General features: G+C 41.8%; 3 protein-coding genes across 3 annotated transcripts; all 3 read left to right on the forward strand.

Moving 5' to 3' along the window:
• The first annotated feature begins 17,834 nt into the window (after positions 1–17,834).
• LOC101163852 (E3 ubiquitin-protein ligase TRIM39) lies at positions 17,835–26,421 on the forward strand. Its single transcript, XM_004079963.4, has 8 exons — positions 17,835–17,948; positions 18,703–19,163; positions 19,357–19,548; positions 19,667–19,762; positions 22,670–22,903; positions 24,070–24,217; positions 25,047–25,073; positions 25,305–26,421. Exons 1-8 carry the CDS (start codon positions 17,945–17,947, stop codon positions 25,841–25,843), a joined length of 1,701 nt encoding a protein of 566 aa, XP_004080011.1. The 5' UTR covers positions 17,835–17,944; the 3' UTR covers positions 25,844–26,421.
• A 7,152-nt stretch (positions 26,422–33,573) lies between these two features.
• LOC101172028 lies at positions 33,574–47,816 on the forward strand. The gene is made up of 14 exons (XM_023949030.1): positions 33,574–33,628; positions 35,884–36,764; positions 37,904–37,999; positions 38,072–38,302; positions 39,841–39,988; positions 40,081–40,107; positions 40,183–40,731; positions 40,813–40,879; positions 42,587–43,175; positions 43,272–43,367; positions 43,439–43,672; positions 44,475–44,622; positions 44,697–44,723; positions 45,606–47,816. Exons 2-14 carry the CDS (start codon positions 35,886–35,888, stop codon positions 46,127–46,129), a joined length of 3,615 nt encoding a protein of 1,204 aa, XP_023804798.1. The 5' UTR covers positions 33,574–33,628; positions 35,884–35,885; the 3' UTR covers positions 46,130–47,816.
• A 5,722-nt stretch (positions 47,817–53,538) lies between these two features.
• LOC105356464 (E3 ubiquitin-protein ligase TRIM39-like) lies at positions 53,539–57,759 on the forward strand. Its single transcript, XM_023966361.1, has 7 exons — positions 53,539–53,657; positions 54,485–55,059; positions 55,356–55,451; positions 55,655–55,888; positions 56,561–56,708; positions 56,784–56,810; positions 56,890–57,759. Exons 1-7 carry the CDS (start codon positions 53,582–53,584, stop codon positions 57,498–57,500), a joined length of 1,767 nt encoding a protein of 588 aa, XP_023822129.1. The 5' UTR covers positions 53,539–53,581; the 3' UTR covers positions 57,501–57,759.
• The last annotated feature ends 3,189 nt before the right edge of the window (positions 57,760–60,948 follow it).

The raw sequence follows: 60,948 nt of genomic DNA on the forward strand, positions 1-60,948 counted from the left end.
CTGACCACTGTCCTTTCAGGGAGGCATCTGCCAATCAGGAAGCTCTACAGGGCCCCGCCCACATCGATCCAGACTGCTTCATGACTTCTTTTATGGTTAATTCTTCATTTCCTTATGCTTAGATGAGTAATTATGTTGTTGTGAACTTCCCCCACTGTTGTGTTTTTACAGTGACGGCATGTAAAATCCTTGTTTCTCTCTTTTAGATGAACAACTCTGTGTTTTGCCATTTTAATCAACTATATGTTAAAGTTTTTGAGGTCATGGCTAAGGGGGAAATGCACAAGAAGACATTCCCTGTATTGTGTTTTCTGCACTCAAAATAAATCGTGCTGCATAACACGCTGAAGTCTCTTCTGATGTGTTTTCTCTTCAATTCATTCTTGTTTGTCATTTTAAAATATACAAAAAAAAGTGCTTCAATTTCATGCAGAAATCAAATTTTCAGAATTTTTCCTGACCAGATGCTTCTAGGGGTGTTTGGACCCCCCTCCACTAACCCACCCAGAGGAACTGGTTCGACTCCAGCCCCTGTGGGTGCTGTTCCAGTTCAAAGCTAAATGACGGCAGACAACAGGGACAGATTTTCACTCAATTATCTGAGAGGTAAAGAGGACATCATGACTTTCCCTTTCCCCTTGACACAATTAGCTTTTTATTGCTTAATTGCATCAAAAATTAACCATTGCTGTTGGACCAACCTGTTGAGATGATAACAATTCAAGCTGCAATCTGATCGCAGCCAAAGATCAGATCAGTAGTTTGGGAACGGAAACTTTTACTTTGCAATGATGCAAAACAAAATTGGGAGTTTTTTGCTCTTCTAGAGCACATTTTGTTCTGTACATCAACAATTCTCCCTTTGTTTGTTTATCATTGTTTTTCTGGGTCTTTGGTTCCAGTCATCTCATGTTTGTATAATACATACAGCCATTTAAAAACATTGAAAACGTTTATCATGTTACAGTTACAAATACCTGAAAATCCTCTTCAAACCAAAGGTTTTTGTCTTCGTATTCACCAGAACCTCTGCTGTTGCTTAATGTATTTTGCATCTTTAAGCGCTTTGAGCATCTGGAAAAGTGCAGATAAATTCAATCCATTATTATTATGAAGTCCCATCCCTTCATATTTTCACTTAAAATAGACAAAATACCTCTTTCTTTTCTTTTAGTAGCTACATTTTGTGTACTTTTGCCCAAATATCAAGGAGAAATTATGTCAGCTTGTTGCTCCAGGTTTTTACACGACTCATGGCTTTTAACCCTTGTGCTATCCTAGGCACTTTAACATTGGGAGTTGGGTCATCTAGACCCACTAGACAGTGCTCTGAACCTCTTTTCTTTAATGATTTGTGATCTTCACTGGTGTCCATGGATTACATGAAATCTCTCCACCTTTAACCACCTTTGTCATGGTAGGGAGAACACGTCAATGTAAGGGTGGGGTCATCTAAGATAGCACAAGGGTTAATCTATTTGCTACATCTCAGCTACGGCAACTTCTTTGTACCAAAAGCGCTGAAAGTACAAGCAGCTGGACCAGATCAGGACCAATTGCTATTCACACCTTAACCCTTGTGCTATATAGGCACTTTGCCATTGGGAGTTGGGTCATCTAGACCCACTAGACAGTGCTCTGAACCTTTTTTCTTCAATGATTTGTGATCCTCACTGGTGTCCATGGATTACATGAAATTTTTCCACCTTTATCCACCTTTGTCATGGTAGGAAGAGCACGCCAATGTAAGGGTGGGGTCATCTTAGATAGCACAAGGGTTAAGCAAGCCAAACCAGGACCCAGTTGAAAGCACACTAAGCCCCCCTTGTAAGCAGTCTGCTTGTTTGGTCTGGACTATAGTTGGCATTTATTCACACCTGTACACGTGTACTGTAATAGGATGGGAGAAAAACTGGTCTGTTTCAAATAAACCAAATGAAACATGTATTCATAAATTTGTGTACATAGTTTTTCAGAATTGCCAGAATCATAGATTTTGTTCATTAACGGTTTATGTTAAATTTTTTGTAGTGACCTGGAAATAGAGTGTAAATGTTTCATCTATGTTGTTTATTCCCAAACTGTTCGTTGAGAGTTGCTAATGGCCAGAATTACATTTCAGAGTTTTTACATTAAGAAGCAGACTTGGACTTTCTGATTATGGACATTTACAGTATAAAGAAAATTAATCTCAAAATTGCATTTATGAGTATTTCTTTATTCCAATCATTATGAAGCAGGAGCAAACGGGAAAAAACATAGCTCGGAAAAAAGCTTAATTGTGACATACAAGGTACTACAGTAAGCCACAAGCTCACTGCAAGGCCAAAGGTCATGGCCACAACTCAGAGGTGAATTTCTAATGAGCTACTGTCGCTCTGCAGAAACGATGTCCTAGAAAAGGACACAGGCTTTTTTGATTGTGGCTGAAGACAACAAAATCATAATTAAAAGACCACTGGGAATGCTTTTCCAACTGATCAGAAGATGATTGCAGTGGTTCTTTAAGTCACTGCAGAATTTAAAGTGCTGTTGTGTTCGATTTGTTTCAATTCACGCAGCAGTTTAGTAAATTAGCTACAGCACCTCTCACTGCGCAAGCAGATGCCCAAGCCAAGGAAATCTCATAGCCCATGTAACCGCACCATCCATGGAAGCCAGAGGGGAGGATTTCTCCTGTCAGCTGCATGCTCGGCTGTTCGAGTGAAACGCTGTGAAGGAGATCCCACGCTGCACGTTCATGCTCCGGTGTTTCAATGACATGGAGCAGAAGACATGAGTCACGAAAGGAACACAAAGATGTGAGAAGGTATTACCTCAGACGGGTCTGATACAGAAATTACAGTGAAAGAACTGACTGGATGTGGTCCACAATCCTCTGCCAGGAACTGGAGACAGCATAACAACACACACACAACACACACGCAACACAGACACGACGGGGAGAAAAAATGAGAAAACAGACGGTAAGATCTGAGGCTCAAAGTTTTTTCATCAGTGTTTAAAAAAAGGAGATAAAAATAACCTGGACTCCTGGAAGAAGAGCCTCTGATGTTGGATCTGGACAGTTTTTCCTTCTTGAAAATTAAATTCAGCACAATCCATGTGAAGTATTGGAAATTGACACCAATTATCCACCTCTAGAGCAATATGCAAATGTTTTAAATTTCATATTTGATACGTTTGCTCAAGTATTGGACACTCTTGGGCTTGAAAGACCTTTTTGACAACATAAAATGTTTAAATTAGGTTTAAAATTGACAGGAAAAGAATCATAGAGTTTCAGGTGAAAACCTTTTGTTTATAAACTTGTTTACTCCTATAAAACATGTAACGTCTTTGTCAGATAGGTTTTATCCCTCTGTAGCTAAAGTTAAGGTGATCACCCTGAAGATTGACTTCAAATATGAGGCTGTTCTCATTTTTCTTCCTTTCACTTGTACAACATTCAGCTCAGAAAGCAAAAATGACCTGATCCATTGGTTTTGTAAACCCTTAATAATTGTTTGTTAAGGATGTTGGGTTTTTGAAAAGGTCTGTCCTTTGCTGGTGGGAATGAAATCTCATCAACAAACCTTTAACACTATGCTGTACTCTTCTCATGAAGCGTGGTCCCTTTTATGGTAGAGTTCACACATTCACACACATTCAATGTGTGAATGTGTGTTTGACTGGGTAAATGGAACTGTGGAGCGCTTCGAGGAAAGTAGAAAAGCGTTATACAAGTACAGTCAGGGCCATAAATATTTGGACAGAGACACATTCTTTCTAATTTAGTTTCTGTACATTAGCACAGTGAATTTTAAATAAAACAACTCAGATGCCATTGTGGTGCAGACTTTTTAGCTTTTATTCCATGGGTTGAACAAAAAGATTGCATAAAAATGTGAAAAACTAAAGCATTTTTTAAACACAATCGCTTCATTTCATGTGCTTGTAAGTAATTGGACTATTGACTTCCATGCTATTGCATGGGCAGGTGTGGGCAATTCCCTTGTTTTGTCATTATGAGTGAAGCAGATAAAAGATCTGGAGTTGATTAGAGGACTCGTTCTTGCATTTTGAAGATTTTGCTGTGAACAGACAACATGAAACTGAAAGAAGCTGCAATAAAGGCCTGGCAGAGCATTCAGAAGGAGAAAACCCAGCATCTGGTGATGTCCATGGGTTCAAGACTTCAGGCTGTCATTTCCAACAAAGGGTTTTCAACCAAATATTAGTAATGACCATTTTGCTTTTTAGTTATTTCATTTGTCCAATTACTTACGAGCCCATGAAATGAAGGGATTGTGTTTAAAAAATGCTTTAGTTTTTTACATTTTTATGCAGTCTTTTTGTTCAACCCATGGAATAAAAGCTGAAAGTCTGCACTTCAATGGCATCTGAGTTGTTTTATTTAAAATTCACTGTTATTAATTAGAAATTTATTAGAAAAAATGTGTCTCTGTCTAAATATTTCTGGTCCTGACTGTATATGCCATTTACCATTCAGTCAGCAAAGCCTTTTACCTGTTGGAGTTGAAATTTTGGCTACATGGTACTCTCATCCCATGGCGAGTGGGCCATGGTTCAAATCCTAGCTGGGACCTTTATGTGTGGAGTTTACCTACGGGTATTGTCTACAAACTGTCTAAAACTATATTTTGCTGGCTTAATTGGTGATTCTAAATTGTCCTTAGATGTCCATGTATGGGCTCTGCAACAGACACCCAACATGTTCAGGATGTTTGGGCGGCCATGGTGCAGTGTTAGGGTGGTTGGCCTCTGATCGGATGATTGCAGGTTAGATTCCCGACCTGCCCCCCCATGTGTCGAATTGTCCCTTGGCAAGACACTGAACACCACGTTGCCTCTAGCGGAAATTTGGCGCCAATGTTTGGGAGGGGAGCCCCCATCAGTGTGTGAATGTGTGTATAAATGGGACATCACCGTTAAGCACCTTTGGCCTTTGCGGAAGGTAGAAAAGCACTATACAAGTATATGCCATTTTCCATTTACCCCATCATCCCCCAACAGTAACCAAATTGGCCCTAGCAGCTCTGTGACTTTAAAAGGGATACAGTGGGTTTCTGAAAACGGATGGATTTGGATTTAAAATCTGTTAATTTCTGCAAAGGTTTAAATTTTACTGCTCGATGAGTTGTTCTTAACATAAAACATGTTATAGAGAACCAGTAAATAAAATATGCACATGGTTCCTCATAGAACTCTGATCTGGTGAAAAAGACAATAGCACAACATTCCCTGAAAAGTGGGATTTGTGCTGAAAGAATCCATTGGGTTCAGATTGTACCAACTATTTGTTGCTTGTAGGTCAAAATGGAATTTCTCCACTGGCCTTGATGTTTGCGCAGATGTCATCAAAATGTGGAGTGAGGACTTAATCAGAATGCGATCTGTGCCTGTGACATGGATGTGACATTCACACAGCAACATTATGACCTTTCATTCTCTCTGTCAGGGTCTAGGATGCTGTTATCCCCATCTCCCACAGACTGATGTCTCTGACACTCAACAACCTCAATTATTAATCTGCTAGAAGAGCTTGGCATCAAAGCCATACGTGCAGGCACGTTTTTGATCATTGTTCCTTTGACTAGATTTGAAATTCTGGGTTTGTTGCACACATTTAAGTCCAAATCGAAAATATTATGGCATCTAAACAGCTCAAACTTCCATTTTTTCCAAACAGAGTTCCTGTGAGCTTGCAGGATTTCTGGTTGTTCCTAGAATTTTCTAAACTAGTCTGGAGGCAGAGCCCAAAGCTATTTAGCTCCACTTAGGTGAAAGCAACCCTTTGTATCATTAAATGAGTCAAAAAGTAATTTCTGTCTATGAGACTTAAACTTTCCTCTCCGATAAACAGTTAAGAGATGAAGCCTTAGTCAGGACTTCCCTTACAGGTGGATACGGGAGAAAAATGGGCAGACCTGTACAGGGCACACAGGTGGCCCGCACAAAATATCAAGGTCATCAACACTCATAGAACACGTGAGGGTAAGATAGGGTGAAATAGATGAGATTAAGGCGTGTTGTATGGATTTTTTATTTTTCTAACCAAATCCTGCACAGTGTGCAAGTGGCCCATTGGTGCTGTTCACGTGATAAATATGCACCCTTTTTGTGCAGCCTGACTGTTCGAAATTAGGAAATTACAATCAGAGGATAGTTTTTGTAAACATCCGGGTGTCCTACACTATGTGACTGAATGACAGCCGATTCAGCTGTGTTTCCGTCTCAGTTTGAAGGCTTGCTCTCCCGCCTCAACCTGAGATGGGAAAAAAGAAAGACAAAAATAAAGGACCTTTTTTCATTATTGTTTTGATGAAAATAAGAATAATTTCATAAAGTTCAGGAGACCCGAGTAGGCTGCCTCCTGTATGTCGCAGCAGCTGTCTGCCTGCCAGCCAACCTCCCGGTGGCTGGCATAGGGGGCGAGCTCACTCCAACTCCATGGGGCCCTGCGACAGAGTGGCGACCTGTCCAGGGTGTACCCTGCCTTTGCCGAACAGTAGCTGAGACACACTCCAGCAACTCCGTGGCTCTGAAAGGGGTGCAGTAGGAAAAGAAAATGAATAGATGGATGGATGGAACATCGGGAGGAAGCCTATCGGATCAATCCACCATATTGGATGTACTGTATATTCTACCTGCTTATCAGGTCAGGTAGAGTCCCTGATTGGTTGACGCTCATCAACCTTGCCGAAGTTCAAATTTTGAACCCTGGTTACACTGCCCAAATTGCCGAGTGCTGCTTAAATCATGCTGCTGCCAGACAGCCGCGTCGCCCCTGTCACTCAAATCACACCTCACGTGTCGCATCTGTTAACATTGAAACTGGCTGCCCCGATGTTTAAATCGCGTTTGGAGTGAACGCAGCTTTAAATAATTTTTTTTTTTAAAGGATTAGATTTATCTGTGCTTTTCCAGACGCTCAAAGCACTTCCAATGTCTCCATTATTCATTCACTCCTCATGCATAATTGGTGATGGTAGAGACGTGGCTGCCAGTTCGTGCCTACGGTTCGTCTGACCATCACCGGGACTTTCACACACCACTCGAGGCAGGGAGGGTCAAGCGTCTTGCCTAAGGACACAACAACAGTTGACTGGGGGGAGTGGGGATCGAACCGCTGACCCTTCGATCATTGGACGAACCTCCTAAATCCCTGCACTTTATATACTTAAGGTTAAACTATGACCCTGAGCCAGACCTCCAATTACGGTGCCGTACTGCAGACCTTTACTTAGTTAGCCCTTTTCCCCCAGCAGCCATTGCTGTAGTTACAAAGTTGGATCTCTTATGTTATGAAACAGATGTCCGAGATTTCGCTAGTTTGTCTCACATCTGTTCTCTCTGATCAGATCTCAGAGGTCTCCTCTCCACAATTGCTCAGCACAAGCAGGAAGAACAGAACCGGCTTGAAAAATAATTGTGATTGGTAGAAAAAAAAAGATAACTAAACAAGATAACAAAAGTAATCATTGGTAAAGATCAAACTTATCTTCCGTGCTGGACTTCACTTTACACTCACCGGCAACTTTAGTAAGTACACCTTGCCATTACTGGGTTGGATCCCCTTTCGCCCTCAGAACTGACTCAATCCTTGGTGGCATAGATTCAACAAACTGGAAACATTCCTTAGAGAGTTTGGTCCATATTGACTGGATAGCATCAGGTAGTTGCTGCAGATTTGTCGGTTGCACATCCATGATGTCAATCTCCCGTTCCACCACATCCCAAAAGTGCTCTTTTGGGTTGAGATCTGGTGAATGTGGGGCCCATTGGAGTAAAGTGAACTCATTGTCTTGTTCAAGAAACCAGTCTGAGATGATTGTATCTTTATGACATGGTGCCTTATCTTGCTAGAAGTAGCCATCACGAGATGGTACACTGTGGTCACAAAGGGATGAATATTGTCAGCAACAATACTCAGGTAGGCTGTGGCACTGTAACCATGCTCAATATGTATTAAGGGGCCCAATGTGTTCTAAGGAAACATCTCCCACACCATCCGTTGAAATAATGCGCGATGGATCCAGGCTTTCATGGTGTTGACGCCAAATTCGGACCCCACCATCTGGATGTCGCAGCAGAAATGGAGATTCCTCAAAACAGACAACGTTTTTCCAATCTTCTAATGTCCAATTTTGGTGAGCCTGTGTGAATTTAAGCTTTCTGTTCTTAGCTGACAGGAGTGACACCCAATGTGGTCTTCTGCTGCCGTAGACCATCTGCCTCAAGGTTGGACGTGTTGTGCGTTCAGAGTTGTTCTTCTGCAGACCTTGGTTGTAACCAGTAGATATTTGAGCTACTGTTGCCTTTCTTTCAGCTGGAACCAGTCTGGCCAATTTCCTCTGACCTCTGACAACAACAAGGCATTTCTGCCCATAGAGTTGCCACTCACTGGATATTTCTTTCTTTTTCTGACCATTCTCTGTGATGGTTGTGCGAGAAAATCTCAGTAGATCAGTAGTTTCGAAACAACAACCGTGCCACATTCGAAGTCACTTCATTCACCTTTCTTCCCCATTCTGTTGCTCGGTTTGAACTGAGCAGATAATCTTGACCATGTCTACATGCCTAAATGCATTGTGTTGCTGCCATGTGATTGGCTAACTAGAAATTTGTTTTAATGAGCAGTGTGACAGGTGAACCTAACAAAGCGCCCAGTGCGCGTATTTTGCACCAAAAGCTTTTTGGTTTGGGGGAAGACACCTGTAATCTGTCATGTGTTGCTCCAAGCTTATGTGGAGAACATCATGTCCTCTGGGGATCAATAAAATGTCTGTCAGAGGTGTGGACAGAACCGTTTAGCAGCTAAAGTCAGAATAAGCCTCATCGTTGTCAAAAAGTGGTTGAATCTAATTTGTAAAATGCACAGATGGGGCTGCTTTTGGAGGATGAAGATCTGAAAACCCCTCACAGGGGGAGGGGGCCTGCAGTGAGGTTATCAGTAACACAGACAGTGACTCTATCCTCACTATCAGTGATACTGCGTGAAAGTACTGAGGAGATGAGGAGGGACGAAGGCCAAGGAAACACAGGAGATGGGAACTGGAGGGTTAGAAAGAAGAGTGTGCTTGATGGTTTTTCTTGTGTGTTTAAAGGAGGGGGGATGCAAGAACCCCACAGATGCGCTGTAGCTCTGTGCAGACAGTTCTTTCAGAGCTCCTCAAATCAAGAGCGGCGAGAGGGAGGTGCAACATGAGGCTGAGAGGTGTAGAGAGGAGATAAGGGAGGGAGGGGGGAAACACAATATAGCTCTAAGCAGAAGCTTCTACTAAGTGCTGGATTGCGGGGAAGGAAAAGAAGAGAAAAATGCAGGAAGCAGGAGGAAGCAGCGGAGAAAGAATGAAAGAAGGATGCAGTTTCTATTTTTATACCCCAAAGAACGTTAGGGCTGTGAAAAAATAAAACAGAATAAAAAGAAACAGGCGGCTCACAGAGATGAAAAGATTGGCGGGTGCAACAGAAGGAAAAAGAGAGGAGGAGGAGGAGAATGGGGGGGGGGTTGGTGGAGGGATGGAGGGAGGGAGAAACACATTTACCTTGACTGACACTGCGACAGGGAGGGAAAGCAGAATCCCAGACTCCAAGAAACTGTGGCTCTGTAACATCATGCGACATAATCTCTGCAGTGAGTGTGCTGGGGGGCCCACGGTGAATGTGATGCAGACTCACACAGCAAATGTCACACGTGTGCAGGTGTGTGTGTGTGTGCACGCCATCCAGATGGGAAAACTTTCCTGCAGATGATCTGCAGCAGTGAGGCAATAAAACATCAACAGAACATAAACTTAAAAAATGTTTGGTAGGATCTATGTCTAAGACAGACCACCCCCCCTCCCTCCGTTTAAACACTGTTGTCAGTGGCTGCAGTGCAACATGGCGAGCAGCCCTTCTGACACACATGCGAGGAGTTCAGCCGAATCCAGAGTTTTGTTTTGCATCCTCCCCTTCGTGCAGCTTCTGCGCTGCATTAATGTTGCCCTGGCTGACATCAGCTGTCATGCAGCGTGAAAATGCATGCTGAATGCAAATATGTGATGGCAGCAGATGGGCTCACTGAGGCACGTCGCTGCCCACTAGTGGTGGAAGTGTCGAATCTTCAATCCTGCTGCTTTACTGCAGTAATCTGCATCAAAAACAGAAGCTTCTTGTAGGAACCTGAGAGAAAAAGCAACAATGAGTTGAATAAAACAGTCTTTCGTGCTTTTGAGCTCAATCAGGGGATTATACCATCAGTCAGTGGATTAGAGGATTTTATTCAGTTTGCTGGACTATTCTTTGGTATTCTTTTAATGTAATAAAGGGCCACGTTTCTGCAGGTTGAACCAGGGTTCTTGTGACTTTTTTTAAATGGAGAATAAATATTAAGAAAATTAATCTTAAAATTGCATCTTTTATTTTTTCTTTATTCAAATTGTTGTGAATGAGGAGCAGACAAAGAAATGCCGTCTGAAAAGCTTACAGGGATGTAAAATCTATGATCAGCAGGCCACAAGCTTCCTGCTCCGCTTCATTCTGATGCATCCACTTGTAGACGACTAGATCCATGTATGTCTTTGTTTTCTTCGTCTAAGCTGGTATCTGGCAAAAAAATGTACAGCTGGATAGCTCTAATATTGCCCACCATTTTTTTGTCGCCGCTGATGATAGGTTAGGGGTGTGTAGGGCAGTAAGCTAGCGGAAGCGTGTGTAAACAGATGGTTGACGGTAAGTAGGTGTGGGCTTACTTTGCACCAACAGACCCACCCAACATCTCAAAGGCAAACTTCTATTGAGCTCCTGCCGCTCTGCAGAAACTATGTCCTGTAAAAGGACAGTTTTTATCTTGGCTAAAAACGGCATAATCATAATCAAAAGACCTCCGGGAACGCTTTTACAATAGATTAAAAGATCATCGGAATGGGACTTTAAGGAAACACCTTAATTTGTTTTACTTTATAGAACAAAGAACAATATTCAAAAACAAAGACAATATAAATAAGAGAAATTTGCGCTTGGATCGACTGAGAGAGCTCATTTCAAATGTGATGCTGCAGCTTGTCTCTGGTTGATCAGGGACGTGTTGCACTATGCACTATGTTGCTCCCTCTCCTCTTCTTTAAAACTGAAGCTGACGCTCCAGATGTTCTTTGCAGGTGAATATTATTGACTGCAGCTGTCAGTTCCTGCTCTTGAAGGATGCTGCTATAAAAGCTTTGGTTCTGCATCGTCATGCTGAAGCAACAAGATGACGTCTGGGTGGAGTTTTGTTGTTGCACTGACATCCTCCTGTATTTGTAGTGTCTGCAGATGTACATACCAAAAAGCTTTGAACATTTAGAGAGCAGTTAATATAAAATATTGACTTTGCATTTAAAGTAAGTACTATTTGTAAACCAAACGTTTCTCCTGAATGTGGAGAAACTTCATCTCTTTCAGCAATATATAGCAGGTATTTACTCCAAAATATTCAAAACGGACAATGTGTCTAAAAGCCTTTTCATACAAAGGTGTGTACTTTGCAAAAATGCTTACTGTTGTCTTATATCAGTGTGTTTTGTTTTTGAGATATGGATTTTAACACTTATAATGGTAAAATATATGCAGAACCCCAGGTCCAAATGTGACGAAACACATATACACAAAATGGATTTTTGTTAATTCTCTGGCTATGAATAACTCACATATTCAATTAATGTAATAAAATATTTAATGCAAATATGACCAGTGTTTGGTGTGCCATTGCACAGGGCGAGAGTGGAGGTACTCTATTTGGATGATTACTGGTTCTGATCTTGCTGAGTATTAATGTGTCATTGGGCCAAAAGCGTCCAAGTCACTGAAGCTCACCTTGCTGATGGGTTGGTTAGCGCCTTGTATAGGTGTGTGAATGTGTGTTTCAATAAATGTATGTGGGAGTGTGTGTTAATTAATGTCTGTGGGAAGGATTGTATGTGTGAATAGGACTCTCACTGGGACCTGAAGGAGGCAAAAAAGTTGTCTATAAGTGCAAATCTCAAACCAGTTACAGTAAAACATTAAACAAGCCAAGAAGAAGCTTTTTGCTTTGAGTATAAGCTATAAAGTTGAGGTGAGAAGATAGAAGGGCTTGGATTGTCAAGTTAACATGCTTCTGAAACTGCTTCTCAGTTTTGGAAGCAGAAGCAGGATACTTCTCCATCTGTGGACAGTGTAATATCAAGGAAAACAAACAGTGCTTGCTTTGGGACCTGAAAGCCTCTCACATGTCATAAATGCAGTGTTGATGAGATTGTTCCACAGCACCTCAAATTCAACTACTCAAAACAAATACATACATAAATGACAATCATAATTTCACAATGTTTGGAAGTGGGAATATCTACAGACAAATTAATGTCGCGGGTCGAGATTCTGCTGAAGAAAAAACAATTATTGTTGTTTATCTGTTGTTTTTATTCTTTGGGTCTTTGTTTAAAAGAGGAGACTGGATTTTACTGCTGCCTTTGCCTGAATACATGTGGAAATGTCCAACATTATTGGCTTTGGGATTTTCTGCTGAGTGGACAGCAGTTTTCCTGCAACCATACAACACATGCATGTATTTGATCAGGAAAGATGAATCAGAGTTTCTGTCCTTTGTGAATTCATCTAATTTATCTTACTGGAACATGGGTCTACTTCTGAATTATTTTCCTGGTGTTTCTTTGAATTGTTCCTTATCTCACTTCATCCGTCATTCCCTGACAAATAACCCGTTCCACAGAAAACACAACAACGTTCTTTTTCTAGTTTTCAAATATATTATTTCTATCAGTTAGTACTACTGTACCACAGACGCCTCTTTAAGCCCGGCTTTCTTAACTCTCCTTCCATCGTATAGAAACACAAAGTAAAAGACTCTATCACTTGACTCCCTGGTACTTTTGTTATCAGACACGGATTGTGTTTTAACCTACCTGACAGGTTTCGACGGACGTCTTTCGTCTTCTTCAGAGTCGTCATCAGATGGTTGTGTGTGACGTATATAGAAACAGTTGATTGTGACTGAGGTGGAGTCACCTGTCAAACTTTGACAGGCGATTCTGTTCCTTGATGTCCGTTTTCTGCTGGAGGATGTTGCTTCTGGTATGAGAGAGCAGGAAGGCCCCCGCATCCCGGTTCCTTGAAGTCTGGGTTTGCGCTCGGATCTCCACCGCCTCCATAATCCATCTGCAGTTTCTGTCTTCTTCAGTGCGAAGGACTTTGGATGTTGATGTTTGTCCATTAATTTAACCAAAAGTTATTTGTCATGAAGCCATAATGCATATCATCATGAAATCAGCGATGTCCCATAGTACCTACCTTTTCTGGTGTCCTGTTGTGTGTCATTTTTCTAATGTGTCATTTTGTTTTCTGAAATGTTTTTTTCCATTCTTGTTCTTTACATTTTAGTTCAGGAATTTTATTTTGATTTCTGAAATGTAATGCTGTTTTCTTTTTCAAAAAGTGTTTTGCTTTTAAATTGGCGTTGTTGTCTTTGAAATGCTTTTGTGTTGAGTGATTTGTACTTCAGGGCCACCATAGGTCAACAGAAGACTGGTCTTCAAATATGACATTCAAAGCGATTTTAGGAAACAAATATTTTGATATATTCCTGTTCTATGCAAAGAAATGAAAAGTATCCCATTGCACTACATTTCCATTAAATTATTAGCATTTAATGTTATCAAAAGGGTTAAAAGAATGCAGGTCAATTAGCTGACCCTCTCTCATTTTCACCTCACCAAATCTGGCCTTCTTTGCAATGAGCTTGGACCCCCCCCCCCGGCCTGAAGTCTCCATCACAGGCTGTGAGAAGCACCATCCATTTCGGGACAGTAGGATCAAAAATTAAAATTAAAGCACAGCACAAGCGTAATTTTAGGAAAAATGCATTTAGTTTGATCTTAACATTGTCTATGTGGAAAAAAATCTGTGTGTCATATTTACTTTAATTAATAGAAACATCAAGGATTTGCTCATGTAAATTTACCATGGAAACAGTTCAATCATTTATCAGAGCTAAATAAAAGCTTTGGGACATTTGGTGCTGTTTTGTTGTTTGAGCAGCAGCTTAGTCTAAGGATTAACTTTTTACGTGGATTAAAGCGCTGGCCTCAATCTCAACTTCAAATATGTTCTGCTGTTATAGATGTACAGCTGTGACCTCTGACCCTCCTGCTGACGGGAATTTTCAGAGCGCAGGAGCGATTGACTCTGTTTAACATCCCCAGAGATGGTTCTGATCCGACATGAGATGATGATCACAGCCAAAAGACCTACGATTAATCTTTGTGGATTAGCACAAATGGAACTGAGCATAAATTCAATATTTTTGAGAAAATGTTTTCTAAAATTCAGCTAAAATGCTTCTTTTTTTTATTTCTGATTCTTTCAAAAGGCAGCAGGGGGATGAGAAACTGATGATGCAAGTTTGAAACAAGAAGATGGAGTCCAGCTACTCTAAGACGACAAACCAGCACAGATCTGTTAACAAAAACAAGAAAATAAATCAGACAGTTCAGGCTTTCAGCTTCAGCAGATCACTCAGGGGAGATACACAGAGATTCCCGCTTATTATTTTTTAAGCTAGAATTTTGAGAGAGCGGAGGAAAGCTCTCCAGCTTTCAAGTTTGTGATTAAATCCAAGAAGCAGAGCAGAAAACTTAGAGGAGGAGAACAAACAAGATTTGATGAGCTGATCTCTGAGCTGAGGAAAAAGATGAAGGAGTAAGGCTCAGCAGCTGTTGATGATGGAGGAGCGGTGAGCTGCAGGTCTGAGCGGGAGGCCGCCTTTCTGTGGGATTGAAAGAACGCTCTTCTGCAGAAAATGACGAGCTACAGCGAGCACAAACGGTTCTCTTTATCTGACATTTGTGATGCTGAGCTGACAGATTTACATTAAGAATCTTTATTGTGACTGATGTGTTGTGACAACTTTAGTCTTCAGGCATAAAAGTGCCACTGCCTGATTGATTTGTGGTCAAGAAATGAGCTAAATTTGATTTGTGTTTTTAAAGTAAACCAAAAAACTTTACAGGATCGATAAAAATGAAGGAAGTCCGTTTCTTCGTATCTTTTGTTTGGATTTTATTAAAATAAAAAAAGGGGTTAACAATATTTTTAAGTCAACAAAACAGAGTTGTCTAATTCATTTTTCTATTCATTTTTTTTTCCTTCTATATTCCGTTTTATCCCTTTCTGGGTCACGGGGCTGCCGGAGCCTATCCCTGCCATTTGTGGGGGAAGGCAGGGGACGCCGACGGGTCGCCAGTCTGTCGCAGTTCTCTAATTGTCTGCATTTTCCATCTTCAGTTTTGCTTTCTAAACACACTTTGCATATTAAAGCCTCACACTGAGTCGTTTTTACAGTTCAAAGTTGTTGTTTTTTTAACCGGCAGATATTCACAGTCAAGATTCAACATCAGTATTAGAAAAAAGAATAACTTCCATAATCTCCTGCTCTCACACTTCTGTTTCCAAACACACAGACATAAATAATCTATAGAACACTTCTCTTCAAACCTTTATCTTTGACCAAACCTGCAAAAGCCTCTTCATGCATTTGTACCCCCCCCCCCCCCCCCCGCCAAGATGTTCCAGCAAGCAAATGTGAAACCCAAACCTCCTTTAGATCTATTGTGTATTGTGTATATTGATGTATTATGGCAGCAAAAGTGAGCAGTAAAGATTACCAAAGGCTGATTATCAAAATAAAAGTCCCGTTCTAAATATTTTTCTAGGGGTGTAACGATTCCTTTCAACAACAGTTTGATTCATAGAGTAACTTTTTGTCGACGATACGATTCATGGTCAATGTTGGTTAATTTTCAACAATCCGATTCGGCATTTTCCAAGATCAATAAAAATCTATTTAATTTTAAAACAATTTTGCAGTGGTATAGGTCGCTTCAATTAACGACTTGCCTCGGACAGATTGATCTGGTTGGAAGAAAGGAATATAAATCGATTTATCGATTAACTTAATTGATCGTAACACCCCTTTGTTTTCCTGACCATCCATATGTATACAAATCTAAATGGATGTGGATTCCTGCAGAACATTGCAAAGCTTCTTTTAGGATTGTGAAGATTATGCACTTTGTTTGTTTTTTTCTTTCAGATTAAGGAAGGACCTCATTTTGTGGGTGGATAATAAATGTTCCACGTGGCTACTATGTTCTAACATCATAGTAGCCACGTTCACCTCCTCTGGAACGTTCCGACCTTTTCTGGAAGAAGATTTGTCTTCCTTGGACATCCAGATGGAATTTGTGGGATATTTCAGTTTCTTTCTTTCAGTTACAGCATGTAAAGACCACATCCTCAGTGGGCATGAGGTAGGGTAGTACTTGCCATATTTTCTGATGGCCTAATGATAATCCATCAGCTGACAGAGACTGTGAACACTATTGTTCCTCTAGTCTGTTTTATTAAATAAAAATAATAATAATTGATACCTTATTGATCCCACAATGGGGAAATTCTTCTCTGCATTTTGACCCATCCCCTGAGGGAGCGGTGAGCTGCAGTCTAACTGCACTCAGGAGGCAGTAGTGTTAAGGGCCTTGCCTAAGGACCCTCACTGGGTGATGTTCATTGCTCGCCATTGATATGGTAATTGACCCAGTACCATTGTTTATCCCCCTCTGGGAATCGAACCCTGGATTCCTGCATTGTAGGCTCTCACCTTAATAACTGTCCCTGAAGATCAGAGGAGCTCAGTTTGAGGGAGCAGAAGCTTCAGAGAAGCCCCACAAAGGTCTGCTGCAAAAAAGTTTCCTGGAGCCTGAAAACTTTTCAAACTTTAAAAATTGTATTTGCGTTTGGAAAGCAGGCGGAAGAACAGCCAGCTCGCCCTCACCACCACCTGCCGGGACTCTCACCTGGAAGTGCCACTTAAAAACTTAAAGAAAAAAAACACATTTCTGCCTGTACAGGACAAACATTTTTCCTAGTAAATGCATTTTTTGTGTAGAAAGTGTGTTTTTGTTGTCAGGAGTCCCAGAGATAACATCTGGCGCCTTTTCACAGGCGGTGTAAGAGTTTCACCTCTCCTCTCCTTCTGTGGTTTGCCAGGAAGGCTAAAAGTCCTGCAGGCTAATCTCGCTTGCATCTTAAGTGCCCCTCAGCAAATGGTGCTTATGCAACTGTGAACTTTTTATTACCTCATAGAAAAGCTGGCACAGTCATCGCAGAGAGAGAGGGGGGGGGGGGTGCAGGTCAACATGGCAGTGAAAAAAAAAAAAAGCATTCTCTGTCTGGAGAAGAGAACGCGTCAATATGAATCCCAAAGTGGCTTTCTTTACCACACATCACTGTGAATGAAACTACATGAAAACCACATGTTCTGCAGAATCCAAATTCACAAGTTAATTTGCTTTATACTGATACTTACGGCCCTAGCAATAAAGTGAATACAGTTTTTTCCAAAATAAATTTATCAAATGTTCCCCAGAAAAGGAAAATGTTTACAGATTTCCTCTTGATCTTAATAACTTCTACTTCTGTTGCTAACGTTTAAATAGTAACTTTAAAAGAAAATCTGTCAAATAACATTATCATAAGTTATGAAGGGAATGAGAAAATTAATTACACTTTGGACCCATATAACAATATTCACTTTGCTTTCTGCTTGTGAGCAGCTCAGTTTGCATCTGTTGTGGTTTGTTGAGCTTAAACTTTAAAAGTTAAAGTTAAAAGTTTTACCTTCAGAGTAAAACACTGCTTTTAACTTCTGCACTGCAGAAAACAATTGTTTTAACATTGAAAAATACTTTTGCAGGTGACTTTCAGCCTGTGAAGGTGTTGCTCACTTTGAGCTGCTCAAACGTTGGGCGTGTCCCTCTCAGAGTGGGAGGAGCCCTCCGAGTTTCAGGAAGAGCTGAGCACCTGTTGGAGTGAGAGTCACATCAGAGAGGAGGAAGAAGAGAGCTTTCTGCCACAGACAAACATGAGTAAGTCTTTCTCTTTTCAGATATTCATTTTTAAATCATCCGTGTGTTTTGTTGAGCTTTGCCTTATAACAGAAATAAACTTGGATTGAAGGAAGGAACTATAAAAATAACACTTATTCAAAAAACATTTGTCATATTCTGTGCAAATCTTGCTTTATGCTTAGCGGCTTCTGTGTTTTGAAGAAGAAATGGTGAAACGATTTCAAATGAAGAAGATGTGCTTAGATTTAAACAGGACAAAGGAGCGTCTAAGAAGAGAAAAGACGTCAGTGAGGACATTTGTTATTTGGTGGTGAATGTTTGTCTGCAAAGACAATCCTGCTCGTCTACATTCCTGAACGTTTTTGTTTGTCATCAGAGGACAGATCGACACCTCCTGCCTCTAAAGTCTGTTTCTTCGTGTGAACTGTTCTGAAATGTTGTTTTTGGATGAGAGACGGTTCTCCGTCATTCTTCAGTTTGTCTCATTCAGCAGAGCCAAACTGTGAAGTCAGATGGAAAAACCTCAGTGTTTGTGAGGATCACAGAAAAACTAGATCCGTAGTTTCTTTGTTGATAAATTGCTTTTTCTGCAGCAAACCCCAATGAGGTGTTATTATTGGTTGACTTTTGGAGTTGCGATGATGGAATAAAAATATTTTTCGAGTGGAAAGATGTTTGGATAGTCTGATTTTTGGGTGTCAGCTGAATGTAGACAGTTCTTAAGTGTAGATGAACAGGCAGAAAAAAGCTTATGTCCTTGCTTGGCTTGCAGGTATCCGCTCTACAGGAGTCCTCTCGGAGGACCAGTTCACCTGCTCCATCTGTCTGGAGGTGTTCTTGGAGCCCGTCTCCACACCCTGCGGCCACAGCTTCTGCAAGGCCTGCCTTCAGGGCTACTGGAACCACAGCAAGAAGTTCCTGTGCCCCATGTGCAAGAAGGCCTACAACAGGAGGCCGGAGATGAGCGTCAACCGGGTTCTGGCCGAAATATGCTCCCAGTTCCAGGGCCTGACGGTTGCGGGAGGTTCTGCGGGGAGCCCGTCACAGAAGGGCTCCATAAATGCAGGCTCAGATGCGGGTCACAGTGACACTGCAGGGCCGGATACCGGCGAGTTTGCCCAGCCTGGAGAGGTTCCCTGTGATGCCTGCATTGGAAGGAAGTTGAAGGCGCTGAAGTCCTGTGTGAACTGTGCCGGATCTTTCTGTGACTCTCACCTGAGACATCACAAGAAGGTTTGTTCTTTCAGCTTGTGGCTTCTTGACTTTTTCTGTTCTTCAAACCCCAGGGTCTTATTTACAGTCTTTCCAATTAACCTTTGATCAATTTCCTTACCCTAAGGTTCAAAGAGATCCCCCTCCCCTTGTTAGCTCTGAACCAGCTTGTGTCATAAATTAATGTTTCTGTTCCTCTCCGTTCCTCGTCCAGGTCAAGACTCTCCACTCACACCGTCTGATCGAGCCCACCTTCAACCTAGCCGAGAAGATCTGCAAGAAACATGAGCGTCTTCTGGATCTGTACTGCCGCACGGACCACATCTGCATCTGCAGCACCTGCGCTGAGGCCTCGCACAAGTCCCACGACATGACCTCCATCGACCACGAGTACAAGAAGAAGACGGTGAGCTGCCTCAGGGGAGAAACAAAGCTCTCCACTGACACTGAAGCTGCCTCATGTCAGATGGACGGCTTGCTTTAGCAGAAACAGATTCACAACTTGATTTGATTTTCTGTTCCAGAGTAATCTGGGAAAGAAGCGGTCCGAGCTGAAGCATCTGATCAAGGAAAGATCTAAGAAATTGGAGGAGATCAAACAGTCCATCAAAGTCATAAAGGTGAGTTGTTTTGTTTAGATCAGAGGAGGAGTCAGTGTTCACCTGAAGACATAATCTGAATTGATTGGTTAATCAGAAGACCACGCCCCCATTCGACCATACCTTTAAGCTACAGGCACAACTGACATGTTTGAAAGCGCAAAATGAGGGTTTTCGAACATATGGTGTTCAGACTGGACAAGCAGGGAGGGGCTTCTTCTTTCTTTCTGTCCACGCATGTCCACCACCTACAGTTAAAAGAGGCTTGGTGCGAAATGTCAAAGCGGCGCAAATCTGGTGAATTTTGCTCCAGGCTTTTTCTATCACTGCTCTGTTCCGATATATGAAAAACTTGGTGTTGTATAATTCCGACTGAGAACAAACCACAATTATAAATTTCCCCTACATGATCACTTTTCCAACAGTTGACTCTTCAGTGTTTAGAAAAGGACGTCATCCATACTACTGAATCTGAGTCCTTGGTTGGTAGGAGTTAAACCTGGTTTCACTTGTAATGCACATTCAATGGCCATGCGTTTTGGATGTGAAGCTTGAAAACAGCTCTAGAAACTTGTGTCCACATAAACCTGAGAGCTCTGAACGCGAAAAAACCCGAAACATGTGTCTATGTGTTTACATAGACTTTTTCATTTGAGGTGGTCGCTTGAACGCACGTTGCTGAGGGCGGTGTGAATGTAGCTTTAGTCTCCAGTCAAAACTGGGAAATGTTGTTGTATCAAAAACAACATGATGAACTGGACAGGATCCAACCAATGTTGTTTTCAAAGCAGCTTCAAACAGGAAGTCCACGTGTTTACCTTTATAATTAAATGAACAAAAAAAAAAGGTTTTCCTAAAGAAAACCATTTAACCCCTTTTTTTCCTCAATAAATGTGGGGTTGAGAGTTTCAAAAAGTCCAGCTGGTGAATTTAACAACTATATTTAGTCAAAACTCTCAAAGATTCAAAAACACCCGTTTTTCACCTCTTTTTTTAAAACATGACCTGGCTAAAACATTACCTGGTAATTCAGTCTGTCCTATATTAATTTTTATAAATTACTGTGACTGTAAATCGTATTTAGATTTAGGTCGTTACAACCATAACTGATCCCTGTGACAGTTACACACCCAAACCTTCATGGTAAATATTTATCATGTTGATTGAGCGCCATAAACTCGTAAAGCATGACTCAGCTGTTGATCAGAGCTTCATAAGCGGCGCACAGGTCTGTTATGAAACAAAGCTGGGGAGGACGTTGCCCTCCTTCTGCCTCATACCTGTCGTGCTTGGCGTTGGTAAAGGAGGTGAGCTGAAGCGATCTGTTTGCCTCAACGCGCACAGACTCCAGTCGGACCGGTGAGACCAGTACAGGGATCTGCAAAGCTGCTCGGTCACAAGTGCTGTGCAGGACAAAGGCAGGCATGGAGGACGGCATGCCTGAAGGGTTTCTCATAGCAGTCAGACCCAAACCCTGCGCATACCATCTGATCAAACCTCGCCCTGCACAAGTGCCCTGTTTTAGTTTTTAGAATTCCTAAAATGTCCTGAGGAAACAGACTTCGTTTTTTTTTAAGTGTAACTTGCTACTTTTTGTTGAACTGTTTTATCTCCATGTAAATACAGTCAGTGTTGGGTTACAGAGGTGAACGCCTCTGCAAACACACTACTGTGCTCTACCCCCCCCCCCCCCCCCCATACACGCTGTTAAAGTCAACATACAGCTGTGAGCCAATACAACCCATGAGCAGAAAAGAGTTTTTAAAGTGTGACTTGTCCTAAGAAACTTTGAGATTTTGACTCTTGGAAAGTTTTTTACTTTCCACATCAGGTAAGGGCCGGAGGGGGTTAAACCTGTCAGACCAGTCAGAGACGTGGAGTAAATGAAACTGCATCAGCTTTGTTAAACTTTAACTGCTGAAGGAGGTTTTAGTGAAGCAGAACGGCTTCAGTCACTTAAAGGGAAACAAAACACATTTAAAAGAACGTTTGAGCCCGACAGCTAAGAAGGAGATTTGATCTTTTTCCAACATGAACGTGACCCAAACAGACATTTGTGTTTTTCCTCTGAACTAAAGAGCCGTTTTCTTAAAATGAGAACAAAAAGGATGAAATACAGTCAGGTGTAGAAGGGATAGAAAAGAAATAAATCATGTATTTAAGTATTTTTTTAAAATTGACGTTGTAAATAAAAGGAAACTTCTAAATATTTCCAAAAATGTAGAATTGAACCAGTTTTAAATTGGGGCTTAAACTTTAAGCAGTGACCTTAATACACACTGAGCTGCAAAATAACGAGACAGCAAAAAAAAAAAAGTGGAAAGAAGAAAAATCCTAATAGTTCCCACCCTAAATCCTAACTATATTTTATTTTCATGGATGCATTTTTACACAATAAAAATACAGTATTTATTCACATAAATGCAAAAGATTAAAAAAAAGAAGAAAAAATGTACCAAAGTCATGATTGTGTGAACATTTTCCTATTAGCTTTCTCGTTTTCCAAATTATACATTTTCAAAATTCTGGATTCTTTGATAGTAATCTCCTTCTTTGTTTATTCTGTCGCTGTTTCTAACATCTGGATTGGAAGCGATCACATGTTTTTTATGTATCATTACATTAGGAGGGACATTTTTAAGTCCCTTATCTGGGAATAAAATTATGTAACTGACATGACTGATGGCTCCAGAAGACATTTTCACATAGGAGGTGATAAAGTTTCATTTCTAATTCAGAGAAAAAGGTGTGTTCTCACTATTATCATTCAGGTTCTTTGGGTTGTTTGAAAACTTTCAAAGTCCAAAGGTCAAGGTTGTCCTTCAGAGCTCATGATGTAACCCTGCAGAGCCTCCAGCCTTTAGACCATAACACAGATAACACTCTCAGCAGGCTTATCACTGACCACGAATGCTGGTCTCCCCGCAGGCCAGCGCTCAGAAGGAGCTGGAGGACAGCTGGCAGGTGTACGCCGACCTGCAACGGCTGGTGGAGCAGAGCCAGGCGGAGCTGGTGGAGCTGATTTCCACGAGGCAGCGGGAGGCGGAGCGCCACGCTCAGGAGCTGGCTAGAGGGCTGGAAAATGAACTGAGCCAGCTGAAGAGGAGGAGCCAGGAGTTGGAGGCCCACGCTCACACCAAGGACAAAGTGGTTTTCCTTCAGGTACTGGAGTGTCAGAACACCCCCCCCACACAAACAACCCACGGAAATGCTTCTGTTTGCACACCCCAACCTAAACAAAACACTACACTCATCAGATTGGTTTAAAAGAGATAACATGTCAGACATGAAATCATGTTAATCCAGTGTGGCCTTCATGCTGCCTCACCTGTGGTTGCTAGGAGACGCAGCATCAAAGCTTCCCTGAACTGAAGCAGCGGATGTCATTATTTCTCTTCATCCTGGACTGTTTGAGGCACAAGCACCAAAGATGCCTTTGAAGTCATAAAGCACAAGGCCAGACCCATATTTATATGAAAAAAAAATCTACTGATTTATTTATTTAACCAGGAAGGTCCCGTTTAGATTAAAAACCTCTTTTCCAATGGAGTCCTGGCCATGAGGCAGCAAATTCTAAAACACGAGTACATACAACAGATAACAATACCATTACATTGCTTTAAAAATTCTAGATTTATAAATAACACTTGCACGTTAATGAAGCAGCCTTAAAGTCCTTCAGTAGCATTTTGAAAGCATGTAAAGAGAGCAGATATGTCAGCTTTCAATCTTCAGAGGATCCAGATGGCAGGAGGAGAGTGATGAAATGCTTTTTCCCCAGCTCTGCACGAGCAAAAGGCACAGTCAACAGTAAGGAGCATATGTAAGGCGGTAGCAAACAAAGCTCGGCCTTGTAAATAAACGTGTAACCAATGGGACTGCCTCCGAAGAGCCAAGGAAGGCCTTTTTTTACTCTTGTGTGCAAGTCACCGATTTACAGTTAGTTGTGAACCTCAAAGCAGAATCGTTTACAGAATGTCATCATAATCCATCACAGGCAAAATGGGAGCAACAACAAGTTGCTTTTTTTCGTCAAATGAAAAGCAATACTTTCTGTTTCAGTTTTAATTTCTTTACAGGTTCTTCTACATGTAGTTTAAAAGTCAAGGAGTTATCGATCCAGACACCTAGGTACATTCATGAACTACCTCTAAGATGTTTCCTTCAAGGGTGGCCACTATAGGAAGAACTTCAGGAACTTTTTTTGAATTAGAACTAGTAAATGTGCACAAATGAAGAAGACATCATCATTCATTAACTCAGACAGGTCACTAAATCGATTGAAATAAAGTTTTATTTGAAATGATCTAAATCTCTGTTTTCCTCAGAACATCACAACGTTATCGCCTTCACCAGAGCACACCGACTGGTCATCGGTCAGCATCAACACCGACCTCTACCTGGGAACCCTCCGCACCTCCGTCAGCAGCCTGGTGGACAAGTTCCAGGAGGAGCTGAAGCTCCTGTACGGGAAAGGTGAGGCTCAACCCCGCCTTTTCCCCTGTATTATACTGCACAGGTTTACAGTCGTCATAGTAACAAGTTCACAGCCTCATGCTGTGAATCATTCAAGGCAGCTAAAACGTGTGATCAGAGCTCAGTTTCAGATCCCACCGACAAAAAGCTCTGATAAATCATTTAGCAAAACACACAGAATAAGATTATAAAACCACTTTAATTGAAAAAAAATATCTAAAATATTTTCGATTAAAAAATATTTTAAAACAGTATTTCCTGCAATAATGCATGTGCAAATTTTGACAGGTATACAGTAAAAATATTCAAATATTTATAGAAGTTTGTATTTTGACCCCTAAAAACAGTTTTTTAAAATGAACTATCTGCCGTGAAAGCAGTTTATGTGATAAATGATAGCATTATGATTGGTCAATCAGTGTTTTTCATGTACGGATAATTTCAAAATAAAACCAAAAGATTTAATTTTCTTTTGCTCTCATTTTCCATGCAGCATTAGAGTGTTCTCTGTCTGTCTAATAAAACGCTCCAACACGAGTCTGAATCCAGCGCAGACATACAATATGTAGGTCAGCACATGCATTTCTGCAGAAAGTGGCTCGTTTTTGCAGCACGGTCACACGGAAACCAAGCCAAGACGGCTGCACAGATGGAGGTGGTGTTGATGCCGCTAGCAGCTCAGCCACACGGAAACACATGTCTGGAGATTTTAGGTCTCTGGATGAGATGTGCGTGTTTTGACGCCCACACCAACCTTCTGTTGAGACGGATGCGCGGAATGCCTGCGGTGTCTTCCCTCCCTTATTGTGTCTCTGCCTCTCTGTTTCAGAGCTCCGGAAGGTGCAGAACTATGCAGGTGAGTAACATCCCCCGCCCTCTTTCTATGCTTGTGGACCCTTCTGTAGAGCTTGGATTAGAAGAAGAGAGAAAGTAGAAGTTCAGTTTACCTGGATGTCCACTAGGTGGAGCCAAATCTGCACAATTAAAGTAGGATGGAGCTTCGGGAGAGCAGCCAGTTTCAAATAATCTATTAATAATTTTATAATCCACTGATTTTGACTCATATATTTTCCTGCTTTCTGTCCAGGTGAGGTGATTCTTGACCCCATCACCGCTCAGAAGAACCTGGTGGTGTCAGAGGACGGCCAGCAGGTGAAATATGATGAGCGTAAGGTTCCCCACTCCGACGGTCCCAATCGCTTCAGCCCGGCTCTCTTCATCCTGGCTCGAGAGGGCTTCAGCTCAGGGCGCCACTACTGGGAGGTGGACGTGGCGCGCAAGACCGCATGGACACTCGGAGTGGCCCGGGGCTCAGCACGTCGAAAGGGCGAGATCAAGCTGTGTCCCGAGGGAGGTTACTGGTGCCTGTGGCTGAAGGACGGGGAGGTGAAAGCCCTGGCAGCCTCCCGCCTGCCACTCATGCTGCCGTTCCATCCCAGCAAAGTGGGAATCTTCCTGGATTATGAAGCCGGACAGGTTTCCTTCTACGACGTGAAAGCGCGCCAGCACCTGTACACGTTCATGGACAAATTCAACGAGAGCGTGTACCCCATTTTCAGCCCCTGCCTCACCCATGACGGCAAAAACACAGCTCCACTTGTTCTGACGCACGTGAAGCACAGCTGAGGCCGGAGAACAGAGAGACCATAGGTTCGGTGTTTTTGATCAAACAAGTACGCTTGTCTGGGAAATCTGTCACCTTTTACTCGCTTGTTTGCAAAGCCAAAAAACTTTGGAGAATGAGCAAAACTCATTTTGCTCTACTTTCTTATCACACTGTGGACTGATGTAAACACTGAAGGCAACCGACCAACTGAATGTTTAGAAAGTGTAATATATCAGAGGGATCCATCGTCTGCGCTTTTGAGCGATGAAGAAAATGGGTGAAGAAGCCTGATGGACACAGGAACTAACTCCATTATTAACTCTAATAGTCCTAACTTTTGAAGAAAACTTTACTTTTGCCATGTTTTTCTACTGTGTAAGATTTTATTTAGCTGCAGCTGTCAGGCTCTTGGTCAACGCAGACACCCATACAGGTGTCTAGAGCTCTGCAGGAGAAACCAGAGGAGCGGCTGCGGCTCGTCTTTGTGAAGGGCTTTTTTTCTATACTTATGGATGTGGATGTTTTTATATGAAGGAATAAATACTGTAGAAACTCACTGAAATTCATCAATAAAGTTTATCTATTAGGATGTGTCATGTAGTGGAAGTGTTCTGTTTGTTGTCAAGATTCTATCAGAGGACCTTTTAAAAAACAACAAACAAAAAAAAAACTTGCTGTCATTTTTCTGAATCTTGTTTTTATTACATTTTAGAGTGCGTCTTAAATTTTTGCAAAATTACTGTGCCAACTTGCTAACAGATTGTAATTACAACTAGAGGCATGATGTCCTTGACTTGGCACGGAGGACAAAAGGATTTCAGGGTGAATTTGCATATTTGTTTGGTTTGGTTAACCCTTATGCTATCCTAGGCACTTTAACAATGGGAGTTGGGTCATCTAGACCCACTAGACAGTGCTCTGAACCTTTTTTCTTCAATGAGTTGTGATCTTCACTGGTGTCCATGGATTACATGAAATCCTCTTCATCTTTATCCACCTTTGTCGTGGTAGGGAGAACATGTCAATGTAAGTGTGGGGTCATGGGATAGCACAAGGGTTGAAGCAGACTTCAGTTCTGTTCCTACAGACTAGAATAGACTTGTGAACTCTGGGCCAGACTGAACAGACAGGTTTGTTGAGAGGCCTGCTACGCCTGCTACGCTTCCAAATGGTTCAGTTTGCCTTCATGGTGAGGATAGGAATTAGTCGCAATCTAGCCTTCAGCCTTTTTTGGAACAAACAAGCTGCCGTAGCCGCACTGTAGAAAACAGGCTAAAAGCCATGAGCGGTGGGAAAACCTGGAGCAATGAGCAGATGCACTTCCTCCTTTGACTTAAAACAGATGATAAAAAAACCACTAACAGGTATTTTCTATATGTAGTATAAAGGTTGAAGGGGTTAGAGCTCCTCAAGAGTTCCAGGTTGAAGTGATGATTTCATCAACACACATAGAGATACAAAAGGCATTAAGCAGCAGTTGAAGTTTTGGTGAGGACAAAAACAGAAACCTTTGGTTTGAAGAACCTGATGAGATCCTTTGAGGTCAGCTGTTTGTTCCGTGAACACAGAGGAGACCAGCAGCTCTGCAGACCAGGCTACATGTGTAAACTGAAAACTCTCATAATTATAAGGATTTTCAGGAATTTACCTGCACTTGAGAAGCCAACCTGGTGTAAATACACCAAAGCCATTCAGACCAGAACACTTCTTCACGTTAGTGCATGTATGTACACCACCCTCCTTTGGTTTAATGTCTTTTGTTGTTGCAGGCAGTTACTCTAAACATGACTTTGTCATCAAATGAAGGTGTAATTAAAAGCATCATGATGAATGATTGCGATCCTCTGCACAGCAAAATACATAATCTGTTATTCAAACATTTATAATATTGAAGGCAAAAATACCTAACAGGTTAGATTTTAGTAAAAATAGGCTTCTTTTGAAGTTGCTCATTATGCTCAGTATTTTATCACCTTTAACAAACAAATACTTATGCTAATAGAGCAGATGGTGTGTGGTTGTTTAAAGTCCCATCATCTTTTGATATATTGCAAAAGTGTTCCAAATGGTCTTTTTATTACGATTGTGTCGCTTTTGGCCAAAATTAACAAAATGTGTCATCTTCTAGGACATTGTTTCTGCAGAGCAGCAGGAGTTGATTGGAAAGTTGTGGGTGGAACTGTTGACCAGAGTAAGCCCATCCCCATTTCCCATCATCCATCTGTTTACACGCTTTCCTGCTAGCTTACAGCCCATCATGAGTACACAGAAAATAAATCCAGTGAGCATCCGTCCAGAGTGCTTTAGCAATATAAATATACAAATGTACATTGTAGAATGAAAGTTGTAACAAATATTGACAGGTAGTATAAATTGTAATTCCGTACTTGTGTTATTGTTGTGTGTGTGTGTGTGTGTGTAACTCAGGTGTATGCTGTTGAGCGGTCAACCAACATCTGCTTTGGTTCACAGGAGACCAGCACAGTTCTCAAAGCCCCAGAGGAAGCATAGTAAAATTTTTGAATATGTTGGTTATAAAGATGCAATAAAATGCATGAGGCCGCAGCTTGTTGTCATATCACAGATTAGTGTGGTGATCCTTGATGTAACAGCGAAGCTGGACTTTGCTTTTTAGCTCTGTCGTTTCATGGTGTCAGCCTTGTAAAGTTAAGTGTCAGACATCAAACACTTTGACCTTTGGCCACAACTCTGTAATCGGCCTGTGAAGCTCCTAAATCTTTCCACCAAAGGTCATGGAGTTCCTTCAGGCTTTCCTAGAGCTGCACCTGGCTGCATCCTGACATTCCCACCCTGTTAACAGAAACTTGGCAGAAAGCATGGCAGCTAAACACAGCAGCTTTTAAGGTGCTGCAGAGTCCACAATGCCACATGAAGTCATGCTTTACCAGAACAAGGTGGCTGCAGTCAGTGAGGGTCAGGGCTGCAGCTGTTCTCCACTGGCTGCTCCAGCTGGCAGCTGCCTCTAGGACCACAGGCTGCCGGGTTGGCTGAGGTTTTTGCTGACATGAAGTGTTTTCATCCTGGGAGCTGCTGTTCTGCATCTGTCAGTCCTGGACTTTATGCTCACTGACAGTGAAACAGTCAAAAACACCTTGCAGAGATGAACGGAAACCTATTCATTAATTAATGAACATCCTGATCTTGGACTTTAATCTAGTTAGGATTTTCCATTTGACAAAAAAATAGTAGTTAAGATTCTTTAAACTCCCATCTCCCAGCTGCATTCGTCCCTGAGTTCCAGTCTTCATCAGCTCCATCAGCCCTGCCTCCAACTTTCAGAAAATAGGCTACTAAACACAGATGTAGAAAAAAAAGCTTACATTTGGTCTTAAACTGCAAGAAAAAAGCTGCACACAATAAGACATTATAGAAGACAATTCTACAGAAAATTCAAAATGTTTCACTAAAGTAATGCAATAAGCAAATAAGCAAAACACAATGACAAATTACTAAAAAAAACTTTTATTCAAAGAACTTTCAGAGAATGACAAAAGAAAAACACACTGACAAAACTCAAAATCACAACAGTCAAAATCTATAATAAAAAAACTTTTACAACCAAACAGTCTGATCTAAAAAGAAGATTTTTAATCTGAACTTGGACATCGTCAGAGTAGATGTCTTTTCAATCCTATCAGTAACAAAGTTTCAGATTTAAGTTGCATGAAGCTGAAACTTTATCATGTTTGGTTCTGATTCTGGACTCCAGCAGCAGATCTGTCTCTGGGCTTGGATTTCCTGCTGGTTCATGTTGGACCAGTATGTCAGAGATAAACTTTGATTCTAAACCGTAGAGAAACTTTAACAGAAACAGAGCTGTTTTAACCCTTGTGCTATCCTATGACCCCACCCTTAAATTGACGTGTTCTCCCTACCATGACAAAGGTGGATAAAGGTGAAGAGGATTATATGTAATCCATGGACACCATTGAAGATCACAAATCATTAAAGAAAAGAGGTGTTACGGTTTCTGTTTCTTTGCCCTTATGGTTTGTTTCCTTTTGTTCTGTGATGTTTTGAGTTTCACTTCCTGTTTTATTTTGTAGTATTTCCTGTTCCGTTGTTTCGAGTTTGACCTTGCCCCATCAGTCCTGAGTGTTTCCACCTGTGTCTTGTTGCCTTGGCTGTATTTAAGTCCTGTCTTTCCCTTCCTCCTGTGCTGGTCCATATTGTATTCTTCCCCGGTTTTCGAGCTTAGTGCATTTTTAGTGTTTCGAGTTTCTAGCCTGCCGTATGCAGTGGTTTTGGTTTTTCTTTAGTTTTGTTATTAAACCCCGTTCCCCTGCAACCTCCTGCCTCCTCTCCTCTCTGCGCCTGGGTACTTCCCTTTCCCCCCCGTGACATTATGGACCAGCCTTACCAGTACCCAGCAGAGGGGACCTGTCTCTGGTGGACCTCTGGCTCTTCCCAGGTCTACAGGGACTTCAAGGGGAGTCGCCTGGCCGTAAGGGGGGGTCGACCACGTCACCGCCGCCCTCACCGCAAGCCCTCCCCAAACTCCTGGATGGAGCTGGACATTTTCCAGCCACGGGCCTTCCTGGACCCTCTGGACCAGGACCTGTGGCTGTGGGAGGACCCTTACCTGGAGGAGGTGGGGGTCGAGCCCCAGTGGACTTTGGAGGGTCAGCCCCCAGCCTCCTTCTTCAATGGGAGTCGACTGGCTGTAAGAGGGGGCCGCCGTCATCGCCGCCGCCCATCTCGACGTCCCGCCCTGGTCCCGGAGGTGAACCCGGAGGCACCCCGTCCCGTTCCGGCTCCTAGGAGGGTCCCGGAGGCACCCCGTCCCGTTCCGGCTCCTAGGAGGGTCCCGGATGCACCCCGTCCCGTTCCGGCTCCGAGGAGGTTGCTGGATGCAACTCCTCCAGTTCCGGCTCCTAGGAGGGTCCCGGTCGCACCTCGACCCGTTCCGGTTCCGAGGAGGTTGCTGGACGCAACTCCTCCAGTTCCTGCTCCGAGGAGGGTGTCGGATCGTCCACGACCGGTTCCGGCTCCGAGGAGGTCGCCGGACGCCACCCCTTCCGTTCCTGCCGCGGACCCCCAACCCGAGCCGCCTGCCGCGGACCCCGAGCCCCAGCCGCCTGCAGCGGTCCCTGTCTCCGAGCCGCCTGCAGCGGTCCCTGTCTCCGAGCCGCCTGCAGCGGTCCCTGTCTCCGAGCCGCCTGCAGCGGTCCCTGTCTCCGAGCCGCCTGCCGCGGACCCTGTCTCCGAGCCGCCTGCCGCGGACCCTGTCTCCGAGCCGCCTGCCGCGGACCCTGTCTCCGAGCCGCCTGCCGCGGACCCTGTCTCCGAGCCGCCTGCCGCGGACCCTGTCTCCGAGCCGCCTGCCGCGGACCCTGTCTCCGAGCCGCCTGCCGCGGACCCTGTCTCCGAGCCGCCTGCCGCGGACCCAGAGCCCCCAGTTCCTGACTGTGAACCCGAGTCACCAGCCGTTTGCTGGCCGGACCCGCCTCGCCGGACTGAACGGCCTCCCGGCCGCCCCCCGGACCCGCCTCGCCGGACTGAACGGCCTCCCGGCCGCCCCCCGGACCCGCTTCGACGGACTGAACGGCCTCCCGGCCGCCCCCCGGACTCTGCTGCATGTGGCAGTGTGTTCTCTGGACCCCCTCCTCGTGGGCTTCGTTGAGGAACCTCGGTGCGGTTCCTTGAGGGGGGGGTGATGTTACGGTTTCTGTTTCTTTGCCCTTATGGTTTGTTTCCTTTTGTTCTGTGATGTTTTGAGTTTCACTTCCTGTTTTATTTTGTAGTATTTCCTGTTCCGTTGTTTCGAGTTTGACCTTGCCCCATCAGTCCTGAGTGTTTCCACCTGTGTCTTGTTGCCTTGGCTGTATTTAAGTCCTGTCTTTCCCTTCCTCCTGTGCTGGTCCATATTGTATTCTTCCCCGGTTTTCGAGCTTAGTGCATTTTTAGTGTTTCGAGTTTCTAGCCTGCCGTATGCAGTGGTTTTGGTTTTTCTTTAGTTTTGTTATTAAACCCCGTTCCCCTGCAACCTCCTGCCTCCTCTCCTCTCTGCGCCTGGGTACTTCCCTTTCCCCCCCGTGACAAGAGGTTTAGCACACTGTCTTGTGGGGTCTAGATGACCCCACTCCCAATGTCAACATGCCTATGATAGCACAAGGGTTACAGCCTTTGAACCAGTGGTCCCCAACCACCAAATTTTGGCACCGGGACGCACAGAAAGAAAAAATAATTTCGATTTTATTGTGTTTTTTTTTTTTTTTTTTTCCGAAAAAAACGTTTTATTTTGAAAAGTGACCGGATTCTCTCTGTTACATCCGTCACACTTACCATAGCAACCAGAGTGTGCTGGGGTAAAAACGATGTTGCTCATGTGATGTTCCGTTGTTGGTGTGACGTTATGAGGACACTGCTAATAAAGTTACATATGATTACACAGTGGATTTACGTTTATTATTATTATTACTAAAGAGAAAATTCCACCCCGGTCCGCGGTAAACGTGTCTTGCGTTGTACCGGTCCGCGGTGACAAAAAGGTTGGGGACCACTGCTTTAAACCAGAAAGCAAAGACCTGAACACAGGACTGATGTGGTCCTACTTCCTGGTCTTAGTCAGAACCCAAGCAAGAGCGTTCTAGATGAACCATAAGCGGCTTTACAGAACCTTTTCTGAGTCCAGAGTACAGACTCTGGCAGGATAAGACTCCATAGGTTTGACTTTGACAGTAAAACATTTGAATTCTGTTTGGAGGGTGATTAAAGTCTAATGTTTTAGATTTACTGTGACTGTTAAAGTTTATGGGTTAGAGTCCATGATTACACGTTTTTTTTAATCTTGATTTGTAGATTTTTAAAAAAAGAGACTGAAGGTGACAGAATAAACACTTTCTCTGTGTTTCTTTGGGTCAGAGATCATCTCAGTCTGGCTGTGTTTTGCTGCAGGACGTTGCTCTGCATCCACTCAACAAGCAAAGTCTACAGATAGGCTGTTGTTACAAGTTACTTTTACTCAATTACCGCCAAACACGCAGATCAGGGCGAGCAAGACCGCCCCATGGCCCCCAACGCCAAAGAGCAGGGAGGCATAGGTGCACGGAGAGTGTAAGCCCCAGCCCAGCGAGTGGGATAGCTCTCCACCCCACCCCCGCAACAGCCCCCCAAGCCCCAGACGAGCCGCCCACCACCACCCGGGAGTTCCGGGCATCCCCTCTCCCCAACCCAAGGCACGAGCCAGGGACCCAGAGGGAGACCGACCCCATGCTCCAGGCAACCACCCTCCCACCTCGTGGGAAGTCGGGAGAGAGCAAGGGAGCCCCGCCCCCCAGCTCTGCCCATGAGGATGAATTTGAAAGATTTTCCCTCTTCCTTCAGTTTAAGTTTTCCTTCTCTGTCTGCTTCTGGATATCAATCAGAAGAAGATGCCTATTAATAAAATAGGTTAAAAAAACACTTTTTTTTATTGGGTAATTACATTTGTATTAAACCTAAGGGAGTGAAAGTGTAAAGAAAAATGTATCAAAAGAGACAAGAAGGCTGATGTACAGGTGACCTTAGGACATCCCTCTCTTCATGTACTCGAACGTGATAGGCCCTTCCTTTAGTTTTGATGACGATAATATTGCAATATAATAGGTAAAATTGTAAATGAGGTCAGGATCCACATTGCAGCTTTGCCAAAACCCAAACTCTGCTCAGCTCTCCGTCCTTAGAGGATACATTTCTGTCCGGCGCAAACGGAGGTGGGAGGGGGGTTGTATTTTGGGTCTGGGGGAGCAGAAGCAGGTCTCATGTGTCAGTGCACAGAAGGGCCTGGAGGCAGCTGCTCTCTGGTGAGTGTTTTTTCTGCGTCTCGTGTCTTTTCTTTACCTCCTTTCGTGGTTTGTTGCTTCTGTTGTTTTTTCTATGACTACTGAAGGGGAAGATTCTCTCAGAAACTGCAGCTCTTCTCTTCTGTTCCTCCAAGTTTGGCTTCAGAGAAGCTGAAACCACTCGGAGAACCTTCATCTTCAAATCAGTTTGATGTCGTTTTGACAACTTGTTGAAGGAAAGGACTTTTAAAGAAGGTTTAGAAAAAGCAGGTCAGAGCAGATTGAAGCTTATTTTTGGAGGACTCATAACTTTGTGTGTCATGAACCCGAGGCCTTAGGGATCTGCTGGAGCTCAAACACAGATCGGACAGTTTCATGAGAAACTTTTCTAACCCTAAAATCCAGCTTCCTGAGTTTGAAATATATACTGAAGATTATTTAATGTGTTCCGGGGGTTTATGTGAAGAAACTGTGACTGAATTGATAAATCTTAGAAAGGTCAACGGTGTGGTAAACTCTTGACCACCAGAGAGCAGCAAAGACTGCCAAGCGGAAACAGTTCCAGGAATCCAGAAAAATCAATAGAACCTCTGCAGGTATGTTACAGGAGTGAAACCATTTAGATAAAAAAAGATAGGTCAGTAATAAAAAGAAATCTGAGTATTTCTTCTTTAAAGATTTCCAATTTTAATCTGAAGTTTTTGACATTAATCTCTGAATTCTGGACTTGGTCTCACAGAACTCTGTCTTTAATTCCAGAATTCTGACATTGATCTCAGAACTTTTGTTTGAATACAGGAATTATGACTACAATTTTACAGGACGGTCTCTAATTACAGAATTCTAACTTTAATATCAGAATTCTGACTTTAATCTCAGAATTCTAACTTTAATCTCAGAATTCTGACTTTAATCTCAGAATTCTGACTTTAATCCCAGAATTTTGGTATTCAATCTCAAAACCCCGATTTTAATTTTAAAATTCTGACTTTAATTTTATATTTCTAATTTAAATATCAGAATTTTAAAGTTTTTGTTCATTCTGAAATTCTTAAACTAAAGTCAGAAAAAAATAGCTAAAATTATTTACCCTTTCATTTTATTCTCTCAAAGGCTCTAATCTCCCTATGTTTTATATAGAGACATTATTTTAAAATTGGTTCATTACCTCACAAAGCAAAAATAATTTAGAATTGTAAAATTAATTATTAACACATCTTTTTTTCTTCAAAGTGACATTTGAAATACAGACCAATCGTAGTCTTTAGTGGCCATTTAGGAAACACTGTGATGCAGCAGAACCACAACAAATACAACGAATTTAAACATTTTATTTGAATCTTAAACCTTTTTGAAATGATTCTAGGTCAAACCAAAATTTTTTAAGTTGCTATTATAGATGTTTGACTTGATCTGTCTTTAACGTTTTATTTACACTTTAACCCTTTAACACTGGTACTGTTATTGCAACACCTACATAGCACACACTCTTTGATATACTGTTACTCTTCGAACACTTATGCGATCAACGTGACTCAGCTGCTTCTGTCGTGGAGATGTGGAGATAGCGAGGGTTCATATCAGCTGTGCACAGTAATGCAACACATTACTAACGTTAAGTATTGTATAACGGCGCAACGGTGCATTGCTCTGTTTCTAAATCCACAGTATACGTTAACTGTGTAAATGATTGAAGAGTTATGTTGGTTGAAAGGATGTCAACACCTGAGCTAAAGCTCCAGTAGAAAAGAGTTCATCTTAATCTTCCATAATGATCATGGGTTGCCCTGGAAACAGTTTTATCCTCAAGCCACAGAGGACAGCTACATTGCTAAAGTCAAGGAAACTGGCTTGTTCTTGGCCTGCAGGTTACAGTGATGGAAATGTCAATCAAAAACATCACATCCCTGATTATGCACAAATCTGAATCCAAATGGTGAAACAACAATCACAGTATTTAGGAAAACCTCCACCATCAAAATTTCCACAGTTAGAAATAAAGAAACAGCAGTTCAACACTTGAGTTATTGGGAAACTGCTTACTGCTGAAGCCTGCCTCTAGTGGCCATTGAAGGAACAACACTATTTTGGGGTTTGCTTCAATATTTGGGATGGAATGTGGGGGCTTGATTGGGACTTATTTGATAATTTTCAGTACACAAAAAGAATGTTTCTGAATTAAATCTAATGCATTGACTGTTCCCTCAACATCACAGCAGGTTTGGTGTTAAAGCTGCTTGCTTGCGCTGACACTGACCCGCCTCTCCGCCGTGCAGGAATGGCCGCCACTGGGAATCTGTCTGAAGAGCAGGTGCACTGCTCCATTTGTCTGGACGTCTTCACCAACCCTGTTTCTATCCCCTGTGGACACAACTTTTGCCAGAACTGTATTCTGGGATACTGGAAGACCAGCCCTCTGTATCAGTGTCCCATGTGCAAGAAGTCCTTCTACAAGAGGCCAGACATCAGCGTCAACACGGTCCTGAGGGAAATCGCCGAGCAGTTCAAGCAGATCCGGGTCAAGAGCATGGAGGAAAAGGCCAGCACCAAACCAGCAGAGGGGAAAGCAAAGAAGTGGACAATGGAGAGAAGGAAAAAAGAGGATGAGGAGAGGCTTTTGGAGGAGGATAAGAAGCAGCAGCTTGTAGAGGAGCTTAAGCAAAAACAGGAGGAAGAGTTGAGAAAGAAGCAAGATGACTTGCCCCCTTTAATCCCTCCGGAGGTGGCCTCCAAAGCATCTCCTTCAACCTTACTCCAAACTGTAGTCGAGGGTCCTGCACCACCTCTACCAGAAACGTCCCCTCCCCCTTCACCTCCTTTGTCCTTACCTTCACCTCCTTCCCCATCCCCTCTTCTCTGGGAGGAGGTCCTCTGCGATGTCTGCTTGGGAGAAGGGCGGCCCAAAGCAGTCAAGTCCTGCCTGGTTTGCCTGAGCTCGTACTGCGAGGAGCACCTGAATTCCCACGCCGCCCGCTTCACCAAGCACAAGCTGATGGAGCCCGTGGCCAACATGGAGGACAGAATGTGTCCAAAGCACGAGCGGCTGCTGGAGCTCTTCTGCAAGAAGGACCAGACGTGCGTGTGTGTGCTGTGCACGGAGACTGACCACAGGGCTCACTACACCGTTCCCGTGGAGAGGGAGTGGACAGAGAAGAAGGTGGGGGGCCACCACACCACCCACACGCTCCGCTCCACGGTTCCAAGGTTCAGATAAACTAAGAGCATCTGCAGAGTTCTGCTGAGACGGCAGCGTCAGCAGACTAAATAAAGACAAACCAGCAAAGACCACGACTCCTATTTCAGAACTGATGAGGTCTGATACCAAAAACTTCTATGAAAGAAGAGAACTCATTTAGGCAAAAAACTGAACACTATTCTTTAGTTAAAAGCAATATTTGCTGGGTAAAAAAAAACAGTATCGACATTTCTCTGCAGAACTACAAACATAAAAAAACACTGAGACACGTATCGGGTAGATTTTGTGCAGGTCCCACCAGGACTTGATTTCTGGTCAGATGTGAGATAAAGTTTCCTTAAGATTACCCAGAATTCAAAGGAAATGGTAGAATTTGTTTGTTAAAGCATATTTGTAGGAACATTCTGAACTGCTGAAGGCGATATAAATGTAACTTTAGAGTGCATCTGAATAAAAAAACAAAACTTTTGGCTTTGTCAGACATCAAAGTCGCTCTGAAGGTCAGCAGCTAGGATGTGAGGTCATGGTTCTCCACTGAAAAAAGGGGGAATGTCCCTCCAGAAAGAAGAGTTTAAAGACAAATGACCATGACCCCTACACCTACCTGTGGATATGAACGAGCGGTTGAAATAAAGGAAAAGAGTTTCCTTCCAGGGTGCTGGGATGTCCTGAAGCCCAGGATCACCTGCTCCTCCATACGGAGAAAAGTAGCTTAGGAGGTCTGGACTGAGGGGACTGGTCTTTGCATCCTTAGTTTAAAAATTCCAGTTAAAAGATAAAATTTAAAAAAAGGTTTAACACCTGAACAGGTTTTAGTCAGCTCATTTGCTTCATAGATGATACTGTTGCTCACATTTTCCCCTTCACAATCTTACAGACAAAAAGTGAGTTGGTGCAGTTTAAAAAGTGTTTATAAAGTTTATAAAGCGACAGGCAAGTGACGTGCAAACATATTTAGCTCTAAACCCGTTTATTTTTCATAACTTTGTTTGGTTGTTCTTTCATAACTCAGAGCAAAACCACTCACTGCATGTAGTAATGAACAACTACATAACATCAAATATATCAGCTTTAACTTGTTTTCTCCCCTTCCTGTGCAGGCACAGCTGAAGAGAACGGGGATTGATGTGCAGCAGATGATCCAGGACCGAGTGACCAAGGTGGAAGAGATCAAACTCTCCCTGGAGCTGAACAAAGTCTGTTTTCAAAAACGTGCATGGAAGACTTGGACCACGCTTGGTTTCCAACACTTGTGTTTGAACTTTCAGGCCAGTGCAAAGAAAGAGATGGACGAGAGCATGCAGGTCTTCTCAGAGCTGGTGCGCTCCATCCAGAGGGCGCAGGCCGAGCTGGTTGTGGCCATCGAGGAGAAGCAGAGGCAGACAGAGCGCCGTGCCCAGGGCCTCATCTCCGAGCTGGAGCAGGAAATCTCTGAGCTGAAGAGGAGGAACGCAGACCTGGAAAACGTGGCTCGGACCGATCACATTCACTTCTTACAGGTTTGAGGAGAACATAGTTGCAGTTTTGACCCCCCACTTCAATTCAATTTTATTTGTATAGCCCTAAATCACAACAAGAGTCGTCTCAATGGGCTTCGTACCAGTAATTGTAAGGAAAAACATAAAATCAAAAGGATCATGAATACATAGAATTCAATAGGAAAATACTAACTAAACAGACTAAACTAAACTGGGCATTCCTGCCCTTAGACCCTCCTCTGCGGTAAAGCTTGGTTGTTGGAGAGTGGCCTAAAACCTCTTCTCATCACTGTATTATAAACTTCAGTTTCCCAAAGTTCAGATTTTGAATTTCTGAATTGGTGAGTTAAGTTGCACATTTAGATTGCAGTGAAACACATAGATTCTATGGACTGGGTTATTGTTTGCATTCTTTGCAATTTTAACTACACTTGGTACTTTTTTTGAAGCTTTTGAGCTAAAACAATGCCAGAACACTGAAGCCGTCATGCAGAAGGCCTCACATTAAACAAAAGGATCTTTGTGATCTTCTTAGGTTGAGGCGTGAACAGTCCAACTTCAATGGGAGGAAGGTTGCTGCCGCAAGTCCAGTAATTTCTGATAATGGACACCTCAAAGTTAATGATATACCATGGTCACTTACAAAATAAATAAATAAATACTTAATCAATTAGTAGTGCATTAATCTGGCTATTTTATTGATTAAACCAGTTTTCATAGAGAGCAGACTATTTGACATGTGCTATGATGTGTTGTCATGGTAATGGGTACTGAGTCTGCACCGACCTTGCTCTACGGCTGCAGAGGAAAGTCGTATGTCAGCTAAACGTCAAGAAAGCATGATGTCAGAGGAAAGGTTCACCTCTTCATGCTTGTTTTTGTCCAAATGATGAGGCAAAAGTTTGTTTAAAAGAAACAAGGTCCACAAGTAGTTTTCTAGATCTTTTCTACTGTCTTGTTGTTGTGATAAATGTGGAATATGTTTCAAATTTCTGTTGTTCCTGTTACCAACTGGTGCTTAGGCCAGCACAACAAAAGAGAAGATTCAGGCTCACCAGAAATTCTTTTTCAGGTGTCCATTATCACTGTATGTCACTTTTTAATGGACACCCTGCAGCCAATCAGAATCGAGTATGGTATAAGACACCAGAACGATCTGTTCATCAACATTACTGAAAAACCATGATGTTGAACCAGTAAAGACTGAATAAGGTTTTGAGAGCTGATTGATTGAAGAACCAACATGGACATGTGAGGATGCAGCCACCCAATCATACGACCAGAACAGTCAAAGTCACAGATAAGTTCAGTTCAGCCAATACCACTAATGAAAATCTATTTATGATGTAAATGACTTCTGGCCACTAGGTGCTGCTGTTTGCAAACTATGAATTGTTTCCTTGAGCAACATTTTATAGTAGTTACTGTATAAAATGTGAGCCTGACTTTTCTCTTGAATTTCTGCACGTTATAAACTTCTCCCTCACACATTTTTCCTGCTCCTGTGTTGTTCAGAATTGTAAATAATGTGGTCTGAGATGTTTTGGTGTGGTCCTCAGAGCTTCCCTGCCCTCTGCACTCCCCCATCTGTGAAGGACTGGTCTGAGACCAGCGTTCCCACTGACACCTGTGTGGGAATGATCCGGAGAACCGTCTGCCACCTGGAGGCTACCCTGACCGAAATGATTGACAAACTGTTAGAAAATGGTGGGAAAATTCTCCTTTTAAAAATGTGACAGTTTGTCAATAATGTAGTGAATTTGGAGTTAAAATGGATTTTTCTTCTCTGATTTCCACAGAGATCACAAAGGCTCAGAAATATTCAGGTGATTGTTTTTATCTACAGATTTTTGCGTTGTAGTCATTCATGACAGAACAAAGTCCTGGTTTTGCTTCCACAGTGGACGTGACTCTGGACCCCGACACGGCCAACCCATGGCTGCAGCTGTCTCAGGATCGGCGTCAGGTGAGGCACCTGGGGGCCTGGCAGGACCTCCCCGACCACCCTGATCGCTTTGACACTGTGGTGATAGTGCTGGGACGCGAGGGCTTCACTTCCGGCAGACATTACTGGGAGGTCCAGGTGGGGGACAAAGACGACTGGTACATCGGTGTGGCCAGGTCTTCGGTGAACAGGAAAGGAAGGATCTCTGTCAGTACAACCCAGGGCTATTGGGCTCTGGCCCTGAAAAAAGGCCAGGGCTACCGTGTATCCACAGCCCCAGCACTGCAGCTTTCGCTTGAGTCTAAGCCCAAGAGGGTGGGGGTGTACGTGGACTATGAGGAAGGTCAAGTGTCTTTTTATGACGTGAAGGCTCGGACCCACATTTACACGTTTGAAGCTTCTTTTACAGAGAGGATTCGTCCCTTCTTCTACCTTTACTGCTGCGATAAAGCCTCTGAGACCATGGTGATCAGTCCTGTAGGTGAGAAAAGTCTGATCAAGCAGAGCTAAGGAGGTGAAAAAGGACAGACTGGATGGATAAGTGTGACACCCGCATGCCCATTCCTCCCGTGTCTTCTACCTGCAGACCGTGGAACCAACAACAAACGGGGCAGCTACACATTAGGCAGTTGCTCTTTAATTGCAATCTTTGGGTGCAGAGCACACAAAAGCAGCACAGTTCTGCAGGAATGTTTTGATAGATAGAAGAAAACGCGCATGGACACACAGCAGTAACCCTTGTGCTATCCTAGGCACTTTAACGTTGGGAGTTGGGTCATCTAGACCCACTAGACAGTGCTCTGAACCTTTTTTCTTCAATGATTTGTGATCCTCACTGGTGTCCATGGATTACATGAAATCTTTCCACCTTTATCCACCTTTGTCATGGTAGGGAGAACACGTCAATGTAAGGGTGGGGTCATCTAAGATAGCACAAGTTAATAATGGATGGGATGTTTGAGCATTTGGGTAAATCTAGATGATTATTCAGAGTAAGATCCTAAATTTTATTTTGAATTTTGTTGTTTTAGACAAATTTGTTTTGTTTTGTTTGCTTATTTGACAACGACTAAATAAATATGTTATGTTCCCAAAAAAGTATTTCTTTAAAACCTCAGAGTTGCTGTTTTGTAGTTTGAATGTAATTATAAGTTTACCTGGTTACTGGACTTAACGTCCCATTTAGTGCCGTTCTAGTTTTATGGATTTCTCTTCAAACAGCAATGACAGGAGCCTCCATGCATGGTATATAATGATTTAGACATCTTTTTTGTTGGATGTTGGATACTGAAATTTCCTGCAAAAACAAAAGTGCATCAATAAAGAATTTCTGACAAAATATCTGGACAGAACTCCTTTCTGTTTCAGGAAAAAAAACACTTAAGTTTCATTTCAGTCAAATTATGTAACTTTACCACACCCTCCTCCTCTTGCAAGAACCTCCTAAGAAGACATTCATCTCATTACTTATGCAGAGGGCGGTCATCTGAGCTCGGCTGCAGGACCAACAAGTGTCGGGACGGTGAGTTCTACCTTAATTGGATTTTTTCACATTTTTATTTTCAAGAGTAAAACTATATATGGATTGTCATCCGGCTTCATGTGAAATTGAGTCATCAGGCGTGTCTGCATTCTTTTCAGCCAAGTCATGCCTTGCTGCTGTTTTTGCTTTTTTCAAATTCATAATAAAATATAACAGCAGTTAACTTTATTGTGTGTTTAATGCCCAACTTTAAATACTTTGTAACAAACTTTGCATTTTTGCCTTAATTCTGTCACAGAATGTGCAATGTTTAAGTAGCAAAAGAAAAAGCCTTTTGGAGGATTGATTTTTATTTTAGTTTTGATTTGATGCAGTGACTTTGTGAAAATGAAAAAGCATTTCTGTTAATCGATTTTAGTTTTCAAATTTAAAATTTCTAATTAAATTTTGCTAGACAATAACTAGAGAACTTTTTGAAAATGAAATGTCAAATACCATTTTTTTATCATTTAATTAAGCGACAGAATAAGAAGAAAAAGAAAAAGAAAAAAAAAAACGTTTGGCTGATTGATTATTCATTTAATTTTTGGAGTCAACAAAGGCATCATCTTTTTTCTTTTTTCATTTCTGGTATTGACTTTTATTTTTAGTTGTGCAACCTAAATGCTTCCATACTTTGAAAGTAATCAATCCTCTTGGAACAGAATAAAAACTTTGTGTTTCTATGTAGCTGAGCAAATATTAACCATAAATTAATCTGTTTGTGTGGGTGTGTGTGTGTGTGAGGGGAAGGGTCACTTTATGCATCCTTGCATAAAGTAACAAATATATTTCTTTTTCCCAGCCGGAAAGAGAATAAAAATGTCTTTTCCTGCAGAGCTTTTGCAATGTCGGCTTTCAGCGCTTTTGCTTCTTTGCCGGAGGATCAGTTCCTCTGTTCCATCTGTCTGGACATCTTCACCGACCCAGTCACCACCCCTTGTGGTCACAACTTCTGCAGAACCTGCCTGAGTCAACACTGGGACGACAACGAGCTTTGCCACTGCCCCAGGTGTAATAAAAGATTCCCCAGCAGGCCAGATTTCTGCACAAACACCATCATCTCAGAGATTTCAGTCCAGGTGAAGAGGAGAAAACTGGAGGTGATGGAAGATGAGGGCAAGCCGTGGCGGGTGATGTGTGACATCTGCACACAGTTCAAGCTCAAGGCCTCAAAATCCTGCCTGGTGTGCTTGACGTCTTACTGTGAGGCACACCTGGAGCCCCACCACAGAGTCCCCGCCCTCAGGAGGCACGGACTGATCGAGCCGGTGGAGAACCTGGAGGAGAGGGTGTGTGAGAAGCACAACAGGGTGCTGGAGCTCTTCTGCAGGCAGGAGCGAGTCTGCATCTGCCTGCTGTGCAGCGAAGCAGAGCACAAAGACCACCAGTTTGTGGCTGTTGCAGAGGAGGCAGCTCAGCAGAGAGTGAGACACTGCTTATTCTTCTCTGAAGCACTGAGCCTAATGGAAATAAAATCCCAGATTTCATCAGATTTTCTCTCCTTTTGATGTATGTTTCAGGAGAATATCGAATCCACAAAGGCAAAGATCGAACAAATGATCAATGAGAGAAAGGAAAAGATAAAAGAAGTCACTGAAATCTCAGAAATGAGCAAAGTGAGTGTGCAGACAAACATGTTTCTCACTGGAAATAGTTTTTTGTGTGTAAACATTTTCTTTAAAAACAGGTACAAGCAAAAAAAGATTTGGAAGACATTGAGCAACTTTTTACTGCTTTGATGGAAAATGTCCAGAATGTGCAAAGTAAGCTCAAATCCAACATAGAACGAAAGTTGAGCAAATCTCAGGAGAAGATGCAGGCCATTGTTGGAAAACTGCAGGAGGAAATCACAGAGCTGCAGAGGAAAGACACGCAGCTGCAGGAGCTCTCACAAAACCAAGACTCCCTACGGATGTTGCAGGTCAGTTCTTCCTCAAGAGCACCGACTCATGAGCTCTGCAACTGAACCATCAGCGTACATCACAGTATTTTATCATCATTTCATATCATCATTTTATCTGTCATTTCAGTATTTGACTGTATTTCCGTTAAATGAAACTACAGTGGAAAAGCAGAAAAAGGAACACAAACAATTTGTACATTTTCACAGACAGGGACAGGTTTACCCAGGAAACACACACACAACTTTATTTAGACATTTCTGACTCGTGATAAACTCAGAGCCGAGTTTCGGCCTGAAATGAAATCCTTTTTTTCTATTTCAGTCAAACAGAGACTCAGACTTCTGATGTCCAGGTTTAGGCTGATTCATGCCCTCATCTCCTACATGGTAAATGACTGGAACAGTCTTCAGAAAACTAGTTTATTAGCTAGTTTGGACCAGAACCAAGAGAAATGACCAAATGACTTGTGTTCTCACCTCCTTACACTCAATAGAACTGATTTAAAGGTGCTGGTTTATTAACCACCCAATGCTTTGGGTATTTATAATCCCACCTGGTGGTTCCTAAACCCAGCAGATCTGAGAGGAAACTCCAGAACATGATGTTTGAACTAAAAAGGGTTGAGTAGCACAAATGACAATGAAATCAGTTTTAAATTCAAACATGCTGCATCACATACGCTCTGTTTGCTACATTTCTGTTTAAATGCTGAGACTCTTTGGAAAGTGTAAAGCAGACCATCAGTGATTCAAACATGCAACCTGCCCTTGTCTGCTCAGCACAGGGGAAAGTTTCTCACCATCTTGTCAATCATTTCAGACCCTACAGTCTCTGCAGACCATCTCTGATCAGACGGACTGCTCCCAGATTCGAGTTTACTCGGACCTGTGCGTGCAGACAGTGAGGAGAGCTGTGAGTCACATCATGGATGTTTTTGGAGCTGAACTGAGAACTCGGACCAACACCGGTAAACATCTGCTGCGCTGCTTTCTTCTCTCTCCGTCACGACTGTGCAGTAACGGTTGTTTTCATCTTTTTCAGAGCTGAGTAGGTTGCGCCAATACAAAGGTGAGATCTTTAACTTAAGAAATAATACTAGATCTAATAATACAGGAACTATCCATCCAACGCCTGCTTGCGCGAGAAAGGAAATGTTTAAGTCTCCCCAAACCTTTCAAAATCTGACTCAAAGAGGTACAGTAGATGTAGAAATGTCTCTCTGGAATAGTCAACAAGTTTAATCTCTGAAGTTAAATAGTAAAGATGGCAGTTAATTCACTGATCTGAAAAAGATTTGATTTCATTTCATGTTGTTAAGAAGTTGACAATTAACAGGTTGCTGGCATTCTCCACCCTCAATTCTGCCTAAAGCAGGACGTGTTGACAGCAGACGGGCTCAGCTTGTCCTGCAGCTCCAGTAGTATTAATGCTTTAATAATTGGAAACATTTTATCACACGCCGTGGAAGCCTGAAGCGTTGGACGGTTGCTTTCCAGGAAGTGCGTTAATTTCTGATAATGGTCATTTACAAAAGAAATAGATATTCAACCAGTTTTAAGTACTTTATTCTTATTATATTTTCGGTTTAGATTCTTTCTTCACAAAATTACAGCGGCAGGTTGTGTTACTGTGCGGCAAGGGAATATGTGCTGATCGTCACAATAATTTGATGATAAATAAAGCATCAGTTCAGAGAGAACGTTCATCTCTTACTGCTTGTTTATGTCCAGGTGATAAAGTTAAAATTTGTTTTAAAGAAGCCAGCGCAGTGATATGGAACATTTAAGCTATATGACCATAACTTCTTTTTTAGGTGTGTATTCTCAATGTGAATTGTCACTTTTTAATTCCAAACCCAATAGCCAATCAGAATCGAGTATTCAACCGAACAATGGTATAAAATAATGTGAATTGTATTATATTATTACATATTTTGCTTTTTCCATTTAGAATTGGTGACGTTTGACCCGTCTACTGCTGGTGGAAACCTTGTGGTGTCTGACTTTGGAAAACGTTTAAAGCATCCTAAAATAATCTACTCATCATCATCTGACGACACAGAGAAGTTCCACCTGCCCATGATTTTGGGGACAAAGGGCTTCTCCTCTGGCCGGCACTATTGGGAGGTCCAAGTGGGCATGAGGAACATCTGGGACGTAGGTGTTGCTGCAGAGACAGCTGATAGATCTGGACGGGCAGCTCTAAAAAAAGAGAACGGCTTCTTTGCCATTGGAAAGCGGGGGTTTGACTACCAGGTTCATGGTACACCCTACAAGGTTCTCCATCTGTGTCCCAGGCCTAGAAACCTAGGCGTGTATTTGGACTACGAAGAAGGGAGGGTGTCCTTCTATGACGTGGGAGAGAAGCAGCACATTCATTCTTTTTTGGGGGTGGAGTTCACCGGAAAACTTTTCCCATATTTCTATCTCTACAGCAAAACAAAGAAATCTGAATCCCTAGTTCTGCACAATTAAGGATCCTTTTTAAATTCCTTAATAACTGTCCAACAAGACAAAAGTTAAATTAACAGGACAGCAGGTTGTAGAAGAACATGATCATTTGTAGAACATTTATGACATTGGTACAGGTTAATGTAAGAAATTATACACAATATAAAACAGACACATATTTATACCCATAACGTTTTCTTTTCTAAAGTCTTCTGCATGTTTAACTCTGTTTTTCTTTGGTGCTGCAGCCTCGACCAACCTTTGAACCCTCCGAGTTTAGCAGCTACACTTAGTGGACAAAACTGAGTTTCTTGTTGTCAAGCATTGAGAGAAATACAGATGATCTCTTGGAAAAAATTAAGCTTGAATTGAGACGGGTTGACGGGATGATGCCTGCCTCAACAGCGATTTCTGAATGGTCAATCAGGCAGGTCAAAGTAAAAATGACAATGTTGAGTCCGCGCATAAGTATTTTTATTTTTGGTGATTAATCTGACTTTTTAATGCTAGGTTGAACAAGAAATGTATTACTTTTGAAACCAACCTCCAGTGGTCTTTTGAGAAATTGCAACAGTTACATCCAAGTTTGCATCAAATTGAGAGAAGTAGGTTGGGAGATTGTGTTCTGCGCTCTTCTCGCTCTGAAGACAATTGTATTTTCATGTTATGAAAAAAAAATCAATCTGGGATTTATTTGGTTTTATTTAGCTTTGTGGACTTTTAGCTGAGCTAATTAACCTGCTATACTTGGATCCAGTCCTCTGCCTTTTCTTGTGACACTATCCCAGATCCACCAACCCACATCACCCACTTTATAATTAAAAACTACAAAAACGGAATGTTAAGAAAGTAAAAAGTCCCTTGTTTAAAGAAATTTTTAAAGATTTTTTTCTGTCTTGCAAGAAAAATAATTTTAAGAAAGTTTGTCAATCGCAAAATAATCTTAGTTTAAGCCTGGTCTAAACTGGTAAATCTGATTATAGTGACATAAAATGTTTTTAAATAGGTAAAAATATGAGGGCAGCTCACAGGATGTTCATAACATCAACAACATCTGTAAATCTGTAAAACCTTCAGAGTTACCATTCCGTTAGACAGCTGTCCATCAGTTGTTGAATGAACCCTGAAGCTCATTGGTTATCAGACGAAACCAGGGCTGAAATGTGTGATGTGTTTTAACATTTACATAAGGACCCTAATATAAATGGAGGCAATATTTTAAATGCAAAGGTTTGGACTTTTTAGAGGACAAAACGGCAGCCTGAAGGGGTTTTTCCCTGGATGGTCATCTGTCATAAACTGATTTCAGTGCTTGTGGTTTTGAAGGAAGAGCTCAGGAAAAGATCACCAACAGGTGTGGTCTAAAAGCAAACTGTCAGATCTGCAAAAGAGGAATCCTAATTTTAAATCATGAAGCTGTTTCCTTTATGCTTTGCATTTCCGTGTTTCACTGTGGTTCTTCTTCTCTCAAAAACATTCTGTTGTGCAACCTGCTTACTATATAAAGCTTGTGGTGTTTGAGTTTTCTGAACATCTTCATTGCTGTTTGTCTGTTTCTGTTGTGATGGTGTTATATTTAAAGGTGTGATATCACTTGTGAGAAAAAAGAAATGGTGCTCACAACCACACGTGATAAACACTGGCTATGACTAGAAAGTTGAACAGTCCAGCAGGGTGCAAGCAGAAGGATGATGGGAGCCTCCCTCAGTGATCTTCAGTCGTCATAGAACATTTTCCAGCTTATAATGTTGATAGGTGAGTTAGAACTTAATTTAAGGATTGTCTTCTTTTTTTTTTATTTTTTTTTTTTGAGTGTCGCCTTGAGATCACCTCAGAGCACCTCAGAAAACTCAACAAAATTGATTTTTTTTAAATAGAAGTTAGTAATCTTGTTGTTAATGTTAGTTTACTAGATAAGTATAAGATCGGTCGCCTGAAGTGGACTGCAACCACAGAAACACAAAATGAACTCTAAACCCAAACCAAAAATCAGCAGACCTCACAAGAAACAACTGTTACCGACATATCTTTTTTGAAGCAATGTAGAACCCTTCTAAAATAATAATAAATGAACCAGCAAGTCAAGCATGCTCTCTGCTGGTGATGTCCTCAGTGTTTCTTTCTAATAATTGTAAATGAGAACTGGACTGAGTGAGTGTGGCATCACCCATAGAAATCGATTAAATTCAGCTTCAACCTAATGAAGACAATTCTATCGTTATTTTTTGTCTCCATGTTGGAGCCAGACGACGTCAGTCACCATTGATTGGTCCGAGTCTGTCTGAGTCAACATTTCTATGGCAACCACTCTCGCCAATCAGAAGTGAGCTAGTTGGAAGTCCACACCGCTACCACTTTAAAGTGGGGCTCAGGAGAATCTGTCAATCAAGCGTTTTAGATGTTAGATCTGGGGACCAGTGAGCACTACATACTTTTATTGAGGCCTCTGATTGGTCAGTGTCAATGTCCTTGATTGTATAAGAGAACTGGACTGAGTAGCCCCTCCCCCTTCCGTTGCATTCAGGAAGTAATAGATAGTTTTGGGATCAATGTCAAAATCCCATAGACTTTGACTAACTATAGAGACATAAAGAGCTATTATTTAGTCATTCTATTGGTCAGAAAAAAACATTCTTGCTCTGATATATTTTTCAACGTGTTATTGCTAATTCAAAACATTTTTTTTATAGTTTTTTCTTTAATTCTGTTACGGTTTACAGCTCAAAAACCTAGATGCAGAGTAAGACTTAATGCAAAAAGGGCAAGTTTGAAGTCTGTTCAACAACAGCAAACCAACACCATGAAGTTGCATTTGCAACACTAAACAAGACAGCACACAAAACACTTCAACACAGGCTCAAAACAAGGTGGCTTAAATTGGCAGACAACTCAATCAACTAACAAGGTCTAGCTGTGGACTCCAGCAGGAAGCACAGGTGAGTGGGCGGAGCAGGAAGGAGATGCAACAGCAGACCTGCACAGGATCACAAAGTGAAAACCAAAAACAAAACAAGCAGAACGTGTCAAATGCAAGTTAATCAAGTTATAAACTGACAAATCCGATACCTTAGTAAAAGCCTGTGATACCCGCTTCCCTCCAACCTTGAACGTTCAAAACGTTTGTTTAACGGATTCTCGACAACCGGCTTTCAGTGGAATCGGTGACTCCTAATTGGCGACAGTAGTTCCTATAGAAACATGGACCCAGACCGAGTCGGACTGCTTACTGACATCATCTAGCTCTAAATGACAGCATCCGAATTGCGGAGAAATGGCACCTGATTTGACTTCATTTGGTTGGAGCCAGAAGTAAACCATTTTCTACGGGTGACGTCTCACGCTTGGCCCAGTCCTCTTTTATAGTAAATAGTAAAAACAGTACAGAGGCCGTTACCAAACTTTCTTTAACGTTTAATTTACTTCTTATTCATCCCACTGTGGGGAAATTGTTCTCTGCACTCTAACCCATCACCTAGGGGGAGCAGTGAGCTGCAGAGTAGCTGCGCTTGGGGGGGCAGGAGTTGGCTGGGGAGAGCCGGGATTGATCCGCCAACCCTTTGGTTGTTAGACGACCCGCTCTACTGCCTGAGCTAACTTTACCCATAGTTTATGTGAGATTTATTTTATTGAAATAACGCTGCTGTTATTACTTTCAGTTCATGTTATTATGATTTTACAGATAGATATTTATAAAGACTAAACAGGGGTAAAAAAAAAAAGGCGCAAATGGGGTATAAAAAAATGAAAGTGCAAATCTTTAACGTTCAGGTTGAGATCATCCGACAATTGCTTAGCACATTCATGTTTGGATTTAACAGTTTTACATATGTTATTGATGTTTTTTTGCAGCTCAGTGGACGATTCAGCTAAAGTCCAAGGACAACATTTCTTCAAATTTTCTTCATTCGTCTGTGAACGAATACCTGAGGTGTGTTAAGGTGCAGGACGAACCTGCAGTGAGCAGTTTGTGTCTGCAGTTTGTGTGTGCACAGACTGTGATCTATAACAAACCCGACCCAGAGGAGCTTCCTCCACTGCTGGTTTCATGTGCAAAACGTGCACTGAGGGGCGGAGTTGGAGTAGAGACACTCGTCCCCCTCAGAGCTTCACATGAACAGGGATGATGTTTGATCTGAGGAGACTTTTCCAGTATTGAATGTGTCATTTAATATAATCATTCTTTAATTTCAATGTTTAACTTCAATGGCAGCAATTAAAGAGAAATTAAAATGGGAATTTTCATCATCTCAGAGAACTTATTTTTTTGTTTTTACTTCTTTTTTTTATACTTCTAAATTCTCATGGGACATAACTATTTATATTTCAGTTGTGGGATGCTGTTCAGCAACTGTTCATCTTCTCACATCCACATCTGCCTAAATCTCCTCAAATGTTACAAAAGTAGAAAACAACAGACAATGATTATACTTCAATTCACTGATCAAAATGTTGGTTTATTAATTTTTATCCCTAAATGAAACATGTTTGTCCTCCAGATGTTCTGCTGCTTGATCGCTGACAGATTCACACAAATCAGCATCACAGTTGAGTCGGGTTGACTCATCCTTCAGTGTGCAGGCTGCACAGCTAACAGAGTTCTGCAGGTTGAAGCAGTCTGTGTCCACAGAGAATGTTGCACTGTTCAGCAATGAGACTGACAGGAAGAAGGTCTGAAGCATACATCAGAAATCCACCACAAGAATGAGCTGTAGCATTATAGCAGCTTAAAACGTTCATCATAATATTTTAGTCAAAATCATTTTCATTCAGACAAACCAAAGAATTTGACGGAATAACGATTTAGCATTTATTGGTTAGAAAATAATAGTTTGATTGCTGAAAATGACTGAAACTTAAGATTCAAGCGTTTCATTATTTGACATGTTTTCAGATGTTTTTTCTGCTTGTTCTTTTTATTTCTGCACATTTTTGTTTATCAAATATGTTGATCTCTTGTGTATTAAATAGAAAAAAGCTTTAGTCCGTTCAAAATTGCTCATAGAGATCCAAGAATTTTAACATATTTTCATTGTTCCATTTTGTGGTATTTTCAAAAAAGGTTAGACCATCTTTGGCTTACACAGCACTTACCTTTCATCTCTGAGCTTTTTTGATGTAATTGAATTTGCATTGCATTTCCATCCATGTTCCTTTTTTTGTGTTTGTAAATGTTTCCACATGTGCTTCTTCTCGCTATAATAGAGCTTTCCTTTTTTGCTCTGAGCATTTGTTTTGCAAAACTTTTTTCCCATCAACCCTTCAAACAGAACAGAAGCTACTACTGCTTTTCATTCCCACTTCAAAAAAGTATTCTTTTTGTGTAGAAGATTAATGTTCTGCAAAAAACCTTCCATGTAACCTGTTGAATTGTTATGCGAGATAGTAGTATATCATAATCACCTTGACTGTTAGAATAATCTGAATTGACCTTTAGTAATGTAAATGGGTTTGTAAAAATTCTGAATGACAGTTCTATAAAAAAAATACTTTTGAAGAGAAATCCAAAATTGAAGACTAAAAGTCATTATTTTGAACCAAAAAGTCATTCACCTGGATCACAGTCAGAACTCTTTGAATAATCAACGCAGAAGAACAGTTAAAACGCAGCTGGAGTCAGTGTTCTCACAGGCTCCGTGGCCTTTAAGGACAGCACCAAAGATGATATGATCAAATGAGGCTTCGAGGAAACCAGAGGTTTGTTACCTACCAGAGGCCTGGACAGATGGTCCGAGGTCCCACCTTCCTTGTGAAATGCATGTGTCTGTGTTTGTGAGGGTGTGTGTGTGCATGTATTTGTTTTTGCGTTGGAGGTTATATTTTGAGGGATAAAGGGTGTGTGTACAAAGGGGGTTTGGCAAGTTTAATCTTACTGACATTAAACATTGGATGGACTCTTAGAGAGCGAAGCACTTCCAGTCTTACATACCCAGGGTTGATTATTCAGGTTATGGGGTAAAGACCAATGTAGCGGGGAAGCAGGAAGGAATGTCAGTAGTGGACAGCCACACCTTGTCTCTCACCTTGTAGAGAGGTGCGGCGGACTTCTCTACAGTAGTGGATTGCCCTCTACTGTGAGTCGTTCTTGGTTCCGCTGAAGCTCGAGCCTGTATTTACTCCAGGTTCGGCGACAGCGTCTCACAAACGCGGCAGGAGTCGAGGATGAAGCCAACTGTTCCTGGTTAGGAAACAAAGGGGGTTGATGACTATATGTAGCTTGAAAGGGTGAGTATCCGAATGAGTTCATTAGAGAATTGTGGGAATGCTCGGCCCATGGGAGCTGAGACAACCAAGTCCTAGGGTTTTTGCTGCACATGGCCCGTAGTTCATTTATTCATTTTCCATACCGTTTATTCCCTTTCGGGGTCACGGGGCTGCCGGAGCCTATCCCGGCCACTTGGGCAAAGGCAGGGGATGCCCTGGACAGGTCGCCAGTCTGTCGCAGGGAATGGCCCGTAGTGTCGTCTCCAAATCCTGGTTATACCTCTCTACCTGGCTGTTAGGTTAAAGGGGAAAACTGAACTCAGACTAACCTTGATTCCAAGAATGTTGCCAAACTCCTTCCAGAAGAGGGCGATGAACTGGGGTCCACGATCTGAGGTGATCTTACCTCTTGAATTGGGTAAACCAGTTATGAAGTCCATGGCTACGTGGGACCAAGGTCTACTGTATGTAGACGGCACAGGTAGAGGGTGAAGCAAACCAGTAGTCCTGGGGGTCTTGACACTGGCACAGACAGGACAAGCAGCCACAAATGCCTTAAAGTCGGAGGACATGGAGGGCCACCAAAACCGTTGGGACACAAGATTTACTCCAGGATAACAGTTCCCCCTAGGAAACAGTTTTCTAACAAACAAAGATCATATAAATGAGTTTAAAATGTTTGAATTAACCGACTGACCATCAAGTAACAGAGATGGAAGTTGAACTTTAACATTATGAACCAGGGTGGAGGACATTTAAATCAAAGGCTGAGGGACTGCTTTTATCACATTGTTATATTGTTTTATATCATTTAATTTAAACATACAAGAAAAAGCTTCAAATGAGGTCATGTTTCCATTATCATTGATAATGTATAAACCTCACCAAATACCAATATCAATCCAGTTTTTGTAAGATATTGACATGTTCCTACATGAAATGCTGACAGTTCCATCTGGGAGTGTTGTGTGAACCAAAGTTATGTTTGAATATGAGTTTCCAGTACAGTAACAGCCGCTAATGATGAACTAGTGCCTTCCCCTGTTTTATGCCTTTCTCTAGTCAGCTGTTTGGTTCTCCAGTAGAAACCTCCAGAGAGTCTGTTTTCCTAGTTTCTAAGAAGTTGTGAAACAGTCCTGGCAGCAACACACGCTCTTGAAATCCTGAAAAAATCTGTGTCTGATCAGTTGCTCCACGCCCACAGTCAGCTACTCATTTGACTCCCAACTTCCTCCTTTGAATGAAGGAGGTGACTGACTGAGGTTTTCAGGAAAAATGAAACTCTGTGCGGGGAGGAAGTTAGAAAGGACACTAACCCCACAGCGAACAGGACACAGCCAACTGACAGGAGGTAAATATTTACTCTACATGCAGGTTTTTTAGATGAAAGCTCAACACAGCTTTCAGACGTTGGTAATTATTCAAACTGCAGTTTGGGGATTGTTCAGTCTGTCATAAAGTGATAAAGTGAGTCCAATCGTCTTCCTGGTGTTTAGGGCAAGGTCAGCCTGACATTTGTGATTCAGCTGGTAACCTGTTAGTGTTAAATAAATTTGCAAGTAAAATCTGAAAATGCATGGCTTTCTTTCATAAAACGAAAGATGTATTTCTATGTAAATCCTGTGCAAATCTATGAATCAATCATTCCAATACTTAAAATATAGTATGTTTTTGACCGGGTTTTAGAAAATCTGCTACATAATAATAATTTTAAAGCCATATGATAAAATTACATTTTAAAACTTAAAAAAGAACTTAAAATGTCTATTTAATTGTATAATTGTGGACAAAAGTCCTAATTTGTACGTCTAAACTGTAAGCAATCTTATTTTTCTTGATAACACAGATATGTTTCTGATATTTTGGTTTAACTTATTATTTTTATGCCATCAAATCAACTCCAAGTCCATCCATTTTCTTATGCACTCTATTCCTTTTTTCAGTTTCCATTTAAAGTCCACATTCAGGAATTTTGGAAATAAAAGAATTTGAGCCAAAAATATGTGTTTCCTATTTATTAATAGTGTTTTGGGTGGAATTCTTCATGTAAACAGGTAAACTCTTAAATCACATCATAAAACAAATTTTCACTGATCAATCCAAAGTAAAAGCATTGTTTTCATGAAAAAGAATGATACTGAGATTTTTTTTTTTGATTGGTGTGCTCTCCTCCTACAGACATGGCCTCCATCTCTGAACCCCTCAGGGAGTCTTTCTCCATGGAGAAGCATCTCTGCTGTACCATCTGCATGGAACCCTTCAAAAAACCAGTCACAACTTCCTGTGGTCACTCCTTCTGTCGGGGATGCCTTAAATTACACTTTAAATATTTGTCCACAATGTGTCCCCTTTGTAAAACCCATGTGAACAAAACCCCAGAGGTGAACATTGTCCTCAGGGACATTGTTGAACACATGCAAGCTGTGCAAGCTGCAGAGCAGAATAGGTTTACGGGTGCGCCGGAGGAAGTGCCCTGTGATGTGTGCACGTCTTCAAAGATGAAGGCGGTGAAGTCCTGCCTCTTGTGTCTCACCTCTTACTGCTCAGCTCACCTGCAGAGCCACTATTCCCAGCGTCTGAAAGGCCACAGGCTGGTGCAGCCAATCAGGGACTTGGATGCACGAGCCTGTCTCAACCACGGACGGCCCTTTGAGCTCTACAGCAGGAAGCAGCAGGTGTGCATCTGTGTTGCCTGTATGAAGGAAGGCCAGGAGGACGTTGTCTCCACCGAGGACGAATGGCACAAAAAGAAGGTACTCACTCAATGAAGCATAAGATTCTCTCTTTTTTAATTAAAAAAATGTATTATAAGTTACAAAAGTTCAACAATAAAAAGTGTCGTAGTCTGTAAGGTAGGTAACAGTAACTGGAATAGGCTCCATCAACCTCATGACTTCTAAAGGGATTTAGCAGGTTGGAGGAATGGACAGTAGGTGGAGTTGTCCCAAGGAGCTGCACAAAACTTCAAATCAAGTTAAATGCAATACACTTAGTGTAACACCCCCAAAACTTTGTTAAATCTTTTAAAAAAATGCTTTTCTTTCCACAGGCTCAACTTCAAAGCACTAAAGCAGAGTTGGAACAGAAGATTGCAATGAGAAGAGCAAAGGTGGATGAAGTTGATGCAGCTCTCAAAGTTTGCATGGTGAGCTGCAAAAGGGGGAAATAAGAAAACTCAACACAATGTAGCATTTACACACTGATAAAAAGAATGATTTGATGCTGTGCAGGGTTTAGAATCATTAATCAATAATTTGATCATATATGGTCTTTTCTATCAGTCCTGGGCAGCTTTTAATTTCCGTCAGGCATTGGCAGTTACACTTTGGATTATTTTCCCTTCTATAGGACCAGTTGGAAACCGAGTTCTGTGATGTGGAAGCCATCTACACAAGTCTGTCTAAAATCCTGGAGGCCGCCCAGGCAGCAATGTTGAAGCCACTGAAAAAACGGAGGCACCTGCTGGAGAAAGAAGCAAAGGAGTTAAGGGATGAGCTAGACTCAGAGATCAACAAACTCCAGGTTGCAGTCTCTGAACTGGAAAACATTTCAGCGCTTGAGGATCACATCCTTTTCCTTCAGGTGATTTTTTTAGTCTCAAATAGTGTAATGATATTGAGTGTAGGGAGCAGAACCACGCCCTTATCACCTGATTAGGTGAGTATTACACACAACAGAATGTCAAAAATTTTGATAGATTCTAAAGAACTGAAAATGGTTGTTTATTAAATTTGCTGCATTAGGAGGTCATATTTACTGAAATCAAAAGTTATTCCAATTAAAAACATCTTAATAGGTCAGGTGACATTTGAATATAGAACCACTAATTTTGGAGCAGCTTTACAATTCTTGCTGGGGTGCTGGAGCCAGCCCACATACTGTTAAGTGAAGGCGGGGTACACCCTGAACAGGGGGCTTTTCTGTTTCAGGGCCTCCTTTTGTTCTCATCACATAATTCTTTTCCTGCTGCTTCAGTGCTTTTCTGGTCATCTTGCTGCTATTTGTTGTCCTTCTCATCTACCATTGGGCAAACCAAACCCTTTTTGCTGTGAGACAGCAGGGTCAATTTCTATTCCCAATTCACATCAGTATCAAATGGTTCGTCTGCTCCTGCTTAGGATGACCTCCTTGTTGATGAATGATATGATGTAATTTGTTGTAGGACTGAATTTGACTGGTGGATTTTTAGGTCTGTAATGCTGCCGGCTGTTTCCAGCAGTGGCGTGAGGCTGTTCCTCTGCTTCTGTTTGTCAGAGATACCCTTCACTCTCCAACCAGGATGACATGAAGGACTGGACGAAGGTGCAGCTCAACACATCGCTTTCCTTCGGCTCCATGAGAAAAACCACAGAGGCGCTGATAGAAAAGTTTCAGCAGGAACTGGACCGACTGAGCTCCATTGGTGAGTTTGTAGAGGTCAAAAGTCATCAGTCAAAATGTTGACTTGAGTACTCAAACATATTTCTTTGCCTCACAGAACTCAAGAGACTTTCAACATTAAGAGGTCAGTTATGCAAATAATTTAGGAAACAATGTCCAGCATAGATTTTTCTGTAAATAATTTCTGAGTTTGGTCTCAACAGAGGACGTAAAGCTGGATCCGAGCACCGCTCACAAACGCCTTGTTCTCTCTGAAGACGGGAAAGAAGTGTTAGACTCAGGAGAAGACCAGGAAATTTCTAATTCTCCCGGCAGGTTTGATCTGTTCGGCAGCGTTCTGGGGCTCAACGCCTTCTCCTCCGGCAGGTCGTACTGGGAGGTGGAGGTCGGCAACAAGACAGGGTGGGATCTGGGTGTGACAACAGGAGGTGCCAGCCGTAAAGGCAAACTCACGCTGAGTCCTGAAAAGGGCTACTGGGTTCTGGTTCATTATGAGGAGGAGAAGTATGCGGCCATGACGGCTGTGCCGCTTAGTCTGTTCCCGAAAGAAAAACCCACCAAAGTGGGTTTGTTTGTGGACTATGAGGAAGGCCTGCTCTCCTTCTATGATGTGAGGGCTCAGTCTCATATCTACTCCTTCACTGGGTGCTCTTTCAAAGAGGAGCTTTACCCGTATTTCAGTCCTCATGTGAGAGTGGAGGAGAAAAACAACCAACCTTTGATTATTTGCAGTGAAAAACATTGTGAAAATGAAATAGATGTTGAATGGAAGCAATTGTGCTCCATTTCTGTTGGTGAGGATGAGACTGAGTGAGACTGAGGCACATCCATGACCAGAACATGTTTCAGTAAAAAAGAGGCCTGGTTCCCGTAGATAAACTTTACATTATCGTGGTTCCTCGCAATATTCTGGTTACCTTTCACAGTCTCGCTGTTTTGCTTATTTTTACTCTCTCAAGGATGTACTGTGTTCTTCATCCTGATTGGCTGTTGACAATCTCCTGTAGAAAATGTGGTCAGTTTGCCAAATCTACGTAATCTTCAATTGCGATCAAATCTTTTTTTTTCATTTTATAATACTGGCCTTATTTTTCTATGAAGGTTTAAACTTTCAGAGTTTAAACAAAAGAGTAAATGTTCGTGTCTATCTGACAAAAGTGAATAAAGTTTGTAGTGAGGAGTATTACAACTTTAAAACATCTGTAATCCTATTTTATGGATTTCACTTATTTTCAGTTATTTTTTTAAACGTGACTCCAGAAAGTGAACAGGGGATCACTGCATACCAAAACTATCATGAATACACCCACTTAGCCTACCCACACCATTGAGTTATAATAGTCCTTCTCCTTAAGTTTAATTGTTGCACATATTTCCACAAAAAGTATACTTTCTTTTGACTGATTTCGTTTTATTCCTTAAATTATCAGTCACGTCAGCTTTAAATATTAACATCATAATACTATGATCAGGCTTAGTTCAGATGCATTACCATTTGTCTGTCATTTTTTTGCCCACAATTATCCAACATTCTGGGAACAAAGTTTAAATGGTTTTACCTGAAAGCTTTTCTCTTTTAATTTGGCTTTCTCAGTGGAAAACCAACAAAGTAGTTGGATATCACTATAAGGCCTTTGACATAAACAAAGATCACTAAAGGCCAGAAGAAATTATGCCACTTTGATTTTTTTGTCAACAAATAGAAAATGTGATAACAAGTACATCTGCGTATGTAAAGCTGTTAAGACCATTTTCCTATGAGATCAATTTCTTTTGTTTTAGGATTGTGTACAGCCCCAGTTTCAGATCCACAGTAATTTGTTTCTTTCTAAGCTGAGCAAATTTGTGGAAAAAACACATCTGTTGTTTCTTGAGATGCTTCAGAGTTCATGAAAGGAGAATCAAACCCTAAGCGATTCATGACATTCCATTTTGGTCAAATGTAAAGACTGAAATGAAACACCCTGTGGTCACACTTCCTTTCATTTTAAAGCCAACTTTAATGAGGAAGTGAAAGTATTGCCTCTCAGTTGACACCAGTGTCTGGTGTTAAGAAATCATGTTGGAGGATTGCTTTAACATTTCAAAATAAACTCTGCACATGAACTCAATTAGGCCAAATGTGCACTCTCAGGGTTTGACATACTTGTAAAGAGGTGAAAACCTTTAACAAAAGAGTTATATTCATCCTGTTTTTATGTTTTTAACAGAGCTCATTTCAGGTAATGTTGTTCTTAACCCTTGTGCTATCCTAGGCACTTTAACATTGGGAGTTGGGTCATCTAGACCCACTAGACAGTGTGCTGAGCCTTTTTTCTTCAATGATTTGTGATCTTCACTGGTGTCCATGGATTACATGAAATCTTTCCACCTTTATCCATGTAGCACCTATGCTATTAGGCAGAGGTAGTCAGGCTACTGGACCAAATATAGGTTCGCACGGAGTGGTGTGTATTGAATAAAAGAGCCAAGAGTCAATAAAAAGGTAGAATGGAAAAAGCCGGCAGTTTACTGAACAATTGACAAACAACAATAAACATACAAATTTGGTTCTTAAGTAATGTTAAGACACCTTTTCAACACCCTTTATGTTGTTTTTTCCTTTACTTTTTCTGTTAAAGTTCAAATAAAAGGTTTTGTTCAAGTTAATTTCAGTTTCAATCTATTTTAATTAAAGATGACCGGTCATTTGGTTTAAAGGGATTTTAGTTACAGAACTAAATTTATTTAACTTAAATTTAGTTTAAGCTTTCTTTTGAGTTCACTATATTTACCCTTTTCACTTTTTTGTAAATCAGTTTTGTCACTTTAAATTTACACCAAAAGTATCCTTTAAAGTTACAAAATATCAGATATCAAACAAAAGACAATTCAATATGCAAAGCAAACAAAGAACTGTTTTTCTAAATGTCCAATTGCTTAGCAAAATCCTTTAAAGTTTGTTAGCAGACGTATCCAGTTTTGGTAGTGCTCCTTTAAAGTATATTGGATCCACAGTTAGTGTTCAATCTCCTACCGCGACCTTGGCAGAGATTTTGTAGTAGTGAGGAAAAGTAAAGGACCACGTGATGCTCTACAGGCAGTCCGGATTATCGTGCTCCTTGGGTAGGCTCGCCATCCATGGATCAGGAGAAGTCCAGAACGATCCGGTCCGGAACCGTCTCCCAATTACTCTCGGGGGGACTCAAAAACCTGGCCAAAACTCGTCTCGTAATGGCATAAAATCTTATTTGGCTCACACCCCTCTTCCGGTCTGGCTAGACAACAGGTTTGCACCGTTATTTTAGTTTTTCACCGTAGTTTTTCAGCTAATGGCTACTCTGCTGCGCGTGCTTGCTGTCTCTGCCCTAAACAGGCCTATCTCTCCGCTACGCGCCGCACAGGTTGGGGAGGGCTCTTGAAAAAACTTTAAACTTTATCGAAAACAAAAACAATTTCTCTTTTTAAACAAAAATAGTAATAAAACCTATAAATTATTAATGTGAATACTATTTATATTTTTATCCTCACAACTTTTAGCTGTTTTTATCATGTTGTTTATTAATATTTATTGACCTTTTTATATCATTACTGAGTGTATTTGTAACGGGGGTTACATCCTCCCCTCCTTTTCTCATGCACGTCCTCGTACATGTTTCACACAGTTTCTATCTTTAACATCTTGGGAGCATTTAAAGAGTCAGTGAATGCTACTGCTAAGCTGTGAAATAGAGACTGGACTACAGTGACGAGTGGGTTACCTAGTTCAGGATAGGTCAGTCTCTGAGCAGGTTCCCTATGTCTGTTTGAACGTCTTAGGGGATCAGTGATGGTGTCATTAGTGTCAGTGGCTTCTGGGCACTGGTCTGTGTCAGTGACAATCTCTATGGGCATGTCAGAAATGTCTTTGGTTTGGCTGTCTGTTTCAGGGGACTTTTCAGGATCTACTTGAGGTAGGTTTTCTTCTTCAGGGTAAGTATCGACTTGGATATCTCCGTCAGTTTCGATTGGATTCTCTTCAGGTAAGTTTCTTTCTACAGGTTCGGTTAAGGACTCTTCTGGTGGGTTTGTCTCACTTGGTAAGTATGTCTCATCTGATAGTTGTTGACTCTCTTTAGCTTCAGCAGCTTTGGTTGTTTCCACTGGCGTTTGCCCTACAGCGGTTTCAGGGTTCTCTGTGTCAGGTGGGATGTAGGGACTTTTGGTTTCCACTACTAGATCATGATAATCATAGTAATAGCCAGGATCAGAATCTTCACAATCGGACCCTTGTTCAACACTTT

Source organism: Oryzias latipes, chromosome 18 (assembly GCF_002234675.1).
Source record: "Oryzias latipes chromosome 18, ASM223467v1".
Lineage (NCBI taxonomy): Eukaryota > Metazoa > Chordata > Actinopteri > Beloniformes > Adrianichthyidae > Oryzias > Oryzias latipes.

Coding starts and splice junctions, on each gene's coding strand:
- LOC101163852 (XM_004079963.4), top strand. Junction 19,164..19,356: donor ACCTGAGACATCACAAGAAG/GTTTGTTCTTTC, acceptor TTCCTCGTCCAG/GTCAAGACTCTCCACTCACA. Junction 25,074..25,304: donor GAAGGTGCAGAACTATGCAG/GTGAGTAACATC, acceptor CTTTCTGTCCAG/GTGAGGTGATTCTTGACCCC.
- LOC101172028 (XM_023949030.1), top strand. CDS start 35,886: ATGGCCGCCACTGGGAATCTGTCTGAAGAGCAGGTGCACTGCTCCATT. Junction 36,765..37,903: donor GGGAGTGGACAGAGAAGAAG/GTGGGGGGCCAC, acceptor CTTCCTGTGCAG/GCACAGCTGAAGAGAACGGG. Junction 40,108..40,182: donor AAAGGCTCAGAAATATTCAG/GTGATTGTTTTT, acceptor TTGCTTCCACAG/TGGACGTGACTCTGGACCCC.
- LOC105356464 (XM_023966361.1), top strand. CDS start 53,582: ATGAAACTCTGTGCGGGGAGGAAGTTAGAAAGGACACTAACCCCACAG. Junction 53,658..54,484: donor ACACAGCCAACTGACAGGAG/GTAAATATTTAC, acceptor CTCCTCCTACAG/ACATGGCCTCCATCTCTGAA. Junction 56,709..56,783: donor GGACCGACTGAGCTCCATTG/GTGAGTTTGTAG, acceptor TTTGCCTCACAG/AACTCAAGAGACTTTCAACA.